Source organism: Anoplophora glabripennis, unplaced genomic scaffold (assembly GCF_000390285.2).
Source record: "Anoplophora glabripennis isolate ALB-LARVAE unplaced genomic scaffold, Agla_2.0 scaffold243, whole genome shotgun sequence".
In the NCBI taxonomy this organism is placed as follows: domain Eukaryota; kingdom Metazoa; phylum Arthropoda; class Insecta; order Coleoptera; family Cerambycidae; genus Anoplophora; species Anoplophora glabripennis.
Window position 1 is genome coordinate 225,612 of NW_019416329.1, and position 72,089 is coordinate 297,700.

The 72,089-nt window shown below is 32.1% G+C and overlaps 1 protein-coding gene across 1 annotated transcript; it reads left to right on the forward strand.

Annotated features, from left to right (window-relative positions):
* Nucleotides 1-24,625: 24,625 nt before the first annotated feature.
* On the forward strand, nt 24,626-48,129 carry LOC111691391 (small heat shock protein hspG3-like). The gene is made up of 3 exons (XM_023454121.1): nt 24,626-24,652; nt 27,520-27,586; nt 47,783-48,129. Exons 1-3 carry the CDS (start codon nt 24,626-24,628, stop codon nt 48,127-48,129), a joined length of 441 nt encoding a protein of 146 aa, XP_023309889.1.
* The last annotated feature ends 23,960 nt before the right edge of the window (nt 48,130-72,089 follow it).

Genomic DNA, 72,089 nt, shown 5'->3' on the forward strand with positions numbered 1-72,089 from the left:
TATTTTTAATTATTTGAAAAATATGATGTACTTATTTCGTTACATTTTGGATTATACAGGATGTAACAAATAGAAATATCTACCACATTTTGTTACGATCTTACTTAACTTCGTTTCGTTTTCGAGATACAGGAAGTTTGGATAAAAATATGATTTTTTCAATTGCTCATAAAAAGCAAAAGCAATTTTAATCAAAATGTTTCTGATTTTCTACGAATATTCGTTATTAGTATGAATTTTTAACATACAAAAGTTAGGAGAGTGGACTTATCAATTTTCCTCTCTGATGTTTTTTTATGCCTTTTGAAATTCAATCATTACAGGCTTTACAAAAACGTGTTCCTTTATCACTAAAATGCACCAATTTTGAAATCAATGTCAACATATTTTGGAGTAATGAGGTATTTATTTATAAAATGTTATAATATAGAATTAACAAAATAATAGAAATACAAATTCATAATATGATCTAGGAATGATTAATTTGTAATGTTCTCTATCTCGAAAATGAAGCACTTGCGGTACGTGAAGTAGAATCCTTCAAGTTAGCTCGAGTATTTAGTTACATCCTGTATGCCGGTTACGAAGATACATTTCACAACAAATAAAATAGTAAGACGACAGAGTGTAGGTGTTAAGTGGCATTCTATTTCTAAATAGGTGTCCACTGATATCCTGCTTACAAACTGGAAATTCCGTGAAATAAAAGTGGAATACAGATATATTTTTGTTAATTAACTAACTGTAATGGTATTGAATTCAATGTTGCAAGTCGTAATACATGCAAAATGTAAAATACTTACAAGACTAAAAAAAATATTCATTAAATTTTATTCTATTTCTAAGTTTATCTAAGTAAGTGTAGAACGAAAAAAACCTTGTCATGAAAATGGACACAGTTGTAACACAAATAGATCCGGCTACAAGAGTCAAATTTGTATAAAATATTATTTATAAATTAGAAAATTCAACATTTTACAATCTGATTATTTTTACAATAAAATTGTGATACAATTGTAAACATCACAATATTCCACTGTAGTTTGACAACTTGTAGAGGGATGTTACAATTATACAGAGTGATTCACTTTTTATGATTAGGACTTTAACCATCTCGTCAAAATAAGTGTAATTAATTAATTAATTAATTAATTAAATATTTAAGTGTAATTAATAAGTAATTTTGAAGTGTACAGTTTTTCTTCCAAAGGCTTCCTTTTAGAGACATAAGCTCTAAACAATTTTCTTTTGTTTTTATTTATTTTTTTTTTTAAACCATGAAAGCCATTTATTTTATATTTAGTATGGAGTGTACGAATAAACCGCAATGTAAAGAAAATATATTCATTTTGAAAAATTTCCAGTGGCGTAGAAATTATATTAAAAATAGGGGTTATCAAAGCCCCTTACGGACGCCTATGATTGATCTATTTTCACAACAATTTGTAAAATCGATAGAACTTTTCATTCCTACACTTCATAATAAATATAAAACAAATGACTTTCATAGTTTAAGAGAAAATAAATGAAAACCAAAAAAATGTTTTTTCTAGAGATTTTATCTTTAAAAGGAAGCCTCTGGAAGAAAATATACAGGGTAGCCCATCGAAAACGTACCGCAAGGCATTACAGGATAGTAATGAACTTTTCGGCAAAATCCAAAAACAGGTAAAGTTTGCTTCTGAGGGGGACAACTTTTGGCGCAAAAAGCATAGCAAAATCTTCAACCCCCTAAGTGGGGGTGCCATCCCCCAAATTTTTTTAAATGGGAATGGGGGTCAAGTGGGGGGTCATTAGAAAGGGCTTTTAATTCTCTATACATCGATTCTTACTTTTTGAAAATCGATCCATTATTTTAGAAAATATGCAGCTTTGAAAATACGAACAATATTTTTGACGAGAAATGCGAAAATCGATTTAATTTTACTTCAAAACTTACGGTATTAGCTTGGTAAATTCCTTCAAAAGAATTCGCTGTTTTTTTTTTTGATTTGCGAATTCTTTAGCCTGATTTTGGTGAGCAAAAAATTGTCCGCTTTTTGTTTCGTATTTAGATAGGCCACAAGAAGTTGCTAGATAACTGTCTTGTGACTTGTAGTTGAAGAGTACCAATACTGCCGAGTCTTTTAAATTGATTAATTATGGTGTACTCAATTCCAGAAAGAGTAGAAATTATTGAGCTTTTTTTCAAAAACAATGAATGCGGAAATCGGGTCGCCGAACTGTTCAACCAACGGCATCCTGAGAAACATGCGTCTGGAAAAATTGTTCGCGAATTGGTGGCCAAATTTCGCGAAACTGGCTCCGTTCATAACAAAAAGAGGCAGGTTGAAAATCCGGTACTAAATGAACCTACGGAAATAGCGGTATTGGGGCAAGTGGCAATGGATAGTACGCTGAGTACAATGCAATTGGCTACTGCGACAGGAGTGAGTCGTACAAGTGTCCAACGAATATTAAAAAAATACAAATTCCATCCTTATAAGATTCGGCTAGTGCAAGAGCTAAATGAAGACGATTTTGATCGTCGTTTGCAATTTTGCGAAATAATGACTGAACGAGCGATAAACGATAATTTCCTCTTTAATGTGTGTTTTTCGGACGAGTGTACGTTCTTCTTGAATGGTTTAGTGAATCGCCATAATTGTCGTTACTGGGCTGATACCAATCCAAGGATTTTCCATGAGACACACTCCCAACACCCCCAGAAGTTGAATGTATGGGCAGGTATTTTTGGAAATTCCATTGTAGGTCCTTTTTTCCTTCCTGGAAATTTGACAGGCGATATGTACTTGGATTTACTACAAAATGTCATCGACCCAGCTCTAACAAATATCATAGAGGACGACCCTGCTTACAATGAACACGAACTGATTTTCCAGCAAGACGGAGCTCCTCCACATTACTCGCTCAATGTGCGCAATTACCTAAATGAGACGTTTCCAGGACGCTGGATAGGACGAAGAGGTGCAATTGAGTGGCCCCCTCGGTCACCCGACTTAAATCCTTTAGATTTCTTTCTCTGGGGGCACATTAAAAGCAAAGTTTACAGCACTCCACCTGATACCTTGGAAGATCTGCGAGGACGAATCATTAATGTATGTCGCGAAGTAACACCGCAAGTGCTCCAGAATGTTAGACAACGGTTTGAAAACAACCTATATCATTGTATGCAAGTTGGCGGACAACATTTTCAGAATTTACGTGACTAATACCATAAGTTTTGAAGTAAAATTAAATCGATTTTCGCATTTCTCGTCAAAAATATTGTTCGGCTGCATATTTTCTAAAATAATGAATCGATTTTCAAAAAGTTAGAATCGATGTATAGAGAATTAAAAGCCCTTTCTAATGACCCCCCACTTGACCCCATTCCCATTTGAAAAAATTTAGGGGATAGCACCCCCACTTAGGGGGTTGAAGATTTTGGTATGCTTTTTGAGCCAAAAGTTGTCCCCCTCAGAAACAAATTTGACCTGTCTTTGGATTTTGCCAAAAAGTTCTTTACTACCGTGTAATGCCTTGTGGTACGTTTTCGATGGGCTACCCTGTATATACTTCAAAATGACATTATTTTGACGATCGATGGTTAAAGTCCTAATCATAAAAAGTTGAATCACCTATAGTTTTTCGTGACAATATTTTTTCTTGTTCTGGTAAGATAGGAAAATATAATAAACTCAAAAAATGTAGATATCTGTAAATTTAGAATTAAAAATATTAGTTTTAAAATTAGCAAAAGCATGTACAAATTTTTCTATATAATTTAATTGAATGTCATGATATACTTAAGATGTTATCAAAATTCAGTCATTGTATCAGTATCAGTTTTTGTGTCAAATTGAACATCAACCTTGGGTTTAAAATATACATTTGTAAATAGCTTTATCTAATTTTTTTTGTTGCAATTTTTTTACTAAACTAAATGACACGTCAGTACTAAATACATATTTATTAGTCGACACAATTTTGAGGTTATTAATTGTCGATTCAGAAATGATATCCCTGAGTTCTAAACGCTCCTAATCTTGAATATTCTATCCTTTTTTGTCACGGGATCGTTAAAATAATGCAACTATATGATTAACAAATAGCATAATTAAAAGGATTGAAAAAATATCAATCAACGTTCACTTAAAATTAACAAATAGTTGGATGTTAATGTTAGTTGTAGTGATTTTAGTATTTTAGTGAAATTTTTATATCTGTTAGTGCAAAACATGAATTAAAATATACATCCTGAATTAATAACTGTAAACAAGACGTCAGAGTCTTAATAAAGATGTCCATCGTAATGGCGTGAAACATGATCTAGCAATAAAATGTCAGCAATATAACTGACGATAATTCACGACATTCAGGTGTGTCTCAATACACCTAGGAAACGGTTTTAGTTATTTGTTACAGATGTTTCGAAATGCTGATTTTAATTAATAATTACTAATGACAAGTTTAACGTTTTTAAAGAACAAGAAATGCCCTTAAATATTTCTCAAGGCCTGTGTTTTGTAGACAAAAAATCGGACTTTTAGTAAGAGAGTGATAGAACAAGAAAATCTATCCAGCAAGTGACGATGACGGTCGCTATTAGCATAATTCCAAATTAGAACAACTCCATAGCACCATATAACAATCGGCGTAAACATTTTTTTAATCGGTAATTTCATATTCGTAGGACATTTCCAGGACGATTTGTAAGTTACATTTTTTTAATATTACGATTATTTTCAATGCTAATATCTCTACTTAGACATGTCATATTGCATGGCATTCTTAAAGATATAGTATGTAAAGTCGGTGTATATACCACTCAAAAATAGCACTGTTAGTCGACCTTGGGGGGCAAGAAAAATCCTAGAACGACTACTGTGACTATTTGACAGTATCCAAATTATGGAAACGTTGAAATACTATGATTTCTTAAATTTTTCGTTGTGGAAGAAAACGTACCCATCTACAAATCGGAAAATATACATTTTCTGTTTTGTCGAGGTTTTTTTTGTAAAAACTACTTAATAACTGTGATTAATTCATGCATTAATACTACCTAAAAAGCATACTGCGGGGTGTGATCATGCTTTTGTGCCGCCCGCAATTTTCTGTTTTCAACAGGCGTATAAAATTCTGGAAACGTATTGATAAACTAACACATGAAATCGTGTATCAGCTGTCATTAAATATTTGTTTTTGAAAGGCAATACGCCTACTGAAATCAAAGATGAGTTGGATTTTGTGTATGGGGACTCTGCACCATCATTTACCACAGTGGAATTTTGGGCAGCTGTATTTAATCGTAGCCGTAAGAGCTTGGGAGACGATGAACGTTCGGGACGTCCAAAAACTGCAACTACCGACGAAAACATCGCCAAAGTTCACCAAATGGTGCTAGACGACTGCCGAATTAAAGTGAGAGAGGTAGCAGAGGTTAATAACATGTCAAAAGAGCGTGTTTGTCACATATTTAATGAACATTTAAACATAAGAAAGCTGTCCGCGCGTTGGGTGCCGCGTTTGCTCACGTTAGACCAAAAAAGTGTTCGAATGAACATTTTCAACGCTCTGTTGGCGCAGTTTAGGCGCAATAAATCCGAGTTTTGGCGCCGATTAATTACTGTAGATGAAACTTAAATACACCATTATACGCCCGAAACAAACAGGAGAACACAGCAAAGGGAGAACCAGCTCCAAAAAAAGCAAAAACTGTTTTTTCGGCTGGGAAAGTGATGGCGACTGTTTTTTCGGATAGTCATGGAGTTATTTTAATCGATTATCTTCAAAAAGGAAAAGCCATTACAGGAGCATACTACGCATCATTACTTGACAAGCTGAAGGCAGAACTTGCGGAAAAACGGCCACATTTGCAGAAAGAAAAAGAAAATCCTGTTTCACCAAGACAACGCACCGTCTCACACCTCAGCGATCACCATAGCGAAAATCCACGAATTACGGTTTGAACTGCTTAACCATGCGCCTTACTCACCAGATCTAGCCCCAAGCGACTTCTTTTTATTCCCTCATCTAAAAATTGCGCTCGGAGGACAGAGATTTTCGTGAAATGAAGAGGCAATTACCTTCGTGGACAATTATTTTGCAGAGAAAAACGCCTAGTACTATTTATGATTAGTTTTCGAAATATTTGAAAAAAAAAACGAAATTTTGGAAATCTGTTTATATTTTGAGGTGATATTGAAAAAAGAAGAACATTTTCTCATGACAACTTTTTGCCCTCTAATGGTATAATCAATTTTTATATTTAACGTTTCATTTTTCCAGGACCATCATCAACTTCATTATACGACCCCCAATACTTTACTACCTCAGCTCGAATCAGATTCAGAGGTTTTGTCTTGGAAAAATTTATCTTCTATGTATTCGTTCCAAATTTACCTAAATTTTTTATTTAGATTTTTATGTTTATTGAATTATCGTACACTCTAAGTGTCGTTAGACCCGGTGAAATACACCTAGTTATTTAAGCTATTACCACCACACGTTACAATAAAACATTATCAGAGTTTTAATCCCGCACTCATATTTATTTCTAGGTTTCTGGAGTGCTTAAAATTCAAACAAATTTCGATCTAATTTTTTTCAAGATATTCATACAAATACATCAAACATACTCTTTCACAGTTCTGGTTGAATTTTGTAATCATCATCATGAAAGTTTTGGTTGTTCATATGCATTTTTAATAATTAATTTGTCATAATGAAATTAAAATTGTAATAGTGTTTTAATTTTGACGCAACAACTTATCGAATTATTTATGACCGAAGGAGATTAAAACTCTAATAATGTTTTATTGCAACGTGTGATGGTAATATGTAGTTTAAATAACTATGTGGATTTCATAGGATCTATCGACACTTAGACTGTATGATAATTCAATAAACACAGAAATCTAAATAAAATATTTAGATAAATTTGGGACGAATATATTGAAGATGAATTTTTCGAGACAAAACTAAATCTGATTCAGGCTGAGGCAGTACAGTATTGGGGGTCATGAAGACTTGCAAAAAAGGTAATAAAATTTCTATTTAAAAAAATGAAGTTGATGATGGTCCTGGAAAAACGAAACGTTACATATAAAAATTGCCATTCGATAGAGGGCAAAAAGCTGCCATGAGAAAGCGTTCTTCCTTTTTCAATATCGCCTCAAACAAGGCTGATATGAAACAAAAAGGGATTTCCAAAATTTCGGTTTTTTTCAAATATTTCGAAAACTAATTATGTTATCCTTGATTTTTTAGAGGCATAATGTTGGCCCCTGATTACGCAACTTTGCTCCCATTTGAACTACTTCGTATCTCTTACCGAAGCCGAGATCCCTGTAGTGAGAAGTGAATTTGTAATAGCCTGTACTGTATAGTATGCAGGTATTTAGAATGTGCAAATCTGTTTATATGTATATAGCAGAAAATTGAGAAAATAAGGTTTGCATTAATTTAAATTTGTGTAATGTACAGAGTGTTCCAATTAAAACTTTCCACCTGGAAAATATCGGAATTAAAAAAAAACAAAAAAAAACTGAGACACGCCATATACACCCCGTATATTTAGCGTTCACCTGACATTAACGTGATACGCTGAATACTTTATAATTATAATATAAATTTATATCATGTCACCTTAAAAGGTGCTGCTCATCTGTTTGCATTTGTCTTGATGATGCATGTTAGGTGCATGTCAGATTATGTTTCAGATCAAGGATCACGTAATTCTGATCGGTATTTGGTTCTATTTAAAATCTGATAGTGAAAATATTTATAAAAGGTACTTATAAACATTTCACGTGATCACTGATAATTATGACAATAATTTGTTTCGCATTTTGTTATTATAGAGGATATCCCAAAAGATTTTATTAACTAAAAAATTGGCGAGTTTTTATATGTTTTTAAAGGGTAGACATTACCATTAAATATGGAAGAAGATATTGGACAAATGTCCTTCGCGACTCATTTAGCATACCCGACTTCTTTTAAGAAAATTTAGCATACCAGCGGCTGAATTTCATTGATAACCCTCCGAATTTCTGCCTTTAATTCATGAATAGCATTCATTTGAGCAGAATAAACTTTGGGCTATACAAATCTCCACAGGAAAGAGCCGCATTATCTTGGTGGCACTGTTAGATGAGATGATTCGTCCATATTTCTGCCATAACAAGTGGATAGTTTCAATGCCATCCAAATGAGGCCACAAAAAGTTCAATAGCGTTTCTCGATATCGATCTCCATTGACAGTCACTGTGTTTCCAGCCTCATTTTCAAAAAAGAACGGACCAATCACACCACTTGCGTAAAATCTACACCACACTGTCATTCTTTGGGTATACAGTGATCGTTCTTGAATGACCCAAGCATTGTCTCTGCCCCAAACTCGATAGTTTTGTTTTGTTTACATACCCACTATGATTATGAGAATTTCCACCACTCACCGTAGCAATATTTCCAGCTGAACGGCCGGTACGAGTTTTTTATTGTCTGCAACTAAACCTGTTTGTTCAAATTTGGCAACAAATCTTTTCGCAGTTTCATTTCTGGCGTTCCGTCTACACAAAATTCCATATAATTTGCGCACAGTCTCAACTACACACTCTCCGTACTTATAATGAATTTTCACAATCTTCATTCACTCATCCCTCGTATAGCGCTCCATTTTGTTGCCAATTCTTCGGAATGAATCACCAATTCAAATCCTGTGTTACTTTTGGGACATCGCATATTATTTACTTTGATAGCAACAAAATGCAGATTTATATTTATTGAATATTACATAAATATATAAATTGCATAATACATAATTTCAATTCTATGATGAAAATGTGTTATATCTTTTCGACGTACAACAAAAAATATTACACGAATAGTGTGAATGGATGTTAGACAAAGACGAGGAGGAAGGAAAGAAAATAGTATTTAAACTTTAATATATGCAGCACTACTCTGTAAAGTACCATGCAGTTTGCTCAACTGTTTTCCGTATAATGAGGTGATAATTAATTGACCAAGTACAAAATAAGAAATTTTGTGTTAAATATAAACAACTTGCGCAAATATTAGGTGTTAATGAAGAAACAATTTAAAGTCAATACCATCTCTGGACGCACTTAACAGAGGATTTAGTGCTTGATAAAATTTTATTTGAGTTCACTAACCCATCATATTTCCCATAGGTCCAACACACCATAATTTAAACAGGCCAAACCATCACCTAAACAACTTAAACCATTGTTATTTTTCTTGAGCTCAACAAGATGTTTTTATAGAATTCCATCAAGCCATAAAAGTAATTTTTAACCCTTCTTACTAAAGTAATGCACTTTCTCAAAGCAACAGAGGAGGTAGAAACCCTTTTTTACGACGTCAATAGTTATTTAAACCCAATATTCTTCCTTGTTCCTTATTGTACAAATCATAAAAGTCGTTTGACGCAATAACTCTGGTTAAAGTTGTATAGGTATTACTTGTAGGCATAAATTCCAACCCTATCTTAGTGCACACGTTTTATTTTCAATATAAAAAAAATATTTTTCCAATATACCTACTTTGTATTGTTATTCATGTGAAAAAAATGAAAAAAATGTTATTATTATAAACACTTAAATATACTGCTATTTTGTATTTATTGCCGGATAACAATTATAAAGATAACTTTGTTATTGTTTATAGGTAAGGTTGGTTTTCACAAGCTTAAAGAAAAGAAGTACCTAATATACGAGGTCTATTCAGAAAATAATCGAACTTTATTTTTTATTTTATACATTATTGGTTCTTGTCTCCATCTAAGTACTCCCCAACCCTCACTAACACACTTTCCCCAGTGGTGTTTCCATTTCTCGAAGCAGTCCTGGATAGCTTAATTTGAAATGGCCTTTAAAGTCCGTGACGAATTTGCTTTGATGTCATCAATAGTCTGAACATGGCGTCCTTTCAGCACTGATTTCTGAAATAACAAAAAAACACTAGGAGCTAGGTCTGGCGAGTAAGGAGGGCGAGGGAGGACAATAATCTATTTTTTCTTTTTTTTTAAACTGACGAATTAACAAAGCTGAGTGTGCAGGTGCATTGTCGTGATAGGCCAAATAGGATATACAAATAAGAGATTTCACTTCATTCATAATCGTGGATCATATTTTATCTTTTTCTAATACGCGCAAGGCACAAAGATTTTGAACCGAATTTTTTATTCAGGCGCAAATTGTAGTAAAATTTGTAATTTAACAGGTATGATTTTATTTAATCACCTTTGCCCCATATTCGAGTTTCTGAGATCAGTTGTATCTATGGTGACAGAGACGGTTTAGCCAACAAATAAACGACAAACCATACAAACACGCTTCATTTCGCATAAACCGGTGCTGAGTTGTATAAAAAGTCAGGTTAGGTTATTCATTCGTCGTATCGTCGTTGTGTAGGAATCGGTAGAAATGCTATCCTAAAGATCCTAAAATCTTAATGGACAACTTTTAGGATCTTTTATCTGCACAATAAAAGTATGTATAAATTAATTTGGATTTTATGAACAACAATTTTAAAACGGGCGAGACCTGCTCTGTATTAAAGATGATATAACGTGGTCTCGTTTTAATGAATGAATTGTAAACTACTGCGCATGCGTCGGGCACATAAAAATGCCAAACAAAAAATGAATCTTAGAACATGAAATTAGTATTGAGTGAAATCTCTTATTTTGTATATCCTCTTTGATTAGGCTTAGTGAACGTGCAGAGTCCAACAGAGCCGGCTCGAGGGTCGGTGGCCTTCACAGCTGACTCGCGTTTTGAACTGTTCATTTATTAACGGAACCTTGTAGCAGTTGGTGTCACGTCGATACCTTTCTTTTTTACGTCTGCTGTAAATTGTATTCGCCGTGTGTATTTAAATAATTATTTATAAATAGTAACATAATTTACATTAACAACTATTAGCTGGNATAAACCGGTGCTGAGTTGTATAAAAAGTCAGGTTAGGTTATTCATTCGTCGTATCGTCGTTGTGTAGGAATCGGTAGAAATGCTATCCTAAAGATCCTAAAATCTTAATGGACAACTTTTAGGATCTTTTATCTGCACAATAAAAGTATGTATAAATTAATTTGGATTTTATGAACAACAATTTTGAAACGGGCGAAACCTGCTCTGTATTAAAGCTGATATAACGTGGTCTTGTTTTAATGAATGAATTGTAAACTACTGCGCATGCGTCGGGCACATAAAAATACCAAACAAAAAATGAATCTTAGAACATGAAATTAGTATTGAGTGAAATCTCTTATTTTGTATATCCTCTTTGATTAGGCTTAGTGAACATGCAGAGTCCAACAGAGCCGGCTCGAGGGTCGGTGGCCTTCACAGCTGACACGCGTTTTGAACTGTTCATTTATTAACGGAACCATGTAGTAGTTGGTGTCACGTCGATACCTTTCTTTTTTACGTTTATTGTAAATTGTATTCGCCGTGTGTATTTAAATAATTATTTATAAATAGTAACATAATTTACATTAACAACTATTAGCTGGTGGCAAAAGTGAACCAAATTGCCAAAAGAGAAAAGAAGTAGACGTGAATTATTTCAAATGTGGTTTGATAGTGATCCCGAAGCTTACAGGGACATATGTATTAAAGTATGTTAAATGACCTGTTTTGTACTGTGTGTACGCATTATAAATTCTTGCTACAAAACTAAAGTGACAAGACATTTGAAGAGCCATGCCTCGTCCAGCGGTAAAGACTCTGTATTTTTCTATGAACTTACAGACGCCTTTCTTTCAAGCAATACCATTACGCAAACTAGAGAACCCCAAGTTCCATAATTTCGTAAATTGGAATCACATGGACTATCCTTAAATGAACAATTTGATATAATGGATGATGCACAAAAAATATATACGATGCCAATAATATACGCCCAGTCAGTAGTACTATAAAAGAAAACATGCAAAGAGTGTTGGAAAAAATCTAGGATACACCATTTTGGAAAACATATGTAAAGTTTTACTTTACTGGTGCATATCAGGAATTACCAGCAAATATATTAATATGTAGTTCATGCCTCAACAATTTCTCATACTGTCCATTGTCAACAGTGGACGTTGAACGGTTATTTTCCCTACACGAGTTAATATTAAGTGATAAACGTCGCCGTTTCGCTAAAGAAAAGCACGTAGTAATATGTTTTTACTACTTCCAATAGCCACGGAAGCCCTGTCTCAACACTAAGGTTTACCGGATAAGTGGTGTCATTTAAATTTATATAGGTACTTTATCCTCTACTTAGAATTGATCTTTGGTTATGGTACCATGTTGCGACATATTTTCTGTAAACATATTAATATTTTCATTCGTAATCTGATTACGGTCCTGTTAAACTCCGCGCCGCACTAAGCCTAGTCATGATGTTGTCTCGTCACAACTCTGGTTTCTTTTTTTGGGGATTTTTTCTCGTAACCGTTGTAAAACGCCTTTATGGTACACACTGTTCACTGTTTCACCTTGAGGCAAGAATTCAAAATGCACATTCCATTAAAGTTGAAAAAATACTGAGCATCCTTAGCATTAAATCGAAATTGACGTGTTTTGTTGGGTTGTGAAGATCCTTTGCCAATCCATTATGATGATAGAACTTTTGTCTCAAAGTCGTAGACGTTAATCTAGTTTTCGTCTCCCTTTATGATCCTTTGAATGAATGTTTCATCGTGATTGGATTGTTCAAGGAGTTACCGACAACCTCTTCAGACAGATTCTCTGGCAATCAATTGGCGACTTTCACGTACCAGATCTTTGACTTTATGAACGTGAAAATCATCAGTTGTAGGCCTTCCTAGTCGAGGATCATCTTCAATTGACTGACGACCACTTTTAAATCGTGAAAACCACTCGTAACATTGCTTACGACCCAGAGCATCATTTCCGCAAGCTTATTTCAAAAGTTGAAATGTTTCCGTGAAAGTTTTCCCCAGTTTCACGCAAAATTTTGCGTTGCATAGATATTTCAAAAATCGCCACTAACACTTAAACACATTGCATTTAGATAACAATATCACGAAAACTAAATGAGATGTCAACAATTCAAGAACATGTGGTTACAAAGTAGGTTATGCGCAACTCAATGCTGCTAACTGCATATCACTAAATATCCCGATTAGCGCGTAATTCAAAAAGTTCGGTTATTTTTTTAACAGACCTCGTACTTACAACGTAATTGGTTTGTCAATAATCGCATAATTCAAATATTCCATGAATACCACCAGTAGATATTTACAAGTGATTTTATCTATACACCTGGCAATTGTTTTGTTTTATCTTGATCATTATCTATTTAATGAATGAGAGCACGTGTATCTTTTAGTTTTGCGTAGGTAGCAGATAACAAAATCATTTCGAAAAAATTTAGAAAACAAGTGCTCAGTTCGTACACGTGCCATAATATAAACAAATGATATTTTTAGTGTAATACGTAACTGTGTATATTGAATTTAAAACAAATAAAACTGATACCGCGACAGTGCCTGCAGAATTTAATCATATTTTTTACATAGTTGCTACGCATTTTATAGGAACATATGAAAATGTTTAATTCTTTGCAAAGGAAATTTTAACATCATTTTTTATATTTTGATGATCAACTGTGATTTTATTTGCTATTTCGAAAAACTAAGAATATATAACTGTATTTTAAACATACGAGAGAGTAGCAACACAAATTGGTGTTCTAACTACCATAAAAAAGTTGGAAACAGTGTGTTCGAAATTTTACTCGCTTAATATAAGAACTATCAGAAAATTAGGACAGCATTCGACCAGGGACTCCTGAGACAAAAATAAAATGACCTACACTAATTTACCTGTATACAAGAGTCAACACCTGCTAATGTAATACCATGAAACAGTTTTTAACAAATTTGGAATACTGCACTCATTTGTGAAAAGGATCGTAGAAATCAAAATAAGTAAATCACAATGTTACGAAGACAATATTTCGTTTATTTAACATAATATTCTTAATAGCAACATTTAAATATGCTGAAATTAAAATCTTAGTTACAATCCATACATGATTATCGACATATAGAATATGTATTGTGGTCAAGCGGTGTGTCAACCTTTCTAGAACACTCTGTATGTACAATATCAATTGAATGGAGGAAGATTTGAATAATTCAAAAACGTCGTATAAATTATGTTCATGAATTTTTAAGAGTTCCATAATAGTCACGATTACATTTTGATGATTTAGAATTACCCCACTGAAAAAAAGGAACACTGAAAAAGAAAGCATTTTTAGTCATATTCCTGAAATCAATCTTTAGATTGCCAACCAGTATTTCTTTCAAATATCCCCTAAAGGAGAATTTTAATTTATTTACAAGAATATATCCGAATACTACACTTTTAATGAAATAATGTAATACATAATATAATAATGTAATAACATTTGAGATTTGAGATTAACACTCTGTAACTAAGTACGCGACAAACATACGTCATGTTAACCTAATTATTATTACAAAAAAACAATGGAAAAATGCTGCAATTGTTTGTAAAACCAATTATCAGTAGGTTGCTTTAACTATTAACATTTATCGTGAGAACTTGGGCATAAGCAAAATCTATAGAGCATGTTTCAAATCAGATGCGCTAACACTGCTATATCGGGAATCATAAGAGGAAAAAAAATGGTTAAATTTGAGCAAAGGTGCGTACTTTTGATGAACAATAATTTTCCAGAAAAAATCGAATTCATTAATAGATGACATTCTAAAAAATTCCAAACGTGGTTACGGTCTTCTGGATTTATTTGGGAAATTACATTTTTTTAACCCAGTTGCATTTGCCTATTAGAATGATTGGACTTGAAAAAGAATGAGGAACCCAACTGCCGAAAGTGTTATAGATCTGGACTTAAAAAATGAAGTCGATGATAATAAATTGTTGAAAGGCGAAACTGAAAATCTTATCCAGCATATACGACTGCCAAATAGAGAATGGGAACAAGTCATCAATTTGAAACAACGGTAGGAAAAGATACAAAGAAATGCAGAAAGATATAAGAAGACAGAAAATGAGAAGATCAAAAAGAAAGTAAAATTCAAAGGGGGAGATTTGGTGGTTGTGAAAAATTTAAGAGTTACAAAGAAAAAGGAATTTGTGCTAAATTTGTACTACCAAAAGGATTACTGATGGCAATCAAAGAAACAGGAAACAACCTTATGAGCTTTGTGAACCAGAAACTGAAATGCCTAAAGGAAAATATAACACAGAGTTACTATATCTTTTATTATATACATATTAATTATACAGTGCGTCCCAGAAGTAACGCAAAAAATTCGTATTTTACTATTCACAAAAACGCTAAAACACGTCAAATAGTAAATAGGAATTATCGTTTTGTCACGTTGGTTAAACCTTTTTTGCGCTATGTTTCATAAGCCTATGACGTCATCGATATTTTTTTTAAATAGCACTACCTAATTTTTTAAGCATAAATGGATAGCCCTTTTGAAGTTAAATGCGTCGATATAGGGTTTAGCCTACTTTACTATGACAGGTACGAAAAAAAGCCAACGATTGGAATGGACATGGTTTGAATTAATAACAAAAGTAGGTGCGAACAGTGCTATAGCAAAAAATGTGTTTTGGTTGATTGTAGGTACATGTTTTTATGTAGATTTTTTTAGATTTGGTAGGTACGCCCGATCATAGCGGCTATGTAGGTATTGTTTTGAAGACGACAGTTAGCGAATGCAATAGTGCCTCATATCATTGTGACAGTTACAAATACCATAACTTTACATTACGATGGTGTTGTGTTTAAATGAGAAACAAAGAATTGAAATCCTAATTATGGTTGGATATGGAGATAGGATCCGTAGTTATGATGAGGTATGTCAATTATTCAATGCCAAGTATCCAGAACAACCAATACCTCCATCTACAGTATGCAGATTAGCCTACGCAAATTTGAAGACGCTGAACATGCTAGAGATCTGTCTAGATCTGGAAGACCAACGACACTGACGGGAAATGATAGGCAAAATGTTATGTTTAGCTATCACTGAAAATCCACACACTGCTGTTCGTCGTATCACCGAAAACGCCAACATATCAATACATAAAAACGTACCTACAATCAACCAAAACACAAAACATCCACAAATTTCCATTTTTTGCTATGGCACTGTTCTCGCATCAGTTCATGATACTTACTTTTGTTATTATTTTAAACCATGTCCATTCCAGTCATTGGCTTTTTTTTCGCTCCAGTCAAAGTAAAGTAGGCCAAACCCTATATCGACGTATTTCCCTTCAAAAGGACTATCCATTTATGTTTAAAAAATTAGGTAATGCTATTTAAAAAAAATACTGATGAGGTCATAGGTTTATGAAACATAGTGCAAAAAAGGTTTAAGCAACGTGACAAGATGACAATTCTTATTTACTAATTGACGTGTTTTAGCGTTTTTGCGAAAACGCAACACAAAATAAAAATACGAATTTTTTGCGTTACTTCTGGGACACACTGTATTTGTTTTATTCACCATAACTAATGTGTTATTAATACCAAATTTCAGTTCAATATATGTTGGTCTTTTAGAGATATTAAGAAAAATTCTTAAAATAACTTTGTTTCCAACACCCTATATCTCACAAATGAAGCGTTCTAAGACCTACGTTTATAGGAACTTTTCTTATTAAAAAATGATTCTCTATCAACAGTTAAAATCCTACTACAAAAAACTGACTCACCCTGTATGAATTTTTCAATTTTTTTATAGGCTACCGAATTTGTTATTAAAATAAATTCAGTTGAATTCTTGTTTTTACATTTACTTTTGTATTTCCGTACACTGTCGAATTGTGAAGAAAATACATTTGTTATTCCAAGTACACAAATCGTAACAATTGCACAATTTTTGTGCGTTTGCATATGTATTTATTTGTAATATGTTGGTGAAACAAATTATAAGGATTTTTAACGGCACGATTTATTGATGACTACACATGTAACGATAAATTGTAAAATTTATCTGCATAGATCGAACTGTGTGGTTACAAAATCGACTGATTAAACACATATTTTATTTATACCTTGTGCATAAAACAAACGTGGATAATGAATACGAGAACCCAGACCAGAATCAATTTGAAAGGTGAGAAAGAAGAATATTACGAAGAATTTTTGGAGGGAAGAAGGTGGAAGAAGGATGGGAAAGAAGAACAAACTGAAGTATGCGAACTTTTTAATGAAACACCGATTAGCGAATTAGTTCGGACAGGCAGGCTGCAGTGGCTGGGACACCTGGAAAGGATGGGAAATGAGAGAATAGTCAAAACGATAGCTAACAAGATGCCAGATAATAAGAAAAGAAAAGGAAGGCCAAGAAGAACATGGATGGAGGCGATTATGCAGGACTTGAAAGATAAAAATGTGGTTAACTGGAGAGAAAAGGCTAAGCATAGAACGAGGTAGAAGAAAACCCTAAAGCTATGGCCCTAAAGGCCTGAATACAGCTACATAGGAATATTATATTGTGCATAAAACAACAGTTAAAAATCGTTACTATTTGTTCAATGTACATGCAGTTACAATTGTTCTTCAATCATTTACTTCACATTTGAAAAATGGATTTGTTATAGGAGGCATGGTTCTTTTTAAATAAATACCAAAAATTTCTTTCTACAATAGACATGATTTTTTGTTCCTGATTGTTCCCGATAAGGAACTTTTCAAATAATTTTATTACTTCTAAAACAAAATATGAAAACAATTGTTAAGTGTATAAACTTAAAAATATTAATTAATTATAGTTTCTTTTAGATCTCATAAAAGAAATTGAAATTAAAAAATTTGGTAGTGCTATTTAAAAAATATGTCGATGACGTCATAGGTTTATGAAACATAACGCAAAAAAGGTTTAACCAACGTGACAAAACGATAATTCCTATTTACTAATTGACGTGTTTTAGCGTTTTTGTGAAAACTTAACACAAAGTAAAATACGAATTTTTTGCGTTACTTCTGGGACACACTGTATGTAATTTTAAATGAAACAGGTTTATAATTTTACCAAAAAATTAATTTAAATTTTTTGTGTTCCTTCGATATTCACAACCAAGTTTTGTGTCGATAATTTAAATTCTATAGTGGTTCCAAGAAACAGTGTAGTTCCTTCATTAAACTGCTTTTGTCAAGACGTACATGGACATATATTTGAGACCTGCTTTACAGAATCGGAATAAAATTACCCGGTTATTTCCAAATTGTAATTCATGTACATTTTGTGAGAATCATCTCATACAAAGGTGTATTACAGTAACATATTCATGATGTTTCCTTTTGTATGAAATATGCTTTTTAATTTTCTTTCAAAAATGGCATACTGGTTTCCTTTATATGTTACTCCTGTTTTTAAGAATAAGAAGTTACATGATATTGTTAGGGAATCTCACCACCATGAATAAGTAAGATTTATAATTGTTTGTTTTTTCCAATTTTTGTAACATATTCTTGACAGTTGGTGGGTTTCGGTAGCACTTCGACAGCTTCGCCCCTTAAAACTGGTTTGTTAGCTGTTTCTGGATCCTGATCGGATGTGTTCTTAAGCAGTCGATTCCTAAAATGCTCTTTAGCACCACCATCCAACATTGTGCATTCAGTCTGTTCCTAAAATGCCCTTTAGAACCACAATTCAAACAAAACAGTAGAATCGACTTTGTGTACTAGTTTTTATCAAGGAAATCATAGCAGCCAATTTTAATTAACATTTCACCAAACATTTTAATCGTATATTTAACACAAAGAATGGATCTGTGTGGTTCAACGTGCTGTGATATTCATGTTTGGATCATGAAAGGTTATCTCAGATATTTTACACCATTACAAACTAATTAATATAAAATTATTATTGTTTGAATTTTCACAATTAGTAAGTAAAATACCACTTAATTAAGATACGAACATATATGCATGGTTATGTCTGTATATTTGGATAAAAGGATATTTCACGAATAAATATGATGTATAGTTCACAAACGTATGTTTAATAGTAAATGTTACAATAAAAAAAGTAGTATACAGTTTTCTTCTTTGCGAGCTAATGAAAATAACACCTACTACTATTTCGTACTTAAAACTCTTTTTCGAAGTTTAGAAGTAAAAACTTTATTTCTACTCTCATGATTTCCATATAACAGTTCAATTCTTTTCTTTTTTTCTATATATGTACACTCAGAAAGGTACAACACTAAAGAGTCAGTGGATTTGAATCGTATATTGTATAAGTATATTGTATATTGTATGTATTTTCACGTTAAAAAAAAATATTTTGTCGCTCAATAATTTTAAACGGTCCTAAATTTAGTAAAGCCCTCTGATTCGATACGGCATAACATCTCAGTACTGCGTTATTTATAGACCTCTGTCCAAGGATTATTGTACCATGCGGTAGCACTGACCGAGCAGTAGCAATATCCCAATTACCATAATCCTCGAATCCATTGACACAACTTATGGCCATCTTCCAGGAAATGTTTCTACCCTAAACTATTTAAGAGATACAAGTAAAATATTCTTTGGGACTGTAAGTTATGCCCTGAAATGTCATCACAAAATATCGGTAATTATATTCAACCATATTATTCTAGTGCCTATCAAATTTGAATAGCCAATAAAAGATTAGGTACCTTTTCGATATGTTTAAAGGCACAAAGTTCCACTGGAATATAATATTTTTATCTATGTCAAACCCAGTGCATTTCGTGATAGAGTATTTTTATTATACCGGTGGACAATTTTAGCCACGCATCTATTGGGATCTTGGAAACTGTAAAAGACAGTTGTCGAGTTAGCAGTAAAATATTTCTTCTTCGAAGTTTTCAGTATTAACACATGTAAATTAGGGTATATGGTGCCTTTCAGTACTATTTTTAAGCAATTATTAAAACCCCTGGGCGCGAGGTTCGGCAACCTATGTCGTCGATCGACAAAGTACTAGCCATTTGACACTGTATAAATAAGTATAGAATTAAATATTACGCTATTTTTCACGAGCAACCATTTATTAAGTTTATCGACAGGCCGATAAAATTTGGCCAACCCTCTAACCCCGGGACCAGAATGTGCTTTTTCGAAGGGCTTTGGTGTGCTGAATTCGAATCCGAGATCCTTTCTCAATTGGCTCTGGTTTTCGAGATATCCTAACCTAAAAGTGCCAAAATTGCGGCTTTTTGACATATTTGAGGTAATGTTACATGGATAGGTATTTTTTTTGCTAAAATCATTAATGGGGTAAGTACTATACTTACTCATTAAAACGCAATTGTATGTATTCCCATATCATTTTTCGTCTTTGAGAAATCGCTTGTTGAAATTTAGTAGTTTGACTTATTTTTCGATATCCCATTCATGTTTCAAAAAAACTTGTGTGCAAGTTTCTCATGGGAAAATAATAAGGGTAGTTATGTAAAGTTTTTTCTTAAACGCCCTGTTTTCGAGATACAGTGTGTTAAAGTTGTTACTTTCCAAATGGTTTTCCTTAATTATCTTTAAATCGGCTAAAGATAAAAATGTCAAAATTTGTACACGAGTAAACATCAACTGTGCGTTAAGAATAATGTGCAAACGGTTTCTTTCTAAAAAGCAGTGTCGCCGATACAGGTAATTGAAGGGGTACAAACGAAGTAAAAATTTATTACATTTATAAACGGTTCTGTAAACTCTAAAGGATACTACACAAAAAAGGTATACCTGTCGAAATTCGATAGCATGTACTATTTTCGAGAAAAATGAAGTTGCATTTTTTTTGCTCACATAAAGCGGCACATGTACATTAACAAAATATTAAATTGAAATAGAACCTTACCATTGAATGAGCTGAAGACATTTATCTACCAACAGTATTTCCATTTAAGATTATAATTTTAATTTCTTACGTAGCACATGAAACTGTTAAATTGTAAAACATTCTATTAACTAAAAAAAATTAAATTTATTTTAAGTTTCGGTTTGTTGTAAACTAACATTTAAAAAGGTAAATCAAAATAAACAGATTATGGCAATTAATTATATATTTATTAATTACTATACTACTATATAGTACTATAGGTACTACCATTACTAAAATAAACAATTGTTGAATGGACTGAATTTTTGATGGACAAGAATGCTTAATTAAAGTGATAAGAACAAAAAATACTAAGAAACAGACTCGGAGACATACAGAACAAAACAGTTGCACAATTAACTCGAAATTCTACAGTAAATACTGAAATTGTTCCCCATTTCCATCTATGCAACTTAATTTTTCTCGAAAATGGTACATGCTACCAAATTTCGATAAGTATATCTTTTTTGTAGTATGCTTTAGAGTTTACAGAACCGTTTAGAAATGTAATAAATTTTTACTTTTAACATATATTTTTTTTCGATTGTACCCCTCCAATTACTTGTATTGGCGACACTGCTTTTCCGAAAGAAACCGTTTGCACATTATTCTTAACGCGCAGTTGACGTTTACTCGTGTACAAATTTTGACATTTTTATCTTTAGCCGATTTAAAGATAATTAAGGAAAACCATTTGGAAAGTAGGTAACAACTTCAGCACACTGTATCTCGAAAAACAGGGCGTATAAGAAATAGTATATTAAACAACAAGGTCTGAAAACGACTCTTTGCACACGAGCGAGACATATTGGTGAACCGAGCCGAAGGCGTGGTCCACAAGTCGAGCGAGTGTGCAAAGAGGTTTTCAAACGAGTTTTTTACTATACTTTTTATACGACTGCAAACAGAGACCACAAAAATCAAATTTTAATTTTAATCGTTTTTATTACTAAAATTTCCAACGCATTAACAAAATAAATTAAATACAACTTTTAATTTAACTCGTTTTTATTAAGAAAATTGCTAACGCATTAACAAAAGAAACTAATATTTAATATTTATGGTAACATTTGAACATTCCTTCAAGGTTACGCTGGGAAAAGCAGTTTATTGTGCACCTTGTTTTCGGTAATGGAGAATATTTTCGGTGTCGTGTTTTTAGTGCAGTTTTTCAGCGTGCGGTCATTGTTTTCTTGTTGTATTCCAGTAGACGATCGTTGTTCTGGTTCTGTGACAGCAGAAGTAACTCTATCTTTTTCGAAACTTCTATTTTATTTCTCAAACAGTCATCAACGTAGCCTTCGGCAACTGTACTGGATTTCCACCCTCCATGGCGTTTGAGGGCAAGCAGATTTGAGCCAGAATTGACTAAAATTGTGGCCGATGAACGCCGAAAACAATGTCCCGTGTAACTTTCTGGATTCTCTAGCATCAAAAACTTGGCGATTTCCCTAGCCATGTTTCCAATTTTGTTGATGCCAACGTTTTGGCTTGAACATTTTCCGTTTTGATAGTTTAAAAAAAACCTGCCTGTCTTCAGATTAGGAGGACGAAGAGCACAGTACTTTTTTAAGATAGTGTAAAGGTTTCCTGTAATTGTAAAACACCTTGGTACCTTTGTTTTTGTATTCTTCAGTTTAATCAGCATAGCACTGCCGAAATCTTTGGTGTCTTCTATTTTGAGATAACATAATTCCTCCCTTCGACATGCCCCAGATAGTCCAACTGCCACCACCGCCTTGATAAGTAAATATTTGTCGTCTGATGCTTTCGTCAAAAACCGGCAAAAATCATCTTCTGTGAGGATTTGGGACTTCTTTGGGACGTAGTTTTCGGATTTTCGTTTGATTAGCGCTTGCAACTTTTTATAGCTTCCAAGATCTATGTTGTGATTGGCACTTAACGTTGACTTGAGCATCGAAAAAATCGTCCACAACGTCGAAGATTTATATTTCTTAGATAGTTCTTCAAAATACACCATTACTGCGTTTTCTGAGAAAGTTTGGACATTTTTGGCTAGTCGCCAGTCCATAAATCGGCTTAACTCAGCTTCATACCTGCTTCTGGATTTTGTGGGCAGCAGTTCCGAACATATTTCGCTTGCTTCCTGTAAAATCTCTTCAGAATCACACATTTTCACACCCAAACTTCGGGAATTCAACAATTTTTGTAGTATCTAATCAACAAAATAAAGGAGCCGTGACTGTTGCTATGAAACTCAGCCAACTTGAAACATTGCATAACTTGGGTGACAACATCAAACAAAAATCACAATCTGGAGACGCGTGTGCAAACATGACATAACCGTGTGCAAAATACCGTTTTCAGAGCGTGTTTTCCGTGTGCAAAACCCCCTTTTGCAAGGCAGTCGTATAAAAAAAACTTTACAAGGACTACCCCTATTATTTTTCCATGAGGAACTTGCACACAAGTTTTTTTGAAACATGAACGGGACACCCTGTATAATCTTTAATTCAGACATTTTGTTTTATTTTTGCTTTATTACTTTTGTCTATCATTTGCATAATGCTGTATAAAATCTTGCAATTTTGAAAATAATAGAAAATAGGCAACCGGGAACACCCAATTTTATTTTATTTTATTTATTTTAAAAGTACTGTAAATAATAACTTTACACAAATTATCAGTCTACATCAATACGTTTGGAAATCGCTAAAGATAAAAATGATATGAATTTGGAAATGTTGTGCACCTCTGCCTTCTGGAAGCTTCAATTCTAATGTCCGTGAAAATCAGTTATTTATATTCACTAAAATTAGTTGCAACCTTTGAACAATAATAATTTTAAGATACACAAGTGTTTTCCCGCGTTTACAGTAAACAAGTACTTAGCATCTTTAAAGGTTATTTATTCGGCGATACCGTCTGTCGGCTACATGACTGCATCCTGAACCGAAAGATGAATAGTTTCGGTGACATAGCCTTTGCCCCCTATACGGCATCTTACATTACACGTACTGATTCCCTTCCCTCCATCTTGCTCTGTTACCCGTCTGGCGCAGATAAGGAGAACGCGTGCCGGTGCTGGTATAAACACATAAGGCACTGTTTTGGACAACGACGAGGGATCAGAGGTAGAATAAGCAACTTCTCACTGTGAACTAGAGGCCCGTGGACACTTGGAAGTAGATAGCTTGAACTGTTGCTAAAACAACCAACTTGCAGCTGCGTTTAAATTTTGCAGCAAACTTATTCCAACAAACTTCTTTATTGTCATATTATTACCTACATACATATTAGCAAGAAAATAAGAAGAATTAATACATTCGAAACGATGCAGAAGAAAACACTAAAGTTGTGTAGTAATAAATAAAGAAATTGCTAAATGAACTTGTACCATAGAATTGGGACAAAATACACAAAGTTTAAAGAGGAAGATAATAGAGAGTATAACTTTGGAAATTTTCAGAATTCTGAGTATTAGGTTAACATCAACGTCCTACTGACGTGTCTTATCCGTATATACTTTTCTTCATGTACACAGGATACACTGAAGCTTTGGAGTAGATCATTGTTGTAGCTCATGTTGAGAAAAATTGTCGTTGTCCTCAGGTGTTGTAGGTGGTATCGTGTCTTCTTAATATGCAGATTATATTCTCAGTACATTCGTGTATATTTGCAGTTAGTTTGTTTCAAGATATTCTTGTTCCTTGTATTTAGGTATTCCTCTGATGGTACCAATATTCCTATTCGTGTTTCCATTTCTTCTAAAAGATGGTCCTAGGTGCCGTAGGTCCTCATGTAAATGTTTCGGCAAGTCGTCACGCGCTCGATATACTCAAGATTTGGAAAGACTTTTTGTTTGGTGGTGATAAGATATATATCCATATGGGTTGGCTTTCTATGTCCACAATATCCCACGCTGCCGTAAGGTTTTTTCTTAAGAAGAACATCTATAAACGGCAGGGTACTATTTTCTTCCATGTCCATAGTCAGTGAAGGTGGTTCAGCAAGCCAATGATGTGGTTCAACAAGCCAATGATGTGTTTCAGCAATTCTTCCACGTCCATAGGACTATATAATAAATATAATATTATATCAAGGTCGAAACCTATCTTCTCTGGAAGATTTCTAAATCTGTGTCCTCACCCGAGCAAATTTCGAAGGACGTGGGAGAAAATCCCAAAACTAGCGTTAGACACACTGCGGTTCATGTAGCTGAACCATCCTCTTGTACAAAGAACTCTTAGTGAACAGTTACTGTAACCATATGCCATCCAACGTGTACAAGCACTCAATCCACCAAACAAATTTGGCAATATTCATTACTTGAACGCAGCTCCATTTAACATAAAGGGTGGTTTATGGTTTATGCACGATGGTGATCTTTCTCATCTCTCATTACCGATTTGGACGTACCTAAATGAAACGTACGAGCGTGGAATAGATGTGATGGACAGATTCAGTAACCACCTAGATCGCCACACCTAAACATGCTGGACTTCTTTACTTGGGTTTGTTTTAAAATTTTGGTATATACAAAACCATCTGAGAACTTGCAAATTGTACAACATAGCGAGTAAAAGGAGGATACGGCACAAATAGACCTTAACCTTGATTATTTCAGAAGGCACACAATTCTTTTTTAAGAAAACATAGGGCCTGCACTACAAGAAAGACAGTTTGTTCTTTAAAATTGTGTTTTCCATGAAAAAAGTTCTCAATTTTATTTACCATCCATGTTTTTTTTATTTTTAATATTCTCTATGAAACGAATTGATAGGAACATTCAACCTTCATGAGGATTTATTTTTTCATTATTTTATTATTAACTTCTGACAATTTGACTTGTCATATTCAACCGTTAAGAAGAATTTTAAAATCACACTGCAATTTTCTTGAAAACAGTGTGGTTCTACCGAAAACAGGTAATGGTTGTCGCTACTCAATAAAAGTGACAATACTCCTGAATCTGCGCTCCTGTACCAATTTTGATTTGATTTGGTCAACCCTTTTGCCACACACGTTCGGAAATTTAAGATTTTTCAAATTTTTCCTTTCTAATATAATACCAATGTTCTCCGACTTTTTAAATCTCTAAACTTAAAGGTCTCTAAGTTTCACCAACATAATGTTTACAACATTCATTAGATATACTAGATATGAATGCAGTCTTTAAAATTTTGCAGTTGAGTGATGAAATTGTCATTAATACAGGGTGTCCCAGAATATGTGGGCAATCTCTCGAATTTATTTTTTAATACGATGGACAACAGATAAGACTCTTTAAAAATTGACCCATGAAAACAATTTGACTTATTTGGTTTGCTAGGGACGGACTAGCTGTAGCAGTAAATTTTTTTTACACCTTGTACGATAAAGACACAAAAATAATATTTTTAGATAAATTGAACCTTACATTTAAAAAAGGTACTCTTGGTTGATATCGATAAAATGAACAGTTTTCGAGATTAAACAATTTTTATTTAAAATTAATTTTGCCCACATATTCTGGGACACCCTGTATATTGCTGGTTTGGAAAACAGTTGTGATATTAACTCTATTACAAATTCTTTTTAATTTTCCAGGTGAACCTGGAACATACGGTATTTTTATTGTACGTTTAAAATTTTGCTGTCTGAAAATGTTTATTTTCCATATTTTCAAGAGTTCTATTATAGCTGTTTTACATTGATAATTTATTGATAAATTAATTCATGAAGTCCCTTCATCAAGAAATTGGACAAGTGTAATGCACCAAATCTGCTGTCAAATAACTTCATGAATTTATTCATCAAGTTCTTGACGAATTAGAGCATGTTCTAATTTTCGTAAATTTCTTCGTGAAGTTCAGAAGTACCAACCCAACAGATTTCCAGCCTCAGATCAGTAATGAGGTTATGTTATAGGAATATGTAAATAATTGTGTGGCGTCGTACTAGTTTTGCATTGTTTTTACTGATTTGTTACTTACAAAAACTAATATTTATATAATATGTGTCAGAATGGTATCGCTGTTGTATCACTACAATTATGAGTGGAAAAGTGACATTTTTGAAATTTATTTGCTTCTTTGATTCATTGGTAGATCTGATTCATATGTCAAAAAACTTGACAAAGTCTGGTAGCAGTGTAAAACCATACTAGGTCTGTTCCAACAAGAGTCAGGGATTGGTTCCAAACCGTCAGAAATGTGCATCCAACTAATTCTTGCGATATATTCACTGAAGACACATTTAGAATTTAGCTGGCCAAACATTTCGAACGGTGGGAACCAATCCCTGACTCTTGTTGGAACAGACCTACTGTTTACCAATAAATTCATTAATTAATTCATGAAGAACTTCGTCAATTTATTCATGAATAAATTGTCAATGTAAAACAGCTATTAGCAAATGTTTCTGGATATTGATTTATCTAATAAACTTTCCACCAATCCTATTTCATTTTTAAACATTTGGTGTATTAAATTAATTTTGCTCTTATGTTATAAACGATTCAATACATCTTTCTTTATTTTTACTGGATTTTTTATTTATTTACATGATTGAATTAACTTTAGAAACTGAAGATAATAACACATTACTATATTTAATCATTTTAATAGATAAATGGCGGACATGAAAGTGTATAGCCAAGTTTTGAATAGAAATTCAAATACTCGTAGGTACCAATACAGCAACAGGAGCAGCAGCAGCAGCAGCAGCAGCAGCAGCAGCAGCAGCAAGCAAATCGTTAGGTTGAGCAAAACTAAATTGATAAAATCAACCCTTTCACTCACCCTTTTGTCGCAAAGGATTATTTATTAATTTTTTTGTTTACTTTTAGTGTGGCAAAAATATGCAATCAAATAAAAAAGAGTAACTGAAACTTCCACAAATAAATATTTACAGACAATATCTGAACATACATAAGTCTGAAGGCGGCTGCATATAATAAAAAAAAATACAGTTTTATGGTGCAAGTAATCCTAACGAACGTGGCGCAATTAACGCGGACAAATATTTACGTCGTAAAAATATAGGTCGGTTCCTAGCTAATAAGCAGCCGAGTTAAAATATTGTTATGGTAAATATTTTATTGTATGGTTTGTATTGACTGTGAGCTACGCAGATTTTAATTGCTCGGAAAGCTGGAGGCTAGACGTTGAGTCGGATCAGAAAGGGGCCGCTTTCGGGTCGGCGTTTTTAAATGGTTCGGTCGACCGAACAATGGTCCGCGACAATCGTAAACTTTTAGGATAATTTTGTTTTTCAGTCTGTTATTTATGGAGCACAGTGGCGCACGAGTGCCCAAAACTCGGCTTGAAAAAGTTTATAAACTAATTTGGAAAAAATACTAATATATATTTTTGTATTTTTTATCTATTTTATATCGAAAAATAAAAAGAGCCATACTGTCATAATATTAAGGGTGTAATGTACTTAGTTTTACGGAGCAATTTGCAGATGTCCACGAGCGTACTTTTTTTTCCTTAATACACTTCATAATGGAATGAAACAAGTTTTAATTAATGAATAATCATTATTGTACTAGACAGATTTAAAAAATCTGAGTTTAACCAATATGTCGGTTTTAATAGAGCCCACCTTTGGAACTGTGCTGAAACGCTAATTAGACACTATTATAAGAAATGAAAGCTAATAAATTAAGTCTTCATATAATAGGGAAATGTTACGAATTTCAATTAAAAAAAAAAACACGTTTTCCCTAATTTCTGCATATAATTACCTAACTTGCAACATATATTTACTGTTGCGCTCGTTTACGTTATTAAGTTGAAATAATAATGTAAAAAATCAGTTATCAGGTAGAAATATTACCAATATGTAGAAATATTATCATATGGTCGAATTGTTCATTGTCTACACATCTGAGCCCCACGTTGAGCGCCATGTCGTAGATCAACCTTATTTTGTCCCTTAGTAAGCATATTTGGCGTGAATTTTGGGCAGCTCCTAGGAGCTCATTTTATCCCTTAGGTTCTTCGCCGTAAAACTGCAAAATGCCTAGATAGATGGGGCACTGAGGTCTAGACTGAGAGCAATGCGCGCTCGAAAAAAATTATGAATTTGTTTCTACAAACTTTCGATTTATTTTTGCGATATGTATTTATAACAGACGGATATTTGACTATTATTGATCGGCAGATTATTATGCATTGTAAAATGTCAATAACTTAAAAAGTACTACACGCATTGTCCAGATTCCATTTCTGGTTAATGAACAGCAAGGTAGACGTCCAATCACAGGCCATGATGGATCCGCAAAGGTCCTGTAGGGAAGTCCGCCTTTAGGTTGGACAACTGGCCTTTTCTGATTTCACCCATGTTTGGACTGATGATCGACTTTGTAGTCTGAGGTAATTTGATTTTATTTCGTGGTTACCCAGTTCGAATTTCGGAAAACCTTCCAGTTTCCGAAATTGGAAACTTTTCAGTTTCCGAAATTGGAAACTGAGATGATTTTTTTCTTTTTTCTGGGTATATCGAAAAAAGCATTTTTCAAGTTGGTATTTATTTTTAATTTCTTTCAATGCTTGGATTTTTCTGCAGTTTTTCCAATTTTCTTCGAAAAGAACGGAGAAAACCGGGTTTTTGCCAATTTTGCTTGTTTTCTTTTTCTTGAATTGTCAAGTCTATAATGACACCCTATCCAAACAAATGGGCTTAAGTAGTATATCATCCTTTTAGTAAATACGTATATATGAAAAGCAAGTTTTAATTAAAATTAACACAAGAATGGGACAGGTGTTTTTCAACAGAACAATTTTTGCCTATAATTTTGAAATCTCGTATGTCACTATTAAAATACTTTTCACAATTTTCCATCAAAAAAGTATTCGCAGTTGGCCGAAGCTTTGAATTAGAAAGGAATTTGAACAGAACATGTCTCCCACAATTTTAGGAGAACTATTTAACAAAAAAAAGTTCGTTAAAATTATGAATAAAAAAATAAATATACGGGAGAGGCTAGTCTTTTAATAGAACACAATGTATGTGGGTTCAGTTTTTTTATATAAGTCGCATTTTTGTCCCAATGTTGGTCATGACATAATTTATTTTCTTGTTATTTTAGATTCTCTGCCCCAATATAGATAATATAGGGATATAATCCAAAAGGGATAATAATAATTTAAAATAATTTCATTGATCAATGTTTCTCTGTAAATTACTACGTACTACAATTTTCATGATGGTTCTGATTCGATTATTGGCATTATCAACTAATCTAACAGAGCCATAGCATAATTTAATATCCTAATTTGCAAAAAATTTAAGGCAATCGATGCCTCTAGTATTATTGTTTATTAAACTACAAGACATTATTTACACTTACATTGCATATGCTTCTGTTCGATAACTGTTGCAATGACTAATACATTTGTTCTGAATGAAATATGTATCGTTAATTCTATTGAAGCCGGTATGGAAAAAAAATTTGATAGTAAATATCATATGTAATCTAAAAAATTGGCCCCGACATAATATGTCGTTACGCCACTGGCATATTCAAACATTTCTTTATGTAAGACACGTGCTTACCATATTCCAGTTAATTTTAAAGTCAGTGAGTTCTTCCGCTGAGCATACGACTTACGAATTGGAAATGGGCTATAGGTCAAACTGTTCAAATCACAGAAGAGTGCTATTGTTAGTCCCTTCAGAAGCAGTAAGTCATGTGCTGTACTGTTGCTGTGAAAAACAAAGGTGCAGTTGAAAATACAAATATTTTGCTTTTTCTACAATTGTATCTAGTCAGTTTTAGAAAATTGGGTGATTATAAAAGCCGAAATGTATAGGGTGATTCACAAAAGGTGACAAAAAATGTAATATCGGGGTCCCTCCTATAAAGTTTTTATCTAGGACGCTTCGTTCACTTCGTTGAAAACATATAGGGTGTTAAACTTCAAAAAATATTTTTAATTTTTTTAAATAATTTAAAAACTAGTAAGTGAAATAATTTGAAATTGGGCACATGTATTTATGTAAACATTATCTGAGGGCTTTTCCTAAAATTTACATCTTACATGCGGTGGCAAATTTTTCTAAATAAAATAGTATGCCACTGCTTTACGGTAACAACCATAATATTTACGGATTCGTCTTTCTATTTTCTACAAATTACTATTCTCTTATATTTTTCGAAGAAAGCCTGATTTTCGAGTAAAACTTAAAAAACGAACTGAGAACACACTTCAATATTCGAAAATAATGCTTTTTAAAATTACATACAGGTAGTGGGCTGCAATTCTGAGCAGTTAGAAGAAAGAATAAATAACGCTTTTCATCAGATTCAAGCAACAATAAATTTCGAACAAATTACATTTTCGTTACTAAAAAGATGTCGGGCCTGTGTTCGTGGATATGAAGGTATTTTTGGGCATTTACTCAAATAAAATCAATAAAATGATGACTAATGTTATTAATTTCTTTTTTCACCAAAGAATACGAGGTTTCATTTTTGGTCACCATTTGCGAATCACTCTGTATATTCCCAAATGTATACATTTCACAAGTACCTTTTTAAGACTTCTTCTTTAATAATAGTAAAAATGGACAAATAAATATTTTTTTACAAAACTACAGTTAGCTTTCTTAATTAAGGCTAATTTTCAAAGAATATATTATCCCTAACCTCCAACGTTCTACTTGAAATTTGTGATTTATAACAGTGCTGAAGAATGTACTTCAAGAACGAAGCGCTTCATACTATCATTCGATGAAGCAAGATAATTTTTACACTTGACATAACTTTGGACTCATTTTGTTTATATAAAACGGTCACACAGGGCCTAACAGTCCATTAAGTCCTTTGAAGTGGCCTAGATCGCTATGGGCGGTCACATTTTAACCCATGCGTAATTTTGCGGAGGACCTGAAAGGCCTTCGGGCAGATGCCGACAAAAAGCAGCAAATTTGAAATTTAAGCTCTTTATTTGTGAACACACGCATTTGTCAAAATCGGTCAAGGATGCGTAAACACTAAACAGCTTTCCGTCCTGACGATCTGCCTGCCGCCTAATGGAGGTATAAAGGATTTCGGCTAAACGAATCTCTCATAAAAAAGGGATTATCTTTATTTTTTTCAAAGGAAATTCGGTGGTGTAGTAAGTGAATATTTTTCTTAAACGTATATTTTGTACTTTCATTCTATTGCAAAGGTAGTAACCTAATTTAAACAAATTTAATATCTTTTTAATTATCATATAGTCAAACTTCGATCTTGTGCACCAAAATACCGGCGAGCGGCATTTTGATTTGTATTGTTGTCGTGTTGTTTCATATCAGTTTTTGCATATGACTAGATGTATTTTTTTCAAAAAAGAAAAATTAATTACACTGAAAAATAGATGCCAATTTATTTACACTTCATTTTTACTGTGATTCTTTTATCGACTGTAATTTTACAAATAAAAATTCTAAAAATTTTAATTTTATAACTTGCTGTTACATTATTATACACTAAACTACTACTATATTGCTGTACTATATTACTTTATATTATACAAAAAGTACTCTACAATATAATTTGTACAATTAGTTGTAGGTATAATATTGCAAAGTAGTCATTTGTACAATTACATTGTAATAATCAGTAATCAGTAACCATAATGTCGTTTTATATTTAAACACGGTGTTAGAAGTAAGACTGCCTTAATTTTAACAGACGATAGAATATATTAAAATAAATAAAAAAACCTTATATGACATGGATCCTAAACTCCGAGAAAAAAATTATCAAAAGCTCCAACTTGATGTACAAAACTTTGTATGCATCGAAAGTGATGGTGGGCATTTTGAACATATTATGTTGTAGTTTGTTTTGTACTTGTGCGTTTAAAAATTACTGAATTTTGCTTTTTGGTAAGTCCTTAAATTATTTTTAATACGTATGATTATTTGGACGTCGTTAATCTTTGAGTACTTTAATTACATATTTTTCAAATTTCATTAATTTGATGAAAAGTTAAGTTCCCGTTTTAAGAGATTCTTAATTACTAAAATTCGAGCTAAAATTTAAGCACAACACTATCTTCGTACTACAAAATCGATACATTTTATTTTATTTATTTAAAAACTGGAAAACAATTGTCTTGAAATTTACTAAATGTTTCACAATAATAGTTGTTTACATTTTTTCCGTAGGACAAGTCTGCCACGTGGTGTGCACCAGCTGTGTAGTGCTGTTGTCACGTTGTGATGAAACTCCTCAATATTAATGCTAATTTTTTTTGTTCATTTATCATTACTCTATCTCATGCTAAAGTTATGGCAGTCATACTTCTTACACCCTGTATATGTCTATTTTAAGAAAACTTCTTCGAAGGATAAAGTATCTATAATACTCGAAGTTTCTAAGTATTTTAATATACATTACATTCGAATTTATTTAGTAAATTTTAAGAATGACAACATTCTCATTAACTCATTTAAAAAAATTGTTAAAACTTTTACAATATGTAACTTTATGTCAATTTAATTTTCTTTAATATTGGCCGTCCCATTATTATTATTATTACAAACTTTTTATGAAACTGTGTACTCTGTAATTTTTTGTATGTTCCATGCAATTTTGCCAAGTTTGATAAGAATGAATAGAGAAGTATGTCTTCGGGTAATTTGGTTGGTGACAAAGTTGCATCAACTTGTACCCGAAAAATTACTGGTTTGTTATTTGTTCTATGTGTAGCTAAATTCGTCATTTATTTTATGCAGAAAGCTATGAATAGATATTTGTCACATTAAAAGCATTCGCATTTCACGAAATTAAACTTACAATTAGTACTAAAAGAATTGCATCGTGGAGGCGTGCAGAAATAATAAACTTGTCTCCAAATATTGATTTTAACAAAAGCTGACTGCTGATAATAATAAAATACAAATTTGACTATTGAATGTTACTTTAAGATGAACCTAAACTAGTTTTGAGTGAATGTAATGCAACTAAACGCTGTAATATATTTTTTTATATTTACAAGATGACTACGTCACTGGAAAGAGGTGTTTTCAAGGAGATAGTGACCAGTCAACATGATAAGAAATTTAAAAAATTGATCAGTTGGCTGATAATGTTCCGTGTATTGTCGATAAATCAGATAATAAGACAAATGTTTGTTTTGTTTACAAAATAAAGTATTATTTCGCACCTTTAAATCAAAAAATTAATTATTAGCTATACTCTAGCAGAACAAAATATTGCCAGGTAAAGCATATTTGAAGTATATTGTATCGGGTGTCCCAAAATTCACGCAAGTTTTAAATTTTGCACCATTTGTGCAGTAAAGTGTTGCCAAAGGAAAAAGAAGACAACGTGACAACAGACAGTTCAGGGTTGTTAAAAATGGAGCGTACAAGAAAGAACAGCGCGTTTTCGTTGTTGAGCAATATTTAAAAAATAAAGGTTTGTACCATACCTTTATGGTACAATTCGCAATTTTCATACAAAATATGATCAGAATAGTGATTTAATTTCATCAACTGTGAAGAGATTAATTGAAAAATTCAGGGAGACTGGATCAATCAGTGATCTTAAATATGCTTGCCGTCCTTCAACAAGTCGTCCGACACAGAACATTGAAACACTTCGTGAGAGTGTTGCTGAGAGTCCAGGAACATCAATTCGGCACCGTGGTGAAGAAATGTACATTTCGAGAAGGTATCCACAGCGTATTCTCACAAAAGATGTGCATGTTCATGCTTACAAAGTTCAATTGATTCAAGAACTGAAGCCCCCTAACTACGCAGAGTGAAGACAGTTCGCTGAGTGGATGCTGACTTTTCAGACAAAATCATATTCAGCGACGATGCTCATTTTCATTTTGACAGCTTCGTCAATCGACAAAATTGTCGCGTTTGGGGTTCAGAAAATCCACGAGAAACAAACGAATCCACAACGTGTCACTGTTTGGTACGGATTTTGGACCATTCTTCGAAAATGCGGTTAACCAAGCAACAACAATTAAGGGTGCTCGCTATCGCTACATGATAATCCAGTTTTCGTGTGCCTAAATTGTAAGATATGGATGTAGACATGTTGTTTCAACAAGACGGAGCCACATGCCATACAGCCCGAGATTCAGTTCAATTACTCATCATTCAGTCATTTCCTGGTCATGTAATTTCCCGTTTTTGTAATTAAAATTGCAATTTAACGACATTGGACTTTTTTCTTTGGATTTTTTTGAAGTGTAAGGTTTATGCCAATAAGTCCACGCCTTGAAGGAGGGAATTAAGCGCTGTATCAACGAAATTCAATCACATTTATGTAAAACAGTCCTGGAAAATTTCGACAAAAATTTTGAGGTTAATCTTTTTGCCCCTTTTGTCACGTGCTGTTATGGCAAATTTTATTATAAATAAAACAGGTGCTCTTGTAAGAAGTGTTAAAATTTGCCCGTACTCGATAAAAACCAGGCATAGTGCGCCAAAGATAAGCAGCTAGTATCCCAATTTGTTGTTTTTTATTCCAAGTAGGCTTTGGCACGTAGTTACTATTAGATACTATTAGCTTTTCCTGAGTGATGGATTGGTCGAGGTGCAGTTGCTCCAATTCACTGGACTCCAAGGTCACCAGACCTCAACCTACTTGATTAAGTAGTTTGGTGTTATGCCAAACAAAAAGTATATGAAACAAATAAATTCAGCAAAACATCTGAGACAAAAGATTGTTGATGTTTTCAACTATCAAAAAGATTATTCAGAACCTTGGAAACATACATTGTTTTCATTACAAAAAAATAATTTGTTTTTGTATTCGTGAAAATGGAGGACATTTCGAAAATTTATTCTGATTTTATTTTCCTTAAATTATAATTTTCTGTTAGTAATAATTAGTTATTCTTGTTGTTTTTCTTTTTTTCAGTTGCATTCAGTATGTGTTAAACTTTTCCAGAAGTAAACTAACTATTACTTTTTACCATTACCATTAGAAGAATAACTTTGATTTTGAGTTTTACTAATGGAGCTAACAGTAATAGTAACTAAGTGCCAAAGTCTACTTGGAATAAAAAACAACAGTTTGGGATACTAGCTGCTTATCTTTGGCGCACTATGCCTGATTTTTCTCGAGAACGGGCAAATTTTAGCACTTCTTATAAGAGCACCTTTTTTGTTTAGAATAAAATTTTCCATAACAGCAAGTGACAAAAGGGGCAAAAAGATTAACCTCAAAAAAGTTAGGACCTAAAATATTCGCGCGAAGTACTGCACTGAACGCCCTGTATGATATAGCCAAAAATTAATAACTCCAGAGCATTTAGCATCCCCAGAAACCCCACGTAACAAATTTCAGTTCATTTGGTCGAATTTTGTGGAAGATAGGACCGAAACTAGATCATAAAAAAATTATTTTCAACTTCCTGTATCTTGGAAACGGAAAAAGATACGCCCATGGTTCATAGGAACAAATTGTAATAATTTTTGAAATTTTATTAGTCCCTGAATCTATGCTGGTGTTTTTCAGAACACTCTGTATAGTGTACCCAACTATTATTAAAAAAGGGTTGGAGGTAGGTACACTAACAAATATAATTAATTGCATCCTATTAGTCACGGGTTGCCTTAAACCTCACATGCTTTATAATTTTAATCAATGCAAATACTTCATTTTAAAATAAATAAAAAATAATTCAGTCGTCTACGCAAAGGAGACGAGACACAGTACTAATAACTTTTTTGTGGTTTATAATTTATTAAGGCAACGTCAAAAAAGTTCCAGTCTGGTTAGCATAACAATAAACTTAATTATAACTGCGGCACAGGGTAAAAAAAACATCGGTTAAGATAACTCTACGGGGTTAGTACAAAGGTTGTTAGTATATACTGGTAGACAGGTACCTCATCAGAAAGTTTTTTGCGGCGTTTAGTCGGTGAATGAAGAATGAGGAGTTCGGTTTGGTATTGGCTGTGAGTCCGAAATGAACTGGTTTAGTTTATTCCACCAAGAGTTGCATGGAATATCCTAAATCTATTCAAACTGCATAGCAACCTTTCAAAATTAAAAAAATAATAATACCGATGAAAATAATCAAGTTTTGCCCTATACAAATTTTTGATAGGGCGCTTCCCTACGAAGGTACAGGGTGTTAAAAGTTTCAAATATTTATATTACATTTTCTGTAACTTCACTGGCATAAAATATTGAGTGAAAAAATTTGAGCGGATGACATTGTTTTAGTAGGGACTATTTTTTCATGGATAACTTATTCCAAAATACACTCCAGTGGCGTAGTTACTGGGGGAGTAGGGGACCTTATTTGGAAATAAAAACGTACGCCACTGTTTTTTTAAATGTGTTCGTCAAATTTACTGGTCTTTAGATAATCGGGAAATCAAATAAGAAGATACTTAAGTACCTACGTTGCTAATTATTCATATAATTTCAATAACTAATATTTTTGAGAGATTTCAAAGCGCTATACAACATCACAAGAAATCCACAAAATGCTGTCATTGGGAAGCAATGTATGCTGTGCAGCGTCTCCGTATTGATCGTCTTACACGCCTCATAATACCAACCGTGTTGTGTATGGTTCCGATGATGAGGGTCAAAGATTAGACCCCTGAGGAACACCTGATTCAGCAGTAAATAGCTCAGATTTGAACGCTTTATAGGGTACATAATAAACACGACCTTCTAAAAACGCTTTAGAGCTATAATTGCATAATACATAGTTAATTTTAAATTAAATTGAACATAAAATTATACAGGGTGTTTTGCCAAACTTTAATGAGGAGTAATTCCAACCGTATTGTGTGTGTATGGTTGCGAAACCCTCTACAATGCGCTGTCGAAGTACTTCTACATTGGGAACTTGAGTACGATATGCCATAGTTTTGAGGTAGCCCCAAAAAAAGTAATCCAAGGGATTGAGGTCGGGGGAACGAGCCGGCCAAGCAATGGGTCCTCCTCTACCAATCCAGTGATTAGGATACTGATTATTCAACAACTGTCTAACGGTAAGACTGTAATGAAGTGGCGCCCCATCATGCATATACCACAATAATTAACGTAACCTCAATGGCACTTCTTCTAGAAGTCGTGGTAATTCTTCTTGTAGGAACCTTTGATAAGATCTACCATCGAGGGTTCTGGGTAAAAAGTAGGGACCAATCAAGTAATCGCCCACAATACCTGTTCGCATTGTTGAAAAAAACACTGACAAAATTCAATCCTCGGTTGATCGTTATTTTCATTTAATGCATGAACACGCTGGACATGATATAGGCGTAATTGTTGCTCACGTACGACGTTCCAGATTGTTACAGGAGATACACCCAAATCTATTGATATCTATGTGGTACTGGGTCTTCATATACAGATTCCAAAATTCTATCTTCTAAATAAACTGTACGAACATGTATTTCTCTTGCTCAACGTTTTGGTAGCGATAAATATGCAGTTTCACGAGGTCGACGGCGAACGCTTGAAAAAGTATTCCTTGTTGGACAACGTCGATTTGGAAAAGTCTGTCTATAAAGTCTAGCATTGTCATTCGCTCTACCATATGTAAAATGTATATCTGCTAATTCAATATTTGTATAACGAACTATAACTGGCAGAGAAACCGACAAAAATATGTGACAGTTTCAAAATCCTAGTAACAACTTGCCACCTACGGTACTGGTATTTTACGGTTGAAATGAATTGAATACCATATTTTTTTTATTAAAATCTATTTTTAGTTGTATGAAATATAACAACCGTTTTGCAACACACAAAATAGTGGCGTTGTATAGTATTTTGAAATCTCTTCAAAATTTATTGTACATTTTAAAATAAATTCAAAATTATTTTAAAAAAACAGTGGCGTACGACTCTTTTCAAGAAAGGTCTCCTACTCCCCCAATAACTACGCCACTGAAGTGTATTTTGGAATAAGTTATCCATGAAAAAATAGTCCCTACTAAAAAAATGTCATGCCCCAAATTTTATCACTAAATATTTTTTGCCATTGAAGTTACAGGAAAAATCATATAAATATTTGAAACTTTTAACACCCTGTATCTCCATAAGGAAGCGTTCTATCAAAAACTTGTATAATGCAAAAGTTAATAACTTTCATACGCCATTAAAGTTTGGCAAAACTTATCATTAACACCCTGTATATGTATAAAGATATCCTTATATTTTTGTATTATATATTTTGATGTACGATGTACTATTGTCCTGAAAACGTTGGACGGCAATTTAGAAGCACCCTGTAGATAAACCAACCAGTGGAGGAAACAGGCAATAATTTGTTACACCGACTTGCAAACCTTAGTTTTACCTGTTACGCTGGCAGAGGTGATAATCAACAAAGGCTGCCGCTACCTGCTTTGGTTTTCTGCCTTTTGCATACTTCTATAACCTGCATCAAGACAGTGGTGTTATTTTTTGTATCTAATTATCATATATGAGGATTACCGAGCATTAGAATATAACCTTCTCAATACTTGACTTTGCATATGAATTTTTTACGATGAGAGTTAAATTAGAGTTACGCTTTACTGACGTGTTATAATGGGAAACATATCCACACAAAAAAACTTGTAACAAGGTCCCAATTTTTTTGCTGAAAGAAGTCCGTTGTAAGTACTACCTGTGTGTTAATTCATCTAGTAATTTATAATTGCAACAATTTTTAATATACGAGGGTACTGCAAAAGTAACAACAAATTGATAGTCTTATTAATATGAGGCTTTCTTTCTCCAGTGAAACAAAAAAAAGTCAATTGCAAACCTTAATATTGAAAGTTCATTCAACAGCCTGATTAGTGTGTTAAAAAAGGTGACTACGTGTTAAAATAATATGTGTATCTTTAACTAATTATGTCTTAAAACATTAAGTTTTTTAATCTAGATCTATGCGGAAATTTTTTAATAAAAAATTGCATTACTAACATAACTAAGTGGAAGTTTTGTTTTATGTGCGCCTCCTGTAATAATAAATTTTTTATTATTATTTCACCCACCATTTAAAATTTACCTTCTGTGCATGTACTCAGAAATATTTTCGATCTTTACTTTGTTAAAATCATTAAGGCAATTCAAACTAATTCTGTAATTTTTGCTGTTTGATACTGCATTTTTGGGTATACTAAAGAAACTTGCCTGACGTATCAAAATCATTAAACAAAATCTTTAAACAAATTGTATCATCTTCTTCTACAGGGCTTTCATAAATGTTTATAAACCACGTGACCGCCGAGCTTAGGCAACCAACATTGCAAGGCTGGTACTAGTAACGAAAAAATTCCCTAAATCTTATCATCACCAATATTAACGATATACAATGAACAATGACAAGCCGTTATAATCTTATTATTTGCATAATTTTACTGAAATTTGATTGCCAATATGAAGGAAATAAAGTTATTGTTAAAAAAAATTAGTGGTCACGTGTCTTGTATTCATTGATTGAAGGCTCTGTAATAGCTGCTGCTGCAAAATCGCTTTGGACAAGAACCCAACACGCATTGACATAACTAACTCGATCATTTGTACATTTTATGTATAGCCCTTCAAGTATTTATTATAGTCTTTCCGATCTCAATTGAAGAACCAAGAGGTTAGCAGTATGTACCAGGTTAGGTCACTGTCGCAGCAACACGGCATTGAAATATTGGAAAAACTTATTCCCATATTTATTTAGCCATACCCCCATATACAGGTCTGGTTGCCCAGTTGAAGAATAAGCACAAATACAGCCGCACTTACCTGGCCATAAATTCGATTGTCGACAAATGGCCTATCAGTGCAGTGCAGCAATGTGGAATTTGGTGTGTAATTTTGATTTATTATAGGCACCGTCTATTAATCATTCATATTACAATTGCGAAAGGGAGAAATAAGAGGGATATTTTGTTTACTAATATTTATTACAAAATTACAAATCAAATCAATATAATAAAATTGTTTGGGGACATAGATAATTAAAATATGTTGTTTGTCAAATGAACATAATAGAAATTTTCTACACATTTTATACAAATTATTATAATTTTTTAGCAGAAAACTTTTTTAGGGACGCCTATGAAATTCATTAAATTTTATTGCTAGGCGTTTTTATACATGTTCAACTGACTTCGGAAAGGCTACAACAGAAATGAAGTTATACAGGGTGTACTGTAAATGATGGTACACGGAGCAACAGCGGATTCTACACAGTAACATATTACAATACTAGCGTCTATTTTCTTCACCGTATAAACTATAATCCTATTACTTCCCTTTTCTATACCTCTTAAGTTTTTTTTTGATATACGATTTCTTAGTTACAGTCAAATTTTTTGTTTCGATTTGAAACCTAACCTAACATTTTAAATACTTCAGATTCCAAAAAGAAAAGGAAAACAAACTATCAATGAAGTTATAAATAAAAAACGTGAATAATTGTTGTAGAACTATTTCGTAAGTAACATATACATCATATATTGAGAAAAAGGAAACGCTCAATTACGTGCTTGTCATCATTACATTATCTTGATGTACTTTTTGAGGTACTCATGTAAATGGGTTACGAGGCACGTGCTATTTCAAGGTGCGCTCGCTTAACGTCCATCTGACTTCTGCCTTATGGTGTTATTAGGTAACACAAATCTGGTCTTTAAAAAAAACTTCAAACACCTGTCCCAATCATCCTCGGGCAACCATTGATATATTAAAGTGTGGTCATATTTACAATATAATTTATGTTAATATCTTTAGGAAACGTTAACGGGAATGCGCTTTAGTAGGGTAAGGTCGGTGGCTGTCGGATACTGCTTAATTTTTTTGTTAGTATGTCGGTCAGAAATCGCTTTTCGTACGAAGGCATATTATACTTAAAGAAAACTAGCTGAATTGTAAGATGTATATAGGGTGTCCCATAATTAACTGGACATAACTATGGAGTGATAGCTGGTATCAAAATAAAGCATTTGGACCCAACAAATAGCCTTATTCGTTTTCGTTCTACGTGGTGTTTCATTATTAACTTTCTTTCCAATTATTTTTTTGAAATATCTTGAAAGCTGTTCAACGATTTCGATGAAATTTGGTATCGGATTATTACTCAGCATACGTTCTACGAAAACGGTATCAATTTCACCGTGGCTACGTGATGTCACCTAGAGCAACATTTGTCCATTAACATGCATGGCCATAACTTTTTGTCCACCCTATATGTACATTCTCAACAAAAATAAAGAAATGACGTTCAATTTCACACAAAAAAAGTTACAGTTTTTTGAAGCCAAAGAACTAGACCGGTATTCGAATTAAACATAATTTTTCACTGAGACGATTAAATCAAAAAAACTGTCAAAAGGTTATACAAACGCAAACTTGAAATAATGCTTGAAAATAATGAGAATTTTAAAGTGCTTCAAGCATATCAAGTATTCTGTGGAACCTCGATGCGTGGAAATAATTTTGCTACTGTTTCAATTTATCAATTTATGGGTACTCTAGTCAAAATTAGCTACATCAGTAAAAAAAATTTTCCTCTATATTCTAATAAGTGCGTGCTTTTGGACAAGGTGATTTAATATAAAAAACTGAAATTTTAGGAGATAATAGAGAGAACAAATTCCAATTAGCTATTCGGGATATTTAGTGTCCGAAGTTTCCGAAGATCAATTTTTGTATTGAAACAGTTACTTCTAGGGGTAATTTAGGACGCAGTTTTTTCCATTTTTTTTTTTTTTTTGTAGATTCTGCCTTAAACCTGTCTTACATTTAGTTACTTCAGACCTAAAAATTAATTGGTCAGCAACTTTTTAGCTTCAATAAATTTGACACAATAAAATTGGTTAACACAAGGAAAATGGAACATAAATGTCACGGAAAAAAATAAGAATGTAATGCAATTGTATGGAGCATAGCACATATCTACAAGGTACATAGACCTAGGTAGTACCAGAAGCCTAATAAAAGAGACAGAGAAAAGATTTTGAGAATGTTCCATAGAGAAGCCCTACAAATAAAAAAAAACAGAATTACAACTGAGAGAAAGGTTAAAATACCTGGAACTTGAAAACCACTCTAAAAATCGAGGGCTAAGACGTCCTGGGCCCAGTGACTTCAAATAATGCACCAGAATATAATAAATAGCATCCAGAGGACTTATCTTCAGTTTTATAGTTTCCGCTAAAGAAAGGGGCGATTCAAAATGTCAATAAATCCAAACCGGCGAAATATATTTTAATATTACTTATCTTTCATCTGCTGTAAATTTAAAAATAAAAAAGTGATGCAACTTATTCACATATTCCATTCTTGCACCACAAATTATTTTATTGGATTATTTATCATTTATACTCCGATGCAAATATTATACTTATGTAACCAAATGGTATAACAACAAATTATACTAACTTAAAAAAACTTAGCTTGTCTTCTAAACAATTTTTGAAAAAAGTATTGAATAAAAGAGTATTCTTCCTTGGAAGTAATAATTAATAAGTAATTTTAGTTTAAAAATACCTTCACGTCTATTATGAAGAGTGATGTGGACGTAACTCTCTACTTCCATCATCCCTGTTGCTCTCTTACTTAAAAATATATGAAGTTGAAATAATTTTTAAATGAATCATGGATCTTGTTCTTTTTCATCTTAATTCATCATTACAAAAATATATTTTTATGTATTTAGAATGTAATGAATTCAATTTAATTTAATATTTTATACACTATTTTGATAGAAAGATAGGTACTTAAAATTCCATTTCAATTCATTTTTCTTTCTTTTTTTAATTTTCAGACTCGTAGGGATTAGTAAACAAAGTCCAAACACATTTAGAGACCACTATTAACAAGATCAATTAAATCAAATCATCAACTGATACCCTCATACACATTAAGAGCCAGACATCAGACGGATCAATTTCCTGACCCATTCTCGGAACCCCTTGGTCAATTAAGGCTGATTAGTACATTTATTTGTGAGCGGGCACAAGAAGGATGTCACGAAGAACTGAGATTTTTCATTGAATAAGTTAAACGCAAGATACGCGACCTAGAATAGGCGCAGTCTCTGAGCAATTAAAAATGAAGAAATTACATGGAGTGATTGAAAGGCAATTGTTAATCAAAAGGTAAAAGGTGATTTGTAAAATAGAAAAGTATCTGTATAAATTTCAATATATTATATACAATGCCTTCATAAATGATTACAAGCCACACGATCTGTAAACGTTAGTGTCATCAATATTAATCATTCGTTTACAATGAACAATGACAAACCGTTCCATTTACGCTCGAGATAATGCGATCACTGAACGGTTGAATAAACCCGATAAAACGTAAAGGAAATAAGACTACCATTTTAAACAAAATGGCTTGTCACATGGCTTAGCTTGTAAGCATTTATGAAGGTAATAAATATATATTTTCATATTATTTCTATAAAAAATATACAATTTTTTTCATAACTACGTACATTGGAAATAAAGTTAAAAGTTTTCATTGAGTAGCTAAACTTCCATCAAAGGACACCTCCACCTGACATCGCCAATGGTATAGTATTGTTATTATTTGCTTAAATTAATATCAATAAAAGCTTAAGTATTTTATTTACTATTTATTCCTTCATTCCTTCAGTATGTGTTTTATTTTAGCAAAACTCCTCTCCCACTTCCAACATATTCAAAATATTTGTTATTCCACACTTCTGAAGAATATTACCTGCTCTTAATACGGGCGTCTTTATTTTTTTGTCTTCATCCATAAAAAATCGTACCTCCTCCACAAAAAAGAAATTATTGTATCAAAATGACCAGTATAAACAGTGATCGTCTTAATTTTTCATCTGTAGCTTTATTTTTTGCAAAAAAATAACGAAATTCATAAAATACTTGATCTAACCTCCACTAAAATGATCACTGGATGCAACTACACGAATGAAATTAATATTATATTATAAGAAGTAACAAGTTTAGTTATAAATAATTAAACATCGGTTTTTAAACTTTGGATCGAGAGCAGGCAACCAACTATACAAGTTGGTTACTAGATAACTTAGAATTTACACACCAACGTTTTCCAGATTTCCCTCACATAGGTTTAAAATTTACAGGTATATAATGCTTACAAATTTTTGCTTTATAAATAAAATATAATTGCAACAGACTATCTACGTTTTCTCAACCTATATTTTCCCTTTTTATGAGATATACATACAGAAATACAAACGGGCAGATGGTTTACTATTTATGTTCATTTAGATTTTCTAAATACGGAAATTAAAACAGCATGTCAAAACATACTAAAATTTATAATTTAGAAGGTACAACGTATCATCACAACTTGTTCAAACTATGGTAGTGCCATTTCTCTCTCCAGAACTGCTACAGTAGTATTTCTGGTTGCATAACCTTAACGCAAAGACAGTACATTTACTTGCGTGAGATTTCCCCTAATCTTTACTTTTCAGTTAACTTATTTATAACTCGGAAATTGGATTGGAATTGGATTTTAAATACAAGTTCATATTAATTACCCATTTGAACTGAAAATAAATGTACTAGCGAATCTTTTGCAGAGTCGCCACTGAAGTTGCTGACAATAGGGTACGAAACGTTTGGAAACTTGGATGTGACCAATTAAAGAAATCACTACGGAACTTCTCAAAGGATTACAATTGTTTGAGAAGCGTTTCCGTTCGTAACGACCTTAGAACCAACAATAAGAATCTAAATCAATATTAGGGCGGTCCTAGTGTTCTGATAGTAGGTTCGCCCTCACAGAGCCTAGTCCATGAACAACAAGGGAAGATCAGATATTCCTAATTGAGACTAAAGAAGTGAATTATACGTGTTAACTAGGTACGTGGATATGGCACAGCAACATAGTAAAGTTTAAAGTTATATCTATTACTAAAATAAAAGTGCTTCAAAATTCTCATATCACTTTGTGTCTGTAACACTAATTTCCCTATCTTGGTTTCAGTTCTGAATAAGATTATTCTTTAAATACCTCTTCCACTATTCTATGTTATGAAACTTCCATTTTCTATAAAGGGTCCATTTTTGTAGTTATAAAAAAATTGTACTTGATTGACATCTCAAATATATTTTGTTATCTTCAAGAAATGTTTTAAATATGGATGAAATCGATAATTACGTTCGTGGTACTTTTTTAGCCACGTTATTTCGCATAGCTGATGATGCCAAATATATGCAATTTGTAAGTAAATGCCGTATTATGTAGATGATGCATATCGACACAAATATTCGCAAAAGCTATAAAAACGCAAATGGAATATATGTAGTACCTGCTGCAACGACTACACCAGTAGTGTTCGTTTCTCAGCATATACAGGGTGGGTCAGTTTTTTGTAGTAGGATTTTAACAGTTGATAGAGAATCATTTTTTAATAAGGAAAGTTCCTATAAACGTAGGTCTTAGAACGCTTCGTTTGTGAGATATAGGGTGTTGAAAACAAACTTTTTTTAAGAATTTTTCATATCTCTAGAAGACCAACATATATTGAACTGAAATTTGGTATTAATAACACATTAGTTATGGTGAATAAAACAAATATATCTGTTATCGATTTCACACACCAGTGACGTGCCTGAGGTGGGTTACTGCCCCCTTTAAAAAAATAATTCGTACGCCCTTGGATTTTTCTGGAAAATAACATTATTTCTAAATTTTTTAATCAATTCTGAACAAAACATATCTCTTTCAATTTTTTATAAAATGAAGGGTTTTTGGTTAAATTCATTTGGCATGAAACTGTTCCAACGATATTGTTACCTAATACATTTGTGAATTAATAAGAAAAATATGATATACACTGAAAATCAATAAAAACGATTGAATGAATAATACACAGTTGATAGATATTGATATTTTTTAATAAGAAAAGTTCCTATAAACATAGGTCTTAAAACGTGTGTAGAAAACAAACATTTTTAAGAATTTTTCTTAATATCTCTAAAAGGCCAACAGATATTAAACTAAAATTTGGCATGAAAAATAAACACAGAACTTAAAAAAAGAACTAATTGACACACACGTTACACAATGTTTGCGTTCTTATGTCAACGTTATGACATTTGACAATCGTTTTTGTTGATTTTCAGGGTACATCATATTTTTCTTATTACAAATGTGTTACCAATATTGTTGGTACAGTTTCATGCCAAATGAATTTAACCAAAAACCGTTCATTTTATAAAAAATTGAAAGAGAGGTGTTTTGTTCAGAATTGATAAAAAAAATTAGAAAAGATGTTATTTTCCAGAAAAATCCAAGGGCGTACGAATTATTTTTTTAAAGGGGGCAGTAACCCACCTCAGGCACGTCACTGGTGTGTGAAATCGATAACAGATATATTTGTTTTATTCACCATAACTAATGTGTTATTAATACCAAATTTCAGTTCAATATATGTTGGTCTTTTAGAGATATTAAGAAAAATTCTTAAAAAAACTTTGTTTTCAACACCCTATATCTCACAAACGAAGCGTTCTAAGACCTACGTTTATAGGAACTTTTCTTATTAAAAAATGATTCTCTATCAACTGTTAAAATCCTACTACAAAAAACTGACTCACCCTGTATGAATTTTTCAATTTTTTTATAGGCTACCGAATTTGTTATTAAAATAAATTCAGTTGAATTCTTGTTTTTACATTTGCTTTTGTATTTCCGTACACTGTCGAATTGTGAAGAAAATACATTTGTTATTCCAAGTACACAAATCGTAACAATTGCACAATTTTTGTGCGTTTGCATATGTATTTATTTGTAATATGTTGGTGAAACAAATTATAAGGATTTTTAACGGCACGATTTATTGATGACTACACATGTAACGATAAATTGTAAAATTTATCTGCATAGATCGAACTGTGTGGTTACAAAATCGACTGATTAAACACATATTTTATTTATACCTTGTACATAAAACAAACGTGGACAATGAATACGAGAACCCAGAATCAATTTGAAAGGTGAGAAAGAAGAATATTACGAAGAATTTTTGGAGGGAAGAAGGTGGAAGAAGGATGGGAAAGAAGAACAAACTGAAGTATGCGAACTTTTTAATGAAACACCGATTAGCGAATTAGTTCGGACAGGCAGGCTGCAGTGGCTGGGACACCTGGAAAGGATGGGAAATGAGAGAATAGTCAAAACGATAGCTAACAAGATGCCAGATAATAAGAAAAGAAAAGGAAGGCCAAGAAGAACATGGATGGAGGCGATTATGCAGGACTTGAAAGATAAAAATGTGGTTAACTGGAGAGAAAAGGCTAAGGATAGAACGAGGTGGAAGAAAACCCTAAAGCTATGGCCCTAAAGGCCTGAATACAGCTACATAGGAATATTATATTGTGCATAAAACAACAGTTAAAAATCGTTACTATTTGTTCAATGTACATGCAGTTACAATTGTTCTTCAATCATTTACTTCACATTTGAAAAATGGATTTGTTATAGGAGGCATGGTTCTTTTTAAATAAATACCAAAAATTTCTTTCTACAATAGACATGATTTTTTGTTCCTGATTGTTCCCGATAAGGAATATAAAAACAATTGTTAAGTGTATTAAACTTAAAAATATTAATTAATTATAGTTTCTTTTAGATCTCATAAAAGAAATTGAAAAGTTTCTGGTCAGGAATGAAAGGTCATGTCTATTATTATATAAAAAAAAATTTGTATTTATTTAGAAATAACCATGTTCCCAATAACAAATCCAATTTTTCTAATATGGAGAAGTATATGTAAAGATCAACGATTTTCCAATCATCTACAAGTAAATCTGCATAGTTTATAAATCCTAACGATTGCTCTTTATATTTGTAGCTGTTATTAATGATGCGATTAATGAATGACTTATAATAGGAGTTAAAAAATATTAAAAAAATTATCTCGTCCACTGACCTTCTCTCCCAGGGAAAAACTAGTTTTGTGACTCTTCTTATATTGAAATTCTCAGAAACTTAATTATATTATGTTTTTTATTATTTATTTAAATATTCGCCAGATATGTTTACAATTTTTCTACAGGGTGTCCCTAATTAGGTGCCTAAAATTTTATAGACTGGAAGAAAATTAAATAACGTAGTTTTTTAAATAAATATGACCCAAACATATGGAAAACGTTACCCACAAAAAGGGTACCAAGAAAGTATTTTTTTTCAAACATTGGTGATTTTAAAACTTATTTACTTTATAAGTCTGTAACTTAAGTATTGTTAAGGATCACAAATTTCTTTCTTTCAGACAGCATTAGAGAGTGGGAACGTACCAAATCATTAAAAAATAAACCTTCTTGATTTTGTTTGATAAAAGTATATTTTTTCCCAAAGGCCTTGTAGCAACGACATAAAGTTTGAAAATGTTTAATGACATATAAAGAAGAATCTAAATACTTTCAATGAATACGTATTTTTATATAAGAACTAGAAGGACCCGGCAAACGTTGTTTTGCCATATAAATTATTCCTAGGATTATTTTAGTAGATTTTTCATAAAGAAATTTCACTTCTACCATCTATATTATATTTAGTGTTATTCAGTGTATATCGTGTATATATTTTTTTTATGAATGGTAATAGTAAATGTCATTATTATAGTTGATGCACAAACAATAATAATAATGGCCGAAAACTGTAGGGAGTGAGAAACGGCTCATTGTGTGAGAGAGATCTCATCCCTACTCCGTGCTGTTTACTGGGTCAGAAGTGACACCGGTCGACGCCTGGCGGGGATAAAAAAAATGATCAAGTGATAATTGATCAGTTATCGACCGGGGTTGAAAATTATTGAATTACTAATATCGCTATTAAAAAATAAGGGTTGATGGTAGAAGGGTGAATATTTAGGATTGTATGTATTTTTTAAGGCCACATCATAAAAAAATAAAAAAATAAAATTTTGTCCAAAAAACAACAAAAAAAAATTTTGGGGTGGACCACCCTTAACATTTAGGGGTATGAAAAATAGATGTTGGCCGATTCTCAGACCTACTCAATATGCTCACAAAATTTCATGAGAATCGGTCAAGCCGTTTCGGAGGAGTACGGGAACGAACATTGTGACACGAGAATTTTATATATAAGATTACGATTTATTAAAAAAGTACTAGACTCTTGATTTTTAAGTGATATCCAAATGGGCAGTATTCTTTCATATCTTAAAATATATTGCAAATTACGAACTAATTGTTTCCTTATTTTTTTTTTGCAGGTGTATCCAATAAAAAAATGTTTCCCTAGGTTTAGAGAAATGTTTTTTTTAGACAGTAGCTATTACCTAAGTGAATTTCGCTTCTAAATTCTTTTCTTAATTAATAAACGTTCTCCATTTAACTCATATAATGAATATGACTTGTTTTTTTGCGCAGATAAAAAGGAAGCGAAATTGTACGCTAAATAAGTATAAATAAACGTATGGTTACGTTACCTTCTGAAATAAACAATAGCGTAATCAAATAAAGCTCGTATTCTGAAATTTCGATAAAAACAGACATTCTAGTAGTAATTCTATAACGAAGCCATTTAAATACACCCAATTACTTAGAACTTTAAAATATGTGGTGGTAATTGATTCACTATTAATTTTTAATACAACGAAACTTGTTACCAAAACCCAATTAAAAGAATTTCTTTTATTGTAAGTATATTTTCATTTTTCGATTTATTGAAAATGTTAGATTAATATATTGCAGATACTAATGATTACACAGGACCACAACAAAAATGAGTGCAGGGTTCCTTGAACCAGACCAAGTGGATTATATGTTTTTTGTGTCGCTGAAACCGAATCCGAAACCTGTTTTGCCCCATTACGTCAGCGTTTTTTTCTAACCTCAAAAAACAGCTTGAAACTATGAAACCCAACAATATCAATCCGTAAACCATATAACCCTATACTTCCATAACTCAATAACCTTGAGATCGATAACGTATATCTCTAAAACCCATAACCTCAAAACTCATAAATTTCAAATCCCAATAAACTGCAAACACAAAGTGAGCAAAAATAAAAACAAAAACTTACAAGCTAAACTCAAACCTCAATCTCGGAGAGTTTTAACTTCATAATTCTACACCTCCATTACTTCATAACCTCATAATGCATAAACTTCATAACCCTGAAGTGTAACATATGAAAATTGCATGTCACAATTTAATATAGGGTTATGAGGTTTTGGATTACTGGGGTTACAGGCTTTTGGGGTTATAGGGTTATGGGGCTTCCGGGTTATGGGATTTCGGAGTTATGGGGTTTATGGAGTTTATGGTTATGAAGTGATATACCTTGTATGATGTACCTATTAAAAAGTTAAATCTCTCCTATATTGAGGTTTCAGTTTTGCGTGTAAGTTTTTGATTTTTTTTACCCATTTTGTGTTTACAGTTTATTGTGATTTGAAATTTATGAGTTTTGAGGTTATAGATTTTCAGGTTATTGAGTTATGAAAGTTTAGGGTTATATTTTGTTATATATTTTGTGGTCCTGTGTTATCGAAACAAAAGATATTGTGCGAAATGGTATGCTTTGAACAGTGACAACTAAACGATAAATCATCATAGAAAGCTCTTGAATAAAGGTGATAGGTGGGATTGCCAAAAAAGTTTAATGAAGCCCTTGAACCTTTTAAAAGGGAAGCAAAAATTTTTAATTTTTTCCGCTGAATTTACCTAAAATTTACAACAAACTACTTAACACATTAAAAATATATATATGATAGTTTTTATTCTATATTGGCATTTTTGTCGACACTATCTTAACTTGTAACTTTTATTTGACTATTTCTATACAATGCCGTCACGGAAAATAAACTATTATTATTATCATTAAAAGTATCTTTTGCTTCGCAGCATAAATATGTATTATAAGATTAATAGTAAAGATATGAAAAGGATTTAAAAATTAATTTATTTTATTTATTTCTTTTATTATATTCAACATACGTCCATTTACAGGAAGGTGACTTGAAAAAGCACTCCTAAGTAAAATGTACAAATACAACGAACTTTCTATCGTGGCTATGTTTGCGTGTTGGTCTTTGTCAAGGATGATGTTATAGTTATAAGAATACAATGCTAAGAATAGATTACTTTATTTAACAATTTTTTAGGTTAGATATCTTTCGCATAGCTAGATTTTTGTTATTAAAGAATACCGACTTTATTTGACAGGGTTTTTAGGAAAATTAAAATGAGGTAAACTGCATAATATATTCAGTAGTATTTCATATTGGACTAATTTCGAATTATTTCATATTGGACTAATTTCTATATAGAGCGGTCCAGTTATAACGTTGGTCCCAACAGTTTATAACAGTATTTTTAAAAATGTGGTTTTGGACTGGCCAATTTGCCAGAGCTTCTTTGTTTATGTTATTGCTTATTAAATTGTTCTTTCAATAAACAACAAAATCTTAACTATCGTAAACATACCTTTTTATTAAATTAATTAAAATGACTACCCGTTTGTTCGCCACTGGTTGTCTAGAAAATATGAAGTTATGTTAAGGCAACGTATGGTATGTACCAAATTTAGTCTGTCTCTGTTAATTTAGAAAATAAGTAAGAAACTGTAGTTTTTTAAGTTTGTCATCCTGTATAGAATGGCACTTTTATACAGGGTGGCCAAATGAAAACGAAACAGTGCCATTTTCAGAAACTGCGTCAAGATTGTAGAAAAACGCTCAGACCCGTCGATTAAAGGGGGACATTCTTTGCTGGTATTCTTGACTCCGCCACTTTCACCCGCAAGCAAGAGTAAGCATCACTGCAAAATATTTAAATGGCATTGGAGGTTGAGTAATATTTCTTTTGAAAGCTTTTACAATTCTCTTTACAACAGGTTTTATAATTCCACCCAATAGTTTGAAAAAAATTTACATTTTAAAACTTAAATTATGTTTAGTTGCTTACTTACTACTTAGTTAATTAAATGTTCAAACTGATGACCGCCCGCTTCCATACAAGAATAAAGATTTTGTTCGAAAGAATTTCCGGAGTGATTCGACGGCATTCGTCGACGATTCTTTGACGCAAATGTTCCAGCGATGCTGGCTGTGTTTTATAGATTTTACTTTTTAGGTATCCCCACAAAAAGAAATCAAGGAGCGATAAATCCGGTGATCGTGGAGGCCACTCAATGCTGCCTCTTTTCCCAATCCAATTCCGTAGAAAACATTGGTCCAAATACTGACGGACAATTAACGCATAATGCGGAGGAGTACCGTCCTGTTGAAAAATCAAATGATCTTCATCATACTCTGGAACATTTTCAATAACATCAGTCAAGGCAGGGTCAATAGCGTCTTCCAGTAATTGCAAATACATTTGGCCAATCAAATTACCCGGTAGAAAAAAAAGACCCACCAGCCGGTCACCGAAAATTCCAGCCCATACATTTAATTTTTCCGGTTGCTGTGTATACACCTCGTGAAAAACTCTTGGGTTTGAATCGGATCAATAGCGGCAATTGTGACGATTTACCGTCCCGTTCAAGAAAAAACTGCATTCATCAGAAAAACAGATGTTAAAAAGGAACTGTGGATCGTTCCCTGCTCGCTCACTCATTATTTCGCAAAATTTCAAACGGCGGGCATAATCATCCTCATGAAGTTCTTGGACTAAATGTATTTTGTATGGATGGAATTAATTCTTCCTCAAAATGGTTTGTATGCTAGTTCGATTTTCAATTTCTCGTTTTTTATTGGCTACGTTCCCTGTCTCTAGAAATTTTTTACTAACTCTAGAACATACTTCCTCCTGACATGTCGATCTTGATGTTGTTCATTAAATAGCTGAGCTGTTCTATTCGCACATTTATTGTTCATAAAGTAAAGCGAAATGATATCTACCTTTTCCGCAATGGAATAAACCATGGTGTTTAATTTTCAAAAACACAATTAAACAAACTACCAACCAACGCTTCCAAATAATACTAGAAAATAATTTGGAATCCACTAATTTCATTGTGTGTGTATAGCATTCATTTCTGTTTTTTACAATTGTGTTTTTTTTACGAAAGTGATAACAAATCGCCAAAAACCAATGTAACGCAAGAAATACTAAACTTATACCATTGGCGTACTTAACTCGAATGACTGACATTTTTACCGTTACTGTTCATAAGTGTCAACTTTAAAATCAAAATTCTTAATAAGTATAAAATTTTAAGTCTGCTGTAAAGAGAATTGTAAGAGCTTTCAAAAGAAATATTACTCAACCCCCAATGCCATTTAAATATTTTGGGGTGATGCTTACCCTTGCTTGGGGGGTGAAAGTGGCGGAGTCAAAAATACCAGCAAAGAATGTCCCCCTTTAATCTAAAATCGTCGGTTCTTAGCGTTTTTCTACAATTTTGACGCAGTTCCTGAAAACGGCTCTGTTTCGTTTTCATTTGGCCACCCTGTATAAAACTTAATACGAAAAACATTATTTATTGTATTTTCAAAAATCCCATCAGACCCGACTTTACATCTGATTTACTCTGTACAAGTGAGAAAGTTCCTCTTGCTTTCATAAATCTTTGTCTTAATATTTTAAAGTTAATATTATTTCTTTCCCAAATATGAGAAGATTATTACATATTTTCTGAAGAACCATTGGAAAAAAGTGATGGTGGAGAACCATTTGAACAGTAAAAATGCACTACCTAACATGCTTGTATTTATAGATCCAATAAGTATACTTAATTTTACAGCCAATTACCTAAGTTACTAGCGTGCATTTAATCAAACGGAACGTTTTATGAAAATTTGCCTTTACTTTTCAAATTATTTCAACCACTTAGATATGCAGCACACGTGTAACATATTTCTATTTTTAAGTACCTACATATATCCGTTAAAATTACTGCAGCAGTAAAGATAGAGGATTATATTTAAATAGTGGGTGTTTATAAACTTAAAGAGGATACTTGAACATATACAGGGAGTTCAATTAATAATTGGAATTAAAATATTTTTACCTATTTTTTCGATACCGTTTAATATTTCTTTATCATATTTAACAGAAAACAGAAAACAAACAATGGTAAAAGATAGTTTCTCGCTGTTACCAGAGCCGTAAAGAAGGGACAGAAGAGTAGTTGAATTCTAGTCCACTCGTGGAATAGTCATTTTGTACGATTGTTTACTCTTAATTCATAACTAGAGTAATTATTTTTCGACATAATTGTTGAACCTCTCTGAATTCTAGGCCACTCGTGGAATAGTCATTTTGTACGATTGTTTACTCTTAATTCATAACTAGAGTAATTATTTTTCGACATAATAGAATAATTTAGAGAATAAACACCACTACAAGTATTCCAACGAAGAAGTGAAATAAGGTTTTAAATTATGTGACAAAGAGCTAATTGTAAAGCTCATTCCGCACAACTAATGCAATTTTATTATGAAATCAGCCGAAATGGTCAATATATATATGAACAATAATTTAAACATTAATATCAGAATATTATGAGGTCCTATATACAGTTTCAACTATCTGAAATATTTATGATTTTATTTATCCACAATCATCTTATAATCGGACTTTTATGCGCATATATGAACCGTCTAAAGTGATACTTTATCCACTAGTGGAATAAAGTAATTTTATTTCGTTAGTAGAATAAGGAAAGAATAATAAACCTAATAATAAATCAAATTTAATGTATTTACTTATTAACATTGACATTTACATTTATAGTTTACATTTCGTTTTTTGTTTTATCACATTTAACTTCCTTTTCGTTAATAACAACCCTTGTAGCATTATTGCCATCATTTTCGGAACGCATAAGATCTGCCGAAGTTTGTGAAGAATTTGCACAAGTTTCGGATATCTCTTTTTGTAAGAAGCAACTAGATTTTCCTTGGATTTTCCTTGCAATATCAAGTTTGTTGATATCAAATCATGTTATTATGATGATGATATGAGGTTTGTTTATTCTCAGAAAAAAATAGTTAGATACAAATGACGATTCATGTACAAATGAGTTTTTGAACCATCATCTTAAATATAAACGATTATTGTCAATGGAAATGCTAATTACCTAATGCAACATTAAGAATAATAAAAATCTATCAGTATATAAATAGGTCAAGATTTTGTTAATACTTCGTCAACATTCTAATTATCTTTAAACATTTATTATCTTTATTGTAGGTAACTAAGAAAATTACTGCTACTGAAATGTTAATATTTTCTTTGTTAAAACTGTTAACTAAATTGTATGTGTATTATAATAAAAAACTATATGTAAATTTATAATGAGAATTAGAAAGGATAGAAATTAAAATTTTACATGTTCAAGTTTTAAAATATACGTATTGAAAATAGCTACATAATATTGTTAATTATTGTGACCTGATATAATACAATAAACTTTTTATAAATACAATAAACATATTTAAAATATAATACAGATTACAGATATGTCTCTAAAAAATAATAAATTTAGTTTAAAAAACTTCAAGTAAAACAGTGACAAAAGTATAGAATTATACAATAATTAGAATTCCATATTTGCTATTAATAATTTACAAACAATAGGTATAAGCATAATTTAAGATCTTTTATTTGTCTTACACAACTTGAGAAATATACATTATTATTATCTATTTTTATTGTTTTATAACATCCGGTTCAAATAGATTATTTTTATATATATAATTATCCCTACTTGTTCTGTATAATAAAATGGAATTATCATTTCCCTTTAGAAATATCAGGGAAAAACATTTTACGTGGGCTTAAACTATGAAATTTTCCTCTGGAATTTATTCTTAGTTTATATTAGTATTTATTTAAATATTTTTTACTTAATAATGAACTAATGTCTTACATATATTAATATCTTACAGAAATGAATCAGATGAAATGATGAAATAAATAGTAATAAAAAGTTAAATATACTGAGAATCTGAATTGAGAATGAGAATGACTTTTTAATGTGAACAATAAAATCCAGTGCCTATATATTATAGGGAATGGTAAATATCACATAGGTACTTTACTATATCTTGAAAGTCTGCCGAGATATCTTATTCATATTTTAAACTTAGATTTAGGTTATGTGGACATATAGCATATTAGTATGCGTACTATTATTCAAATCCCATATGTTGCATAGGTGAGCGACTATCACTATTTCATCACCAACACTTTTAATTTTATTGGGTTTTAAACATAGGTACTTTGAAAAATATTGATTTCTATATTTCCTAAAACCAAAAATAGTATTGTTTAATTTTGAAGAATCGAACAATTTTCGACAAATTCAGGACTATATATGAAGGTCATTTGTAAAAGTATGTGACACATTTTAAAGCTTCGTCATGAAATTTTGTTGATAAACTTTTATAAACACTTAAATTTCCCAAAAACATTTAGATTTGCCTAGATTACTTTACTTACATCATAAAAGAGTACACCGCCCGTAGTAGTAATTTTTTTATATTGAAAAGATTTATTTGTGTATACGGATCATAATGTCATATGAATCTGAAACTTCATTTTCTTCATTCTCATCTTGATTGGTTCCTAGAAAATCTGGGAGCTTTTAGTGAAGAACAAGGAGAAAGAACGCACCAGGACCTGAATGAGTTTAAACAAAGATATTAATGTGTTTGGGGGAAGAATATGTTAGCAGACTATTCCTGGAATCTAAAGAGAGACACAAATAAAGCACATAAAAGAAAAGCGATTCGAAGATCATTCCAGGAACAACGTAAGCGCTCTCGCCCGAATTTCGATTAATACACTTATGCTGAGGGAAGCGAATTGATTTGTTGAAGGCTTTAAAAAGTTTTTTAATCTAGTTTTTGTACAATCACGCAGAAACCGAGAGAGATTGGTAGGCAGAAAGGTAAGATGAGAAACTGACAAGGAGGCACATAGACTGTCCGTGGACATTTAGACAAAGGCTGACAGAAAAACAGACAGATAGAAACATTTAGTCATTTAGTCAGACAGGAAGATAGAAATTACCTACAGAAAGGCAGGTAGAAAGGCAGGATGTCAGGTAGATGGACAGAGAGAAAATACAGACGGACGATAAATACAGACTAACAAGGAAACAGGTGTGTTGGTAAAAAGGTAGATAAACAGTCAACAGTGGGCAGCTGAGCATTCTTAAAATGTTTTCCAATTTTTTTCACCTCCTATTCTAACTTTAGCCTTCAAACGAACTTGAACATGAGATGATAGAGGTCAACCGTCAACAGATTCAGACTCAGTGATACAAAAAACCTATGTATGAATTTTTTCAGATTTCTTCAACCACCTTTTCTTAGTTTGTCCTTCACCTGACGTGATAGAGCTTAACCGACCTCGGCTTCGGAATCAACGACCCCTAGGTATTGGATACCTAGGTAGAGTCCGGTGTTTTTTTTTTCAAACTAAATGTCGACCCCTTGAATTATTCGATAATATTGTTATTCAAAGAAATTATACACTTTAAGTAACTTCATACTAATATTAATATACATATTTCCAAAAGTTGCCGTGCAAAATTTGATTACACAAAAATAGTATTAAAATTGCAAAATATTTATAAATTATTTGATGGTTATTCAAAAAAATTATACAGTACACTTTAACTAGCTTCATATTAATATTAATATAGGTAACATTTCTAAAAGTTGCCGTGCAAAATATCGTTACTTAAAAAATAGATTAAAATCGTAAAATATTTAACATAAATATTTTTCAGTATCTTACAACTAGAAAATTTTGCTTATAAAAATTTATTACAAATCAAATACCTGTAAAGAAAATCATAATTTTTCAGTATGCATTTTTGTCAACGAAAACTTCATTTTCAAGATCGAGGTGACAAACATTACTTTAATTTTTTCCCATAAACATTTTTTTTCATATTTAGTATGAAGTAGGTACAACTAAAATATGAAGCGTCTATTGAATTGAAACTACTGAAATCTGAATTATTATTTCCAGACAGCCCATTTTCAATTATTATAAACATCTAGATTCAAAATTTCATTGATTTATTTTGACTTGAAAAAAAAAGACAAGTAACATTGCATCGGTTATGTTTAATTTCTTTTAATGAAGGATGCATGCATGTGTATAAAAGGTATAAAATATATAAGTATATTAATTAATTAAGTTATTTAACTTTGATACTCATGCAATTTTTTAATACTACCTAATAACTAGAGCGTAAACATAACTTATAAAGGTTAAACTTTTTACTTCTATAGGTTCATTATTTTTAATTATTCATTACAGTTTAACTTTGAAACTGTGTATTTGTTTTAATTATTTTTATTTTCATTAACTATAATTAATTATTTCAACATCATTATTACCTCACATAATTTTTCCTGTTAATGAGGAAATATTCAGTACTTAAAATCTATTTTTCATGTATATTAAAAAAAAAATCAATAATTTCAAGTAATTAAACTGATCTGACAAGTGTGTGCCTTAAGCAATTTAGTTTCTTTTAAGGTGAAAAATCAAAAATGATAAGCCTGTTACTGTATGAGCTAATAAATTTGCGTAATTTTGAATTCATGAATTATTCTCTAAAACCATTTCATTCTGTTGTTACCTGCATTTAAATTAAAAATTAAAAATTAAATATTAAAATTAAAAATTAAAAATTAAAAATTAAAAATTATAAGTTATAAATTAAAAATTAAAAATTAAAAATTAAAAATTAAAAAAAAAAATAAAAATTAAAAATTAAAAATTAAACATTAAAAATTAAATAAAAATTTCCTTCAGTCAATTAATGCTTCCAATGTTTCTCACAATAGCAGCAATTAAAAATTCTATCTGTGCGGTTAAATATCTTTTGCATACTTAGATTTATTTATATAATTTCAATGTCTAAACCTATTGTGTTGGATTCCTATGACTGTCAAAATAAATAATATTATAATCACATTTTTTATGAATAACGTCCGGAGAATTTGTGTAAGTACTAGGAACAAAATAAGTAATGTATATTTAATTGTTTTTGTGATATTGGGATTTTTTTTATAATAGTGCTGAAAATAACTGAGTTTTAATAGTAAGATTCACATTTTGTACGAAACTAGAATTGCTTGATAAGTTTTAGTGAGAGTTTAATTAGTATAAATATAAAAATAATAAATTTTTACGAAAGCAAATTCCATAACTGATATTTTTAAGATAATACGAAACTGAATACATCAGAGCTATTATTCTTTTTCCAAATTAAATAAAAGTTATTTTTCGAATTAAGCGAAGACAAAAACAGAGTTTGTACGTCAACAGATTTCTGTAAAATATTTTAAAATAATATACCTTATTAGGTATTCATATTCCAATATCTTTTGTTAGGAATAGATATAAAAGGATTACTCTCAATCTAGACATAAAATGTATTTTATGCAAATCAGTAATTTAGCTTCGGTATTAAGTACCCTCTTTTGATTTTTAACAATAAAAACAGTACGCAGTTAATAATGGAAACTCTTAACAGCCCTAACTACTAAGAAAAAACGAATTATTATCGTAATTTGCTTAACCTAGATAGAGCTTAAAAGATTTATTATATGTTCTGTTAAACACTTTTGACAATAATTAGGTTCATCGCCTTCAAATTGCTTGCAAAAATTTTAGAAATCTTTTAACCTGCTTACAGTTTTGAAATTTAACTTCTACCAATACAGTAATATAAATATTTATGTTCAGTATATTTACAACTTTATTATTTTAAGGTCACAAACAGTACTGAAATTTTTTTACTTTACTTTAAAGGTGTTAGGCTAATTCAAATAAATTATAAAAATATTGAAATCATTGGATAATGTTGCAAACCTTAAAAAATAGTCTGTATTCTTATTTCTAATAGAAATTATTTTAAAAGAAAAACTAAAAACGATAAATAGAAAAAATATGTATAGGGTTCATCTTTTTTGCTGTTTTTCTAGCAATATTTCTAATAAAACTATAGACTTCCTTACATAGCTGAATGCAGAAAAAAAATATTTTCCAGAATTTATAAAAAAATATATAGCGTGCTATTTGAACAAAAACAGTCGACTATAGCAATTATGACATAAGTTACCATGGAGACGATCTAATAATGTCATTTGATAGAGTTTGAGCGGCGATTTAAAAATATTTAGGGTTTGTTATAGCAATTTGTTAAAATAAAAGAGATACGAGGTCGCGAATATCAAATTGAATCACCCGCTATAGGTATATACAGGGTGTCCCACGAAGGTCGGCGAAGTACGATATTAGGGAAAGTATAGGAAAAAATATGTCCTTTAATAAATCGACCATAAGAAATCGCTGGAAATAGTTTTCAAATTCGTAGCTCGGCTGCTAGAAGGCGCAAGTTACATACCAAAACAGAGTGTTGAATTTTTCTCAGAAATGTTTCCTATTCAGGTATATTAAATAGTACAAATATATGGATAGCCGGATTCATCGCGCATAATTTATGTTATTGCATGATTATGTTATTCTGTCCATTCTCTCGACAGAAAGGGTGGGGAAAGCCCCTAATGTCTGATCAGAAAAATGCATTTTTTTAAGGATTGGCTTATCAATAGCCCATAGTGTTATACATCGTGGCTTTTCATGCTTTATCTCTTGGTGAATGCATCTCATTCATCTCAATATGGAAACCTATACATAGATTATTTCAAAAGAATGTCGTTTCATGGACTTTTCTCAAAAATTTTAAATGCAGTGCTATAGGTTTCTTTACATAAATTAATTCAGCACAAAAAATTGATGAATATAGTACAAGTTTGAAATTTCTAACGAAAGTGTTGTTTAAATGGTGTACCTTTTTAGTTATTTATTGGCGCTATTTATCCATGTTTCTCCAGGTTTCTTCGCGTTTTCTTAAAAAAGTGAAATAGCAAGATAAAACATTTTATAGGTAAGTTTGAAGCGCATAAAAATTGATTTTGATGCCAGAAATGGTTCGATATCTTTTTTGTTATCAAGTTATTCGCAAATTAGTGAGAAAAAATAAATAATAATAATGAATTGAGGAACACGACGCTAACAAAAAGATATTTAATTAACAAAACAAAATGCGTAAGTTCCTTTATCGGTGAAATCTTTTTGAGATTGCTACAATATTCCTTCCATTTTTGCTATTGCATCCATCTACTTATAATTTAGTACCTAAATGATTTTAGTAGGATCTTCTTAATATCTCTTAAAAACTCTCTTTTTGTCTTTGATAATCACCACCAAGGTTCGTATGTTTTGTTTATTGAAAGTTTGGTTTTAGGAATTGTCGACTCTGCTAAAGTATATAACTCTTCACAGCTTGCAGCATATTCTGTTTTCAGATTAATGATATAAATTCCAATACGCTTTGTTAGTTTGCCAAATTTTGTGCTTTCTTTTGGATGATTCGTGACTTTTGCTTGGGATCTGGTATTCTATTATTATTGGATACATAAAAGTCATTAATTTTTCCAGGCTAGTCGATGTAAAATTGTGGCACATTAAGAGTTCGAAAAATCTCTCAAATATATTTAAAATTCAATTAGCAGAGGACAGCGATAATCAAGTAAACGAGTACTAGTGTTTGTATCTGTTTTTTTTTTTTTCATTTATGTTAAATGAAAAAAATTTTACACACGATGTGTTTAATATCTTAATATCTGCTTTACTACATTTCTTAAAAGATTTATTAAAAGGATAATAATAAATCGACAGAAAAGTCTGGTAAAAATTATATAAATAAATTAATTCTAGTAAATATATAGCAACTTGTCAAAATATCAAGCCGTACCAAAAAAAAAACAAGATGGTGTTCCATTGAACCTGAGAATTATAAAACATTAACTCATCATCATACTTAAGGCATATATGTGTAAAAACCGTGGGATGAGAGAGGCCACAATAAAGATGATTTAGTTTCAAGGTAAAAGTTAGCCCGAGGAAGGAACATTAAAACTTAATAAATATCGTCGATCGAGGCGTGTATTAGCAAAATGCTTAATAATAATGATTGAATAATTTTTATAAACTAGTGTATACGTTTACAGAAAACAATTCCAACTAGTTTTATTCTTAAAATTTCCACGAAATCGACGCAATATCCCTTTATAAAATAATAGGATCATGTTATTAAAATAGCTTCCTTTCAATAAAAAGTAGTAGATTTCCTGATTAATAATGCCCAATGAAAAAAATCGCTGTTTCCTTTTGAACATACAGAAAATTTGTTAATGTGTTCATACCGGGTAGATCAAATTCGATGGGAATTGGGTGGCAAGTAACTTTTTCATCTACGTCTTACTTAAAGGGTAATGCCACTCTGTACACTGTAAAAAGAACCGGTGTGAAGTTGGCAGCCAAAAGTTAGCAGCTAAATTTCCGGAAATACCCGAACATCCATAGGCGTACCGTTAAATTTTCTACGCTTCAAGAAATACTTAAAAATATGTAATAACAAAAATCCTGCAATTACTCCTGAAATTACCGACAGGATGAAGGTATTAATAACAGCCAAATAATAGTTGAAAATTGATTGCTCTAAGGGGGTGAAAACTTGCAAAATCTAATTAAAAATTAAGCTTCACTTCAAGAAAATCAACTTAACATTTACCAGACAATCGCAGAAATATATATGATATACAGCGGTGATGTCTCAGCAGTCGTCGTAGGGGTGAAAATAGCCCCAAATCAACAAAATAAATTTTTTTTTGACTTGAAGAAAATTAGGTATCAGCTTGATTCACCAGAAAGTCGTTGAAGGAAATAGGAAATATGTCAGCGATTACCGCATCCTCTTAGCGCCCGTCGAAGGGGGTAAAAACAGCCCCAAACCAACAAAATAAATTTTATTCACTTAAAGAAAATTGGGTATCAACTTGAAATTTGCCAGAAAGTCGGAGAAGGACATAGGAAATACGGCAGCGATCACCGCATCCTCTTAGCGGCCGTCGAAGGGGTGAAAACATCCCCAAACCAACACAATGAATTATATTCACATGAAGAAAATTGGGTATCAACTTGAAATTTGCCAGAAAGTAGCAGAAGGACATAGGAAATACAGCAGCGATCACCGCATTCTCTTAGCGGCCGTCGAAGGGGGTGAAAACATCCCCAAACCAACAAAATAAATTTTATTCACTTGAAGAAAATTGGGTATCAACTTGAAATTTGTCAGAAAATAGCAAAATGACATATGAAATACGGCAGCGATCACGCATCCTCTTAGCGGCCGTCGAAGTGGGTGAAAACATCCCCAAACCAACAAAATAAATTTTATTCACTTGAAGAAAATTGGGTATCAACTTGAAATTTGTCAGAAAATAGCAGAAGGACATAGGAAATACAGCAGCTATCACCGCATCCTCTTAGCGGCCGTCGAAGGGGGTGGAAACATCCCCAAACCAACAAAATAAATTTTATTCACTTGAAGAAAATTGGGTATCAACTTGAAATTTGCCAGAAAGTCGCAGAAGGACATAGGAAACACAGCAGCGATCACCGCATCCTCTTAGCGGCCGTCGAAGGGGGTGAAAACATCCCCAAACCAACAAAATAAATTTTATTCACTTGAAGAAAATTGGGTATCAACTTGAAATTTGTCAGAAAATACCAAAAGGACATATGAAATACGGCAGCGATCACGCATCCTCTTAGCGGCCGTCGAAGGGGTGAAAACATCCCCAAACCAACGCAATGAATTATATTCACATGAAGAAAATTGGGTATATTGTACATGTTTTTAGATAGAATTGTGATTTTTTCAAATGATTTGGATTCAAAATGGCGGCTGTGTGACATGGCAAACAACGATAGCTTTTATTCAGAGGGCTGATTGATCGGAAACGTTTCTTATTAACAGATGGTCTTGGTACAAAAAAAATTAAAAATTTTCTAGGGAACATTGCTGAAAAATTAAAAATGTTAATAATTGTTGATTTAGTGAACATTAAAAAAACATTATCGAAAAAAAGATAAAAAAATGTTACACTAAATTGTTAATAACAATGAAAATTGTTAATTGGAAAACCCCTATGACTTTTTCCGAAATATGTTATTGTGAACCTCTGTACAAAATTTCAAGTCGATTCATTGAATACTTTTTGAGTTATGTCTTCGGCCAGTTAAAAGAGTGGTTTCTCGAAAAACGCATTTAAGATATTTATTGCCCTTCAGTACAAGAAATTCATTATACACGTATATCTTCAATCAGCGATGCCTGTACCATATAATTGGCCTTCTATACTGATATTTTCTCATCCTCTTCTTTTCAGCTTGATCTGAGATTCAATCTGACTTCTATAATAAATAACTACCGCGCGCGTTCTCACGAGTTACAATAAGCAGTCGTCTTCCTGATTTTTCCCTCATCTAAAACTTTTTTCCTATATTCTTCATATAAAGTATGTATAGTTTAAACCATTCACCTATAAATCGATTTTTTCAAAATTCTAAAATGGCTTTACCCCTTAAGAAAATATCTTAAAGAAGTTTTCGCTGTATTTACATCCAATACATTAGTAACTTATATACAGGGGTCGGTCAAAATTCATATTTTCATTGACATTAACAGAAACCTTGGCAAGTATTTTTCATATTTCGCATAGTTTCCGAGATAACACCAAATCCCACGTAATTTGTTCCACCTTGTACATGTGTATGTGAATTTCCTTCAATTAATTTTAAATGTTCTAAATAAACACTGACACTGATACACGTAGAAAAATTCTGTTATCTACAAGATTTGAACTAATGTAGTTTAAAAATAGAACGTATTATTATTGCCATTTAAAAATACATAGAAAATATTTGCCATTATTAATGGTACTTAATTTAAAGTAATAACTGTAATAATAAGTGCATTTTGCATATTTATATTTTGAAAATTTGTATAGAACTATTTTTGGTAAGTTTATTTTTTATGTAAATGTAACAAAATTTTTCCGTTTCCTAAAACTAACCCTTAAACTGCACATTTTGAACGTATTTCTGGAAATTGAACTTTCAAAATAGATAAAGTAAAGAGTAAATCAAATTCTAGTTTCACTGAATAGAATATACAGGGTGGCCAAACGAAAACGAAACAGAGCTATTTTCAGGAACTGCGTCAAGATTGTAGAAAAACGCTCAGACCCTCCGGTTTTAGATTAAAGCAAGGCAGCATCACCCTAAAATATTTAAATGGTATTGGGGGTTGAGTAATATTTCTTTTGAAAGCTCTTACAATTCTCTTTACAACAGACTTTGAATTTTATAATTCCGCCCAATACTTATAAAGAATTTTGATTTTAAAGTTGAAACTTATGTACAAACAATTAGTAACGGTAAAGTCATTCGAGTTAAGTACGGCAATGGTATAAATTTAGTATTTCTTGCTTTACATTGGTTTTTGACGATTTGTTACCACTTTCGTAAAAAAACACAATTGTAAACAGAAATGTATGCTATACACACAAAATGAACGTAAAATTAGCGGATTCCAAATTATTTTCTAGTATTATTTGGAAGCGTTGGTTGGTAAATTATTTAATTGTGTTTTTGAAAATTAAACACTATGGTTTATTCCATTGCGGAAAGGGTAGATATCATTTCGCTTTACTTTATGAACAATAAATGTGCGAATGCTATTTAATGAACAACATCAATATCGACATGTCAGGAGGAAGTATGTTCTAGAGTTAGTAAACAAATTTCAAGAAACAGGGAACGTAGCCAATAAAAAACGAGAAATTGAAAAACCTATAGTTAATGAACCTAGTGAAGTTTCAGTTTTGGGACAAATTCAATTTGATCCTACATTAAGTACGAGGCAGCTGGCATCTGTGTCTGGGATCAATCGAACTAGCATACAAACCATTTTGAAGAAGAATAAATTCCATCCATACAAAATACATTTAGTCCAGGAACTTCATGAGGATGATTATGACGCCGTTTGCGATTTTGCGAAATAACCAGTGAGCGAGCAGGGAACGATCCACAGTTTATTTTTAACATCTATTTTTCTGATGAATGCAATTTTTTCTTGAACGGGACGGTAAATCGTCACAATTGCCGCCATTGGTCCGATTGAAAAACAAGAGTTTTTCACGAGATGCATACACAGCAACCGGAAAAATTAAATGTGTGGGCTAGAAATTACGGTGACCGGCTGGTGGGTCCTTATTTTCTACATGGTAATTTGACTGGCCAAATGTATTTGCAATTACTGGAAGACGCTATTGACCCTGCCTTGACTGATGTTATTGAAAATGTTCCAGAGTATGATAATAATTTGATTTTTCAACAGGACGGTACTCCTCCGCATTATGCGTTAATTGTCCGTCAGTATTTGGACTAACGTTTTCTACGGAATTGGATTGGGAGAAGAGGCAGCATTGAGTGGCCTCCACGATCACCGGATTTATCGCCCCTTGATTTCTTTTTGTGGGGATACCTAAAAAGTAAAATCTATAAAACACAGCCAGCGTCGCTGGAAGGTTTGCGTCAAAGAATCGTCGACGAATGCCGTAAAATCACTCCGGAAATGCTTCGGAATGTACGCAAACGTTTCGAACAAAATCTTTATTCTTGTATGGAAGCGGGCGGTCATCAGTTTGAACATTTAATCAACTAAGTAGTAAGTAAGCAAGTAAACATAATTTAAATTTTAAAATTCAAAGTATTGGGCGGAATTATATAATTTAAAGTCTGTTGTAAAGAGAATTGTAAGAGCTTTCAAAAGAAATATTACTCAACCCCCAATGCCATTTAAATATGATGCTTACCCTTGCTTGGGGGTGAAAGTGGGAAAATACCAGCAAAGAATGTCCCCCTTTAATCTAAAATCAACGGGTCTGAGCGTTTTTCTACAATCTTGACGCAGTTCCTGAAAATGGCTCTGTTTTGTTTTCATTTAGCCACCCTGGATATAAATCTTAAAACATATTTTTATTTATTTCGCGAAATCTGCTGAGTTGTATTTAGTATATGTATGCCTTATGTAATACAAATATGTGGTAAAAAATGCAAATTAATTATGTCCACAACGGAATTTTAAAGCATTGATGTCGAGGTTTTTTATACTTAATTCTTCTTTCATTTTCAATACGTACATTTAATGCTATTCTAAATATTTGACTTGCTTATTCAAACAATTTGGACAATTTTTAATGGTGAAGTGAAGGAGTATGGCATATATGGGCCAAGTGTCATCATATATTATGTACTTAAAATTCATGTGAGACAAAAAATGTGTCACATTAAAGAATTTAAAAGAAAACGATTTTCTTGGTTTGCCATTAGTATTTTTGCTCTCATTTCTTGCGTTTTCTGAAAACTTAATAATTTATTATGAAAAAATTTACACTATATGCTTTATGCTGTATGTGATAATGACATATTTATTTTAATGCCGTTTTCTGAATATCCTAATGTAAAAATAATAAAACTTTGATAATCAGCGTCTTATAATAATCACGATGTGGTATATTATCAAGGAGAGAGTGGTGATGGTCATTATCATTACCCGTTAATGCAATTTCTGCAACAAACCCACCTACAGCCATTTGGTTTCTTTTATATATCTGAACGAGAGAAAACATGAAATTATAATTTGAACATGAACTACGAATCAATTTTTAACGTAAAGAAGTGGAACATGAGAATTAACTATGAGTAAGATATAAGTAACGTACAAAATGGGTTATATCGTATACTCAGACCATGTCGTTAGATATACATTGAAATAGTTCAATCTTTGTTGGTCGTCTCCCCTACAGCATACTGATGAGACCAATAAGTTACAAATCGGTGTATGTCCGGTGGTTTTACTGACAAATGATCTTAACTGTTTACTGGGTTAGTTGGTGTGTAGAGTAGTGTTTTCCACAGTATTATTAATTAAATAACTTGCTAAAACTCTGTGATTTTGAGTACCTCAATATATAAATTGTTTTCAGGTGGATAGCTAGCAGGAAAGAATTATTACTTCTATTTTTCACATGATGTATGAGAGATGAGGAGATACAATATTTCTGAGGCTGAAGACAGAAAAGAAACGACTGTTTTATCAAAATGAATAAGTATAAACTCCTCTCAAGATTGGATAAGTTGATTTTTGCCCCAATATTAGTATTATGAATTCACTGCGAAAATCTTCAACTTTGGCAGATCACGATTTGAAAAGGGTTGCTTTCAACACGAAGTCAAATTTTTATTTTACTTTCTTCGATCATAGGAATTGTTAAATAGATTATTGAATATATTCCTAAAACGTTTTATCATTATCGTTCTTACTAATAGCTATAAATAAGAAGAAAGTACTCATATATTTGTTACAAATACGAGTACATTTGTATTTTAATACATTACATTTTCCATTGCTGAAATGTTGCCTGCAAATTTAAATTAGTTTTAGTTAACACGTACTTAAAAAATAGTTATAAGGTTATCATTGAAAATACAATAGCAGAGTACATAAAAAAATGACTGGGAAACCCTAACCCGTCATTCAATTCATGAATAATGGAGGAAAAAATGGAAATCCTCATTGATTGGGAAATGGTCAAACACCGACTGGTATCAAGTTCTCGCTTTGACCTAAATCAACGTGAAAATGGTGCCTATTTCCCTCCACGGATGCAGCGGGTCGTTCGTCGTTATCCACCAGCAGTGATTCAAAGGCTAACGCATTAAACCTTTAAACTAGCCATCGACATGTAACGTCAGAATACAGAATATTAACGTAGGGTTTTCAAATTTTACTTTAATGAATTTTTGATTAAATGCAAATATTGATATCCAAATATCTCATAGACGGTTAGTTTTATTGAAAGAAGAGATACAATTTTTATTTAAAATTTTGAACACATACAAATATGATTGGGAATACCCTTACCCCTCCAAAACTCCTTCAATACTACCAATACTACCAATACCTAATATAAATATAGTTGTCATGTCAACAGTGATAATTTTTTACATAATTTCCAGGGTACAAAACTGGCCTTTATAAGAGCCTTCAATTACAAAACCTGACAGGTAAGAACATCAGGATTTTATTCATTATTTATTATTAACAATGAATACATGTACTTTGCAGTTAATTACTGATATTGCTTTCTTGGTTCTGCACAAAAGATTACCTATTTGATATCGCAATTTTGTTTTGGTTTAATCTTCTATGTAGGAATCTGCAGCAGTCGATGGCTTCGAGCAACCATATTTAAAAGATCTCCTCTTCCATCCGCAAGCATAGTTGTATATGACGGTCCAAAACTATAACCCGTATACTCCCGCGGATTAGACAACCATGTATATCTCCCAATTTCGTTTGAAAATTTCCAAAAGGCATGGGAAACAAAACCTATGAACAGCTGGTGACCTAGAGTGATGTATGTTCCATAAATTTCAATCGTATTTTTCCATATTATTCGTTTATCTGTTAGGTAACAGAAATTTGAGGTCTATTGGTTTTTGGACGATTTAATTTCCTCTATTAGCGTATTTTTATTAATCTTTTCCCTATCACTAACGTTCATTATTTATAATCAAACTTATCTCTTTCGCATAAAATGACGATTTACATATTCTATCTTTGCTGAACAGTTTTCCTCTTCACAGATCTACATCTCTTGTAGCTATTAGTAAGACTTTCACCACAGAATAAAAACATTTGAGCGTATCATATCTTAAATGACTATTGGTTAATTGTTGCATGAACTTTACGGAGCTTCATCTCCCTTATAACACTTGTTAAATAGGTGCACAGGAACTGTTTCCATTGTTTTGACAAGTATTACACAATTTCTTTATAGTTCTAGTACTGAATATTCGCTTATGTCTTTCAGACCCTTACCCATTTCTATTTGTACGCTGATTCTTGCCCACTAGCAAGATTAATATCTTGAGTTAAGTACAAAATAACTAATAATTATGTAACTCTGTTAATATTGAGTTTACAAAATAATGTCTTAGGAACTTGTATCATTATTTCTATAAGTAGAATGGACGTAGTACTATACATCCAGCACCTTCACTTAATGGATCGCCGTCATTCGACATTTTATTTTTTCAAATATTTTGTTTTAATTTAATCAAATGCCGAAACCGTAACCAACGCACAAATACGTTCGAGTCCTATCATATTGCAATTGTTGGAACACACACCATATGCTGATATTGGGATTAACTTGCGGTTTAACCTGGTCTGTCCATGACCGAACAAATTCATTCCTTTTGTTCATTCACTAAATGAGTGTAAGAGTAAAATTCCATATTAAATGGATAATTTACATATAATAAAAAATTAAAGCTTTTTTTAAATAAACAATGTAAAACATGAAAACACCAACAAGTTTAATATTGCTGGAATATTCCTTTCGATTGTTTTTTTTTTTAATTTCTCATAATATAGAGTAGGTAAGTATTAAAAACATAATTATTCGGATATTTCTTAATTCAATTTTTAAATGCATCAAATAATGCGTCAATTAGAATTCTGAATCTTTCGTGGAACCTAGCGTCCTCTTCTTTAGACGGAACTTGGTCTAGGTTCTTCTAGTTCCTCGGCATTTAAAGTTAAAATATTGTCTCTTACCACAATTTTGGTACCGCTTAGGTTCATTGACTGCCCTGTATGTCTTGTAGAATATTTGTCACTATAGTTCGACCAGGCACAAAACCGTATTATTCGTTTGGAATAACGTTCGATAACAAGAAACTGCAGCAGTTCATCTCATATTATGATTTCATGATTTTGCTGATAATAATTTGCAACAAATTTATTGGACAATAATTTTCACAGTCCATTTTGTCATCATTTTGCAACTAGCAGCGACAGAAGCATTTTTTCCAGATGATGGAAAGATGATGATGATGATTTTTAAAAGAGCATAAATCTTATAAATAGATAGGCAGTATTTTTTGAGAAAATCGATTACAGTAGAATCATTTTTAAGTTTTTAATATATTTCTCAACTTTGCCATGTATAAAATAAATGCTGATTGAGAAATTTAACAATTGAATACTTAATAATGAACATATCTAGAACCCCTTTGTGAAAACTTTTGTAAAGCTTTCTGACAAAAGTATCTGAAGTATCTTTTTCTTCAAGCGTATAATAATACTTATATTATATAGTGCAACACCTCCTTTAGAAGCAGCCTATTGTTTAACTAGTACAAATATTTTTCATTTTTTAACTAGTAAAAAAATGTAACAATGTGTAGGTAAGTATCCTAGCAACGAATTAAAGATTCAAGAAGCTTTGACGTTTCATTAAGTGTCAGTTGAAATTTGATGTCGCGTCGGGTCGTTTTTAAAATGTCTGAAGAAATGCAGTGCACACC

Excerpts from the sequence above, each read along its gene's own strand:
- LOC111691391 (XM_023454121.1), top strand. The coding sequence starts at position 24,626 with ATGGTCCTAGGTGCCGTAGGTCCTCAT. Across the intron at positions 24,653-27,519 it reads TAGGTGCCGTAGGTCCTCAT|GTACCAATACAGCAACAGGA; the intron begins GTAAATGTTTCG and ends AAATACTCGTAG. Across the intron at positions 27,587-47,782 it reads GCAGCAGCAGCAAGCAAATC|GTGAGAAAGAAGAATATTAC; the intron begins GTTAGGTTGAGC and ends TCAATTTGAAAG.